Source organism: Manihot esculenta, chromosome 17 (assembly GCF_001659605.2).
Source record: "Manihot esculenta cultivar AM560-2 chromosome 17, M.esculenta_v8, whole genome shotgun sequence".
Classification (NCBI taxonomy): Eukaryota; Viridiplantae; Streptophyta; class Magnoliopsida; order Malpighiales; family Euphorbiaceae; genus Manihot; species Manihot esculenta.
This window is the reverse complement of record NC_035177.2, coordinates 32,059,769-32,119,740: the sequence shown is the minus strand read 5'-3', so window position 1 is coordinate 32,119,740 and position 59,972 is coordinate 32,059,769. Positions and strand designations below refer to the sequence as shown.

Here is a 59,972-nt window from a genome sequence, read left to right as displayed (position 1 = left end):
ATGAGCTAGATAACCCTGACAACCCCTCCTGAGCAGCCTACGAGCCTGTAGGGCTGATATCAAACCTCTAGGTGTACTCCCCCTGTCTCCTCTAAAGACAACCTCTGACCCATCCTGACATCTGAACTTAACTACCTTGTCTCGGCAATCCAAGGTAGCACCATGGGTAGATAGCCAATCCATCCCTAGAATGACGTCAAAATCTGTCAAGTCTAGAACCACTAGGTCGGCGGATAGGCATCTTCCCTCTATGAAAACTGGACTGTACTGGCAGACTGACTCTGCCACTGACGGGTCACATTTGGGTCCGCTAACCCATAGGGGACACTCTAACCCAGAGACCATCAGACCCAACCTCTCGACCGCTCTCGGAGAAACAAAAGAATGGGATGCACCCGGGTCCATTAAGGCATAAACATCTGAACAACCAATGATGATATTACCTGACACCACGGTGTTGGATGCGTTTGCCTCCTGCTGCGTCATTGTGAAAATCCGTGCTGGAGCTGACGGACCTTCCCCTCTGTAAACTGATGAAGAAGAGGCTGACCCTCTCCCTCGGCCTCTGCCACTAGCCTGTGTTGCGGCTGAAGCTGCTGGCTGTGCTACGCTACCCGAAGTTGTCTGCTGGGGCTGTGCCGTAGGAACTGCTCTCGGACATTCCCAAGACATATGTCCCTCTTGCCCACACCTGTAGCAGGCTGTCGTCCCAAACCGGCATACCCCCCTGTGTAGCTTACCACACCTTGCACACACTGCATTATCAGCACCAGAGCTTGAGCCACCTCCTAATCCCAGACCTGATTTGATCTTGCTCCAGAACTTATTCTTCTTTGGTTTCTTAGCGGTACTGCCCCACTTCTTACTAGCTGAACTCAAGGATGAAGGGTCTATCCTTCCCCCACCTGGGGTCTTAGAACCAGAAGGTTGTGCCACTGACTGCTTGACTTTTCCCTCTATTACGGCACTAGCCTCCATTCTCCTGGCCATGTCTATAATGGCATGGAAACTTTCTCTATCAGCTGACTGAATCAAAGAGGAATACCTGGAATTGAGCCTCATGATATACCTCCTCGACTTCTTCGGATCTGTGTCCAGATGTTGCCCAGCAAACGGCAACAACTCTAAGAATCTATCGGTGTACTCATCGACACCCATCTCATCTGTCTGCTTCAGCTGTTCAAACTCAATCACCTTCAGCTCCCTGGAACTGTCAGGGAAAGCCCATCCTGCGAACTCATTCGCAAACTCCTCCCATGACAGACTGTCCACCCTTGGTTTCACATAGTTCTTGAACCACTCTCGTGCCTTCTTGCATTTCAGAGTGAAACCAGCCATCTGAATGGCTCTACTGTCATCAGCCCCTATCTCATCTGTAATTGTTTTGACCTTCTCCAGGTACACAAACGGATCATCACCGGTATCAAACTGGGGAGCACCCAACTTCATATAGTCGGTCATCTTGGCCTTGCTCCCTCCAGATGAGGTAGGTTGAGGTCTTTGGGTTTCTGTAACTGCGGTTTCTGCTGGTGGTGGAGGTGCGGCATCCCCTGGGATAGGGTTTGCTGTGCCTGGATGGAAGGATGGAGGTGGGTACATAGGGTACTGTGGATACTGTGGGTAGAAAGGTGGGTATGGCATGTGAGAAGGGTAAGGATTAAAACTGGGGTAATCCGATGTACCTCCCATCGAATACCCGGGGTATGGTGAAAAAGGTGGGTACTGGGGTGGTGGAACAAACCCCGAGGCCTGAGTGCCTCCCTGAGACTCACCCATGCCCTCTTCTGGCATGCTCACACCAAGACTACCATCCCTCCTCTGGTCCACATCCATCTCTTCTCCCACATCCACTGACCTGCCTCCTTGAACCGTTCCTCTTACTGATCTGTTTCTACCCAGATCCAGAGATCTTCTAGGGTCTCCCACTGCTCTGTCCCTGTTGGACCTACTTGACATTGCCCTTGGCAATGCTGGAGGACGGGCGCTCGTGCCCTCCTCCTCCGGTGGTACTCGAGTCAATCTAGCTGATCGACGAGTTCCTCGCATTCTGTTTACTGAAAAACAGCACAGATAACAAAACATTAGCATCCAATGGTTCATGTGGAAACACATGAACCCACATCATATACATAGCATATCTCATGGCATATCATACTTTCATTCTAGACAGGACTCTACATCCTATCCTAGTGGACATGATTTCCTATTGTGCTTGACTTTCTATCACATCTATGAGCCCGACACTCTAGGTCCGACCATATGAACCTAGGGCTCTGATACCACTCTGTAACGACCCGAAAACCGGACCGCTACCGGCGCTAGGATTCAGGTCGGCTTAAGGCCGCCAGAACCCGTAGCAAGCCAAACATACATCCTGTGAACCTGTTTAATCCCATACATGGTCAACAACATACTCAAAAAAAAAAATAAACTTTTCTTTCATTCAAACATTTCTTTGCCAAGCCTAGCCTGTGCATGCACAAACATAACATAAACCCCTCATTGGAGTCCTCATCAAATACTCCAATGGGGTAACATAACATAGGCTTGGATTACATAGGCATCATAAAAACATTATATCTCATACAAGACCATGTGTACAGGGAATTCAACAGACTCTAGTCAAGCACATTATCAAACTTACATTACATTACATCTCATAATTTACATTACCAACAAACCATGTCCACAGCTAAGCTATTACATAAACTTCTCTTACTCTGCTGACTTCTCTATCTACTCTGCACCTGCAAGACTGGGGTTAGGGGAGAGGGGGTGAGCTATAAAGCCCAATGAGCAGAAACTAAAAACATTTGCTTTAATTCCTCCATTTTTAGGTATATTATTATTCATTTTATTATTATTATTATTATTATTATTTAACTTTTCTTTCTTTTCTTATTCATGCTTTCATGAAATGCAACACATCACAGCTAATCACATAAAGGATGGTATTGTCACCATTAGTCCTCAACATCTCCAAATGCCAGGGGCGTAGAATGGGCCTCACTGGTCTTTCTCTTACATATCATAACATTCCAAAATGCCAGGGGCGTAGAATGGGCCTCGCTGGTCTTTCTCTTACATAGTGCCAGGGGCGTAGAATGGGCCTCGCTGGTCTTCCATAACATATCATCATAACATAGCATCAGAGGACTATGGATCACCCAACAACCATCCACATCAACATCAATTTATGCAATGCAGCATATTCGTGAAGTCTAATGCAAACATCCTGAAATATTGCATGGCATAATGATGCATGGGAAATGCTTTATGATTCATTCATTTATTCATTTACTTTGCTTTAAAACTTAAGGGGTTGTTCCACTCACCTGGTGACTGAAGCTTTAACCACGAACTCTGAACGACTATCTCACAACCGGGGGTCTCGGTTCCTCGGGTCCGAACCTACACAGGTGGACTCAAATGAGGCACCAAACAACAAGAACATAACTCTAAACATACCCCCAAAAACCTCCTAAAAACACCTCAAAACACTCCTAGGAAGCATGCAAGAAAAGGCTGGACAGGGCACTTTCGGCGGCACCTTCGGCGGCCGGAAGTCCCTCCAGAGCCGAAAGTCAGGCAGGTTCGGCGGCACCTTCGGCGGCCGAAACTCCCAGACAGAGGCGAAACTCATGCATGTTCGGCGGCACCTTCGGCGGCCGAAAGTCTCGGACAGAGCCGAAACTCCAACTTTCGGGGGCAAGCTTCGGCAGCCTAAAGCTGCCTCTCAAGCCATGTTCGGCGGCCGAAACTCCCTTCGGCTGCCGAACCTGGTTTCTGCCAAAGGGCAGAAACTTGGCTCCCTTAAGCATTTTGCCTTCAAACTCCCCAATCATGCATAAACTTGTTCTAAAACATGCATAAACACCATACATCACACCTAGGGGTCTCAAACTATCAAATACCCCAACTACAACACTTCAACACACACAAGCAACATACATTGTTCATCAAAACATCAAAACCCATAAACTCATCAACAAGCCTAAACATGCATCTCTACCCATAAAACAACTTAAAACTTACTTAAAACATATAAGGAGCTTAAGATCGGCTCTTACCTCTTGAAGATCGAGAGGGAGACGACCTAAACTTGGAGATCCACGAAAATGAGTTCCTGAGTTCCCAAAGCCCCAAAACTTGGTTTAAATGCTCAAAACTTGCAATGTGAGTTTAAAACTCAAGGAAAATGGAAGAGATTTGGAAGAAAAACACAAGATTTGCGAAGGGAAGGTCGGAAGCTTGCTGTGGCCGAAAATGGGAGAAAGCTCGCCCATTTCGGCTAAGTGCCCCTTTTATAGGTGGCTGGCCAGGCCACGTTCGGGGGCCGAATGTGCCTCCGCATCCATGAAATGTTCGGCGGCCGAACTTGGCTTTCGGCGGCCGAACCTGGACTTCCCTAACTCATGCTTTCGGGGGCCTAACGTGCCTCCAAAACGCATGCATGTTCGGCGGCCGAACTTGACTTTCGGCGGCCGAACTTGGGTTTTCCTCCAAAGACTTCTCATGCAAAAACTCATTTAATTTTCATACTTAAAACCATGAAATGCTTTAAAACATTTTATGAAAACATGTTTCTACCCTACTAGAGGCTTCCGACATCCGAGATTCCACCAGACGGTAGGAATTCCGATACCAGAGTCTAGCCGGGTATTACAAAGGCAGTTTTAAAAACAGAGAAAGTTAGAAAGAAAAATACTCTGCTCTGCAGTGCGGGGAATGATTTCCCGAAGGTTTTGAAGATGAAGGGGATAAGGTGACTGAGCCTGTTTTGCTTGGTAATGACTTTGCTAGAACAGAATGACATTTCTCACTGCCACATTGATGTCTACCCTCGGAGTCAAGGTCATCCTCTGAAGGAAGTCTAAAGCCTCTTCCTTGTCCCACCATGGCTGAACCCCACCTTCCTAAGCTCCACATGTAGGTTCCAATCATTCTGGAGCTGCCCAAAACCCTTAGATACCCTATGACGCAAAGAAGAAGGTATTCAATTGAAAAGAGTTTGGCTTCTTCCCACTGAAGAACTAGAATTCTTTGTTACGCTGAGTACCCAGTCGGTATAGCAAGGAGAAGAGTGCAACGCTCAACTCAATGTTATTATTAGAACAAAGAAACCAGAAGGACTACTAGAATTCTCCAGTTATTCAAATGCAGTTGGGAGAGTGCAAGCTTGTAGAACTGAAGAACTTTAATGAAGAATGAATCCATAGAAAATCGAAGACCCACCTTCAGTTGCTCTTCATAAACCATGATTATGTCCTCCGCAGGGATTTGATTATCCACACGAAAGCGCGAGTTTGGAGCATGAACCCAAAAGATTCTCAAGAGATCTAATAGTGATTATATAGGCAATCCACATCGTTTTCTATTAACATGGATGAGATGTCATTCGCCAGAAGGCTGTTGTTGTCGTGAACCGCCCTCAGCAGAATGATAGGAGCAAGTACGTGGATGGGGCTGCCAAAATACGACCTGAAAGTGGAGCTTCCACCAGAAGAAGATAGTGAAGAAGAGATGTTCATCTTGAAAAATGTCGAAAAGAAATAGGAATTACCTTAAGAAGATGTAAGAGTAAGAGACTAGGTGGTCGAGTCTTTTTCAAAAATCAAAGAGCAGTTGAGAGAAAAAGTGATAATCAGAGGAGAAGAAGGGTTTTTATACTGCAATTTTGACGACAAGATTAAATGCAGCTCGAGAAGCAAGATAATCATCATTTGTGTCTAGAAACAGGTGAAGAGACGGGGGTATAGAGAGTCAATTCGGGCATGCCACATGTCCAAGATCGTGAAGGCAATCGTGAATATTCGAATTTGAAGAGTCGAAAACCAGTGGGGGACCTCTCATATGACATAATAATTGCCCAAATTAAGTCATGACCTATTATCATAGGACATGGCCACGTAGCAAGACCCTAATAAGTTATGACAGAAGTCTCAACTATAGGAAAGAGACCATGACGTCATGACACTTGGTGCTCAGAACGCTAAGCCTCTCCCTCTCCAGAGTAGGTCGAGCCTTTCATGGAATAAAGTTATTGTTAAATTATATAATCTAGTAGATCCCTATTATGCATATAATCGCGAGATCCCTTATCCATTAACTGATATCAGTCAGATTTTCTAGAGATTCACTAACTAACTCTATTTTCTTATAATATAAAAGCAAATATGCACAGAAGTTCAATATACGCATTCGTATATGCTCATTCTAAACTCAAGATATTTATTATACTCGCCCTTTCTAACAATTTACTGACTTGAGTAATAGAGTGGCTGCCAATAGGCGCTAACCACCTCACTCTTTTTCTTTTGCAGATTGACCTGTCGCAGTTTAGCTCATTTTCGCCCACATCAATATTATAAGTTATACTTTATTTTATTTAAATGTAATATATTATACTTATAAAAAAATAAATAGAGTTAAAATTTTATTAGTTTTAATTTTTTTTATTTTTAATCAATTTTATAAAAATCAATTTAAAAGGATAAAAAGTTTTTTTATTTTATTTTTAAAGAAATGTGTAATGTCACATCTCACATATTGAAATCATTAATTTTAATATTTCGGTTTTATAGGAGAAATGAACTTTTCGTAATTTTTTTATTTTCTCAAACAATTTTAATGCAAATCAATTTAAAAGAAAAAAAAGATTTTTTAATTTATCTTTAAAAAATATATTTGATGTTACATCACATATTAAAATTATTATTTTAATTTTTCAGTTTTATAATGTGAAAACTTTGTATTTTAATTGAATTATAATAAAATAAAAACTTAATTAAAAAAATTTAAGTGTAAAAAGATTAAGAATTTTAATTTTTTTTATAAAATTTACAAATAATTTAAATAATAAATATTTAAGATAAATTTATTAAATTTAATTTTTATTTTAATAGTATAAAAATAATTATATTCTAAAGAGTGCCTTTACACGTCTAATATAAAAATTATAGACTGTAAAAAATTCATTTAATAAAGAGATATAACTAAAAATTTATTAAGTTTCACTATTGATTATTTTTTAAATAATTAAGAATATTTTTGGCACTCATATTATTCGTTTTCCTTTTTCTTTTTTATATACTAATATTGTTAACACACCTTCTTATATTCGTTTAATCAATTTTAAATATAATATAAAATTATATTATAAAAATACCTTAATATTTATATTTTTATTATAAAAATCATAATATATATTTTATAATTTTAATTTTATAGCAAGATATTAAAATTATAATATTATAAGATTATATATAAAAAATTTAAATATATAATTAATTCAATTAATCTCTAATTTATTATTTGTATATATATAAATCAATTTAATAATAAAATTCATAAAAATATAAATTAAAATAAAATAAAAATAATCATATTTTCACCTCAATCTTATAAAAAATAATATACATCCTATGTAATATTTTCTTACTAATAATTCTTTTGTTTGGCATCTTCATTTTAAAACAATAAAATGAATTTAAATGAATTTTCACACATTCATGTAATATTTCAACTTTTTAAAATAAAAAATTTTTCAAATTAAAAAAATTAAATTCATTTATTCCAAATAAAAAAATTATGAAAATTCTTACGGTAGTTAATTTAACTACAAGAGAGAATGTATTATTATAATCAAACCCTATAGTTAGATTATAATCTTTGGCAACCAAGCATGTCTTAACTATGTCAACTTTCCCATGGATTTATATTTTACTTTATAGATCTATTTATATTCAATGACCTTTTCGCTCTTGAGTAAAGTGATAAGGATTTAAGTTGTAACAGCCCGGAAACCGGTACTCCTCTGTAACGGCCCGAACCATCACCGGCACTAGGATCCAGATCGGCTTAAGACCGCCGGGACACGTAGCAAGCCGACTATACTCTCTGTGTACCTGATAAATCTCATACATGATCAAACATAATCAACAATCCTGCAAATCTACCAGGCTTAACTATTGCTACTCAGATATACAAATCTGTAACAGCCCTCAGGGCCTATACCAGTGACTACTGACCGCTGTGGGTCAAGGGATTGAAACCCTTTCTTCCCTCACGGTTGGGTCAAGGGATTTGATACCCTTTCTTCCCTCTCAGATGGGTCAAGGGATTTTATACCCTTTCTTCCCTCTCGGTTATATTCTTTGGTCAAGGGATTTTATACCCTTTCTTCCCAAAACACAACCCACTGGCGTCTCATAAAAAATGCCATACATTAAGCCTGGTTCAACACATTTCTCATCAAGAAACGCAAAACAGGATCCATGCACAAAGGGATTAATCATACACCACACTAGGGCAAAGACACTAGGGTAAAGCACAACTCTATCCATTACATGACAGTACATATCTATACATTACATTACAAACTAATCCTTTAATTTACATCATGTCCACTACTACATCCATGCATAACTTTACTCTTTACTCTTGCTGACTTTGACTTCCCATAGCTCCCTCTGAACCTGCAAAACTGGGGTTAAGGGAATGGGATGAGCTACCACAGCCCAGTGAGTAGAAACAATAAAACAGTTCATTAATTACATATTTTCATGAAATGCGTCACTGCACAAACATTTCACATCTCGGATTAGACATGACCTCAAAACTCCCTCTGTCGGTGCCCGGCCCCTAAGGAGCATTCCAGGTCACTACATGTACTAGCGCTCGGCCCCTCCTTTAGAGTTCACACAGGTCTTATCTAGCCATAACAGATCCATGGGCTATTGAAGTCGCCTGGGTCCAATCCACATCAACAATAAATAATGCAATGCTGCATATTCGTGTCTACTAATGTAATCAACCTATTGCATACTCATAGTACTCATGATGCATGAAACATGCTTAAAAGCATTTAACTTTTCATATTAAAAGATTAGGTTTAGTTCCACTCACCTCTGGCAGACGCTGGACTGACTCTGCAACAGCTAACACTGATGGCCTCCTCGATCCCTCGGGTCCGATCCTACACAGGTGGACTCGAATGAGGTGTCAAACACACTCTATACAACTCATAAACAACTCTAAAATACTCCCCAAAAACCCCCTATAACATCCTAGAATAATCATAGGAATCATGCAAAGGTAGGCTGAACAGGGCACCTTCGGTGTAACGACCCGAAAATCGGACCGCTACCGGCACTAGGATCCAGATCGGCTTAAGGCCGCCGGGACCCGTAGCAAGCCTAACATGCAACCTGTAAACCTGTTTAATCACATACATGATCAACAACATACATAAAATTTTAAAACCTTTCTTTCATACATCCTATCATTCACCAAACTCAACCTGTGCATGCACTGAACATATACATAATCATAAACTCGACCCCTCTGTGGGATCTCAACAATGCCCCCAATGGGTGGCATAACAAGAGTTGAGCTGGCTAAACATGGACATCAATAACATTAAGATCATGTTTCAAAAGGGATTACATTAAACTATGGTCAATGTAACGACCCGAAAATCAGGCCGCCACCGGCGCTAGGATCCAGATCGGCTTAAGGCCGCCGGGACCCGTAGCAAGCCAAACATACATCCTGTGAACCTGTTTAATCCCATACATGGTCAACAACATACATAAAAATTAAAAAAAAAACTTTTCTTTCATTCATTCATTCAAACATTTCTTTGCCAAGCCTAGCCTGTGCATGCACAACATAACATAAACCTCTCATTGGAATCCTCATCAAATATTCCAATGGGGTAACATAACATAACATAGGCTTGGATTACATAATCATCATAAAAACATTATATCTCATACAAGACCATGTGTACTGGGAATACAACAGACTCTAGTCAAGCACATTATCAATCTTACATTACATTGCTACAAACCATGTCCACAGCTAAGCTATTACATAATCTTCTCTTACTCTGCTGACTTCTCTATCTACTCTGCACCTGCAAGACTGGGGTTAGGGGAGAGGGGGTGAGCTATACAGCCCAATGAGCGGAAACTAAAAATATTTGCTTTAATTCCACCCTTTTTAGGTATGTTATTATTCATTTTATTATTAAGATTCCTCCATTTTTAGGTATATTATTATTATTCTTATTATTAAGATTCCTCCATTTTTAGGTATATTATTATATAACTTTTTCTTATTCATGCTTTCATGGAATGCAACACATCACAGTTAATCACATAAAGGATGAATTTGTCACCAATAGCCCTCTACATTTCCATTAGTGCCAGAACGTAGAATGGGTCCTGGTCTTTCTCTTACATAGTGCCAGGGACGTAGAATGGGTCTTCCTGGACTTCCATACCGTATCATCATCGTATCATGACATAACATACGAGGGCTAATGGATCACTCAACATTCATCCACATCAACATCAATTTATGCAATGCAGCATATTCGTGAGATCTAATGCAAACATCCTGAAATATTGCATAGCATAATGATGCATGGGCAATGCTTTATGATTCATTCATTTATTCATTTATTCATTTACTTTAAAATTTAAGAAGTTGTTCCACTCACCTGGTGACTGAAGTTGTAACAACGAACTCGGAACGACTATCTCACAACCGGGGGTCTCGGTTCCTCGGGTCCGAACCTACACAGGTGGACGCAAATGAGGCACCAAACATACGAGAACATAACTCTAGACATACCCCCAAAAACCTCCTAAAACATCACCAAAACACTCCTAGGAATCATGCAAGAAAAGGCTGGACAGGGCACTTTCGGCGGCACCTTCGGCGGCCGAAAGTCCCTCCAGAGACGAAAGTCAGGCAGGTTCGGCGGCACCTTCGGCGGCCGAAACTCCCAGACAGAGACGAAACTCATGCATGTTCGGCGGCACCTTCGGCGGCCGAAAGTCTCGGACAGAGCCGAAACTCCAATTTTCGGGGGCAAGCTTCGGCAGCCTAAAGCTGCCTCTCAAGCTATGTTCGGCGGCCGAAAGTGCCTTCGGCTGCCGAACCTGGTTTCTGCCAAAGGGCAGAAACTTTGGCTCCCCTATGCACAAATGCCTCCCAACTCTCACATCATGCATATACTTCACCCAAATCATGCATACAAGTTCCTAGGGGCCTCAAAACATCAAATACCCCAACTACAACACTTCAAGCATACTCAAACATCATACATTGATCATAAATCACTTAAAACTTAACATTTGCTTAAAAACTCATACAACCCTATACATGTCATTCTACCCCATAAAATCACTTAAAACTTACTTAAAACACATGAAGAGCTTAAGATCGGCTCTTACCTCTTGAAGATCGAGGGTTGAGGAGATCTAAACTTGGAGATGGGAGAAGTTCCAACTTTTGGTCTCCAAGCTCCAAAACTTGTTCTAAGCTCAAAGATCTTCAAAACCAAAGTTATAAACTTGTAAAGATCATGGAAAAAGGAAGGAAAAACTCAAGATTGGGGAAGGATGGCGGAATGCTCACCTTGGCCGAAATGGGGAGAAAAAGCTCGCCCATTTTCGGCTAAGGGACCCTTTTATAGGTGGCTGGCCAGGCCATGTTCGGGGGCCGAATGTGCCTCCGCATCCATGCAAATGTTCGGCGGCCGAACTTGACTTTCGGCGGCCGAACCTGAACTTCCCTAACTCATGCTTTCGGGGGCCTAACGTGCCTCCAAAACGCATGCATGTTCGGCGGCCGAACTTGACTTTCGGCGGCCGAACCTGGGTTTTCCTCCAATGCTATTTTCATGCAAAAACTCATTTAGTTTCATACTTTAAAACCATTAAAAACATAAAAACATTTCATAAAACATGTCTTTACCCTTCTAGAAGTTCCCGACAACCGAAATTCCACCGGACGGTAGGAATTCCGATACCGGAGTCTAGCCGGGTATTACAGTCAAGCACACTTATAATCTCAATATCCTTACATTACATATCTATACATCATTATACAATCTGTCATGTCCACTATCTAACTATTACATACATAAGACTTCATTACTCTTCTTGACTTCTCTGTCTAACCCGTACCTGCAAACCTGGGGAATTTGGGAGAGGGGTGAGCTACTAGAGCCCAGTGAGCAGAATAGTAAAGCATTTAAAACATATGATAACATGAAATGCATCACATCACAACTAATCATATCAAGGATGAACTTGTCACCATTTAGCCCTCTACATAATCCAATCATGCCAGGGGCGTAGTGCAGGCCACACCTGGTCTTTCTCTTATACATAACATAACATAACATACATAATCCATGATGCCGGGGGCGTAGTGCAGGCCGCATCCGATCTTTCTCTTACATAGTGCCAGGGGCGTAGTGCAGGCCACATCTGGACTTCCATATCATATCATCATGTCATAACATGGGAGGGCTAATGGATCATTCAACATTCATCCACATCAACAACATTTTATGCAATGCAACATATTCGTGATTTCTAATGCAAGCAACCTAAGATATCACATGGCATCCGTGATGCATGAACATGCTCAAAACTGATTTATTTATTTAAAAGCATAAGAGTCATTCCACTCACCTTTGGCTAGCTCTGACACTGACAGAAACAGCTGACTCACTGCTGGGGTCCTCGGTTCCTCGGGTCCAAACCTACACAGGTGGACTCAAATGAGGGACCAACATACTAGAACATAACTCTAAAAACATCCCCCCAAAACCCCCTAAAACATCTCAAAACATCCATGCAAGAACATGTAAAGAAAGGCTGGACAGGGCACTTTCGGCGGCAGGTTCGGCGGCCGAAAGTCCCTCCAGAGCCGAAAGTCAAGCAGGTTCGGCGGCACCTTCGGCGGCCGAAACTCCCAGACAGAGGCGAAACTCATGCATGTTCGGCGGCACCTTCGGCGGCCGAAAGTGCCAGACAGAGACGAAAGTCTCTTTTCGGGGGCAACTTCGGCAGCCGAAAGGCCTGCCTTCCCAGCCATGTTCGGCGGCCGAAAGTTCCTTCGGCTGCCGAACCTGGTTTCTGGCAAAGGGCAGAAACTTGGCTCCCTTAAGCACATTTGCCTCCCAAAACTTCCAACATGCATAAAACTCAATCAAATCATGTAAATATACATACATTGGCTCCTAGGGGCTTCAAACTAACTTAAACCCCAACTACAACACGCAACAACAACACAAATCCAACATACATGCTCAAAACATAACATTAACTCAAAAACCTAACTATGAGCTAAACATGTATTCTACCCCATAGATCTTGCATAAAACTTTCTTTAAACATGAAATGAGCTTCAGATCGGCTCTTACCTCTTGAAGATCGAGAGAGAGAGACGTCCTAAACTCGGAGGTGGGAGATTTTGAGTTCTTGAACCTCAAAGCTCCAAAACTTGCTCAAATCTCTTCAAAACAACATAAACCTTGTTAACACATGAAGGATTGAAGGAAAATCATCAAAAACGAACCATGGAGGAGCAAGAACTCACCGTGGCCGAAAATGGGGAGAAAACTCGCCCGTTTCGGCCATGGAGCTCTTATATAGGGGGCTGGCCAGTTCACGTTCGGGGGCCGAACGTGTCCCCACATCTCATGCATGTTCGGCGGCCGAACATGAGGTTCGGCGGCCGAACCTGGTTTCTTTCAAACCAAACTTTCGGAGGCCAAAAGTGCTCCCAAAACCTATCCACGTTCGGCGGCCGAACATGACTTTCGGCGGCCGAACCTGGTAAAGGTTCCATGGTCTTTTTCATTAAAAACTCAAATTCATTCTTACTTAAAAATCATTAAAACATGAAAACATTTGTGAAAACATGATTCTACCCTACTAGAGGCTTCCGACATCCGAGATTCCACCGGACGGTAGGAATTCTGATACCGGAGTCTAGCCGGGTATTACATTCGGCGGCACTTTCGGCGGCCGAATGCTCCCTCCAGAGCCGAACCTCATGCATGTTCGGCGGCACCTTCGGCGGCCGAAAGTCTCCTCCAGAGACGAAAGTCCAAAAGTTTGGGGGCACCTTTAGGCAGTCGAAACCACCTCCACAAGGGGTTCGGCGGCCGAACATACCTTCGGCTGCCGAACCTGAGTTCATCCAGAACTCAGCTTCGAGCACAACCAAGCCTCCCAAACCTCCAAACTTCCAACACATGCATCCAACCTTTCCAACACATACATATACACAAAAGTACATGCACAAAGGGGTCCAAAACTAACTTATAACCCCAACAAACAATACATCTAAACACAAAAACATGCTTTGACCACAAATCAACCAAAAAACCATATTTAACCTAATCATGCATCTCTACCCATAAACCTCCATAAACTCACTTAAAAACACTATAAAACATAAGGATCGACACTTACCTCTTGAAGATCAAAGGCTAGTGTGACCCCAAACTTGAAGTTATGGAGATCCAAGCTCCACAAGGCTCAAAGCTTCCAAACCTTGCTCTTTTACTCCAAAGCTTCAAAACCCACAATAAAACTTATGAAAACCTTGAAAGATTTGAAGTAAAACCATGAAAACCATCCAAGGAGAATAAGAACTCACCTCTGGTAGTGAAAGGGAAGCAAACCTATCCATTTCACCGACTGAGGGTCCTTTATAGCTGGCTGACCGCCTCTCCTTCGGCAGCCAAACCTGCATGCAAAGCCATGCAACGTTCGGCAGCCGAACTTGGAGTTTCGGAAGCCAAACCTAAGGCACTTTCGGCGGCCGAACATTCCTTTCGGCGGCCGAACCTGGCCATTGCCTCCTTGGTCTTTTCCTTTCCAAACTCTAATCCTTTCTCATGGAAAACCATAAAAACACGTAAACATATTCTGAAAACCTTTCTCTTCCCCTTCCACGACCCTCCGACATCCTCGAATTCCAGATTTCAACGGAAATTTCGCCAGAAAGTCAGAATTCCGATGCCGGCGTCTAGCCGGGTATTACAATCTACCCCCCTTACAAAAATATTCATCCCCGAATGTTAAAACAACAAACATACAAGCAAGCAAGCGAAGCCTAAAACCGTCTCTCTAAAGAGAGACACAGGTACTGCTGGAGTAAACACTCCCGGGTCTTCTAGCCACATTTCCAAACTCCTTGTTCCTTAATCTCCTATTCTGTGTGTCCATGATCCACACTAGCTGCTCAACATAGGTGAGATCCCCTAAAATCTCCACCTCTGGGTCTTTAAAAACCTCACTTGGATCTGACATAATGTTCCTCACGCAATACCCCAACCTTCTCCTGAACTCCACAAGCTTCCGCTGCGCACTCTGATCCTTACTCTTCTCTCTTCATCTTAACTAAACTGGTTTCTGCTCTCACTCTAACCAAGTAACACCCAAATCTCAGATCTATCTTGGAAAACATCCAGCTCCTGCTAGCTGAGCTAATAGATCATCAATCCTATATGGGAATACCTATCATTGGTAGCAACCTTGTTCCACTGCTTACAGTCGCTACAAAGTCTCAAGGAGTCATCCTTCGTTTCCCACAACAACACTGGACCACTCCAGGGTGAGGTACTAAGTCGGATAAAACCCTTGTCTACCAACTCTAGCAACTACTTTGACGGCTTCTCCTACCTCCATCTGCAGATGCCATCCTGTCGGAAAGAATAGAAATGGTTCTGGGTCCAGACACCACTCCCATTCCAAACACTAGTTCCCTGACAGGTGGTAAACCTGACAGCTCGCCTAGGAAAACATCTAAGCACTTTCTCTACAACAAAAACGGAGGCTGGTTCCCTGACCTGACTACTACACTCTCCAACAAGAGGTAGAATCCCCTAACAACCTCTCCTGAGCAATCTATGACCCTGTAGGGCTGATCTCAAACCTCTAGGCATCCCTACTATGTCCCCTCTAGGGACTACCGCTGATCCATCCTAACCTCTGACCTCTCCTACCTTGTCTCTGCAGACTCAGGTAGTACCTCGAGTAGCTAGCCAATCCACCACTAGAATGACATCACACAGTCAAATCTAGAACCACTAGGTCAGCTGGAAGGCATCTACTCTCAACACACTCTGAACTGAACCAGCAGATTGACTCTGCCACAGATGGATCACACTCAAGTCAACTGACCCAAAGAGAACACTCTAAGCCTAGAAGTCACCAAACCCAACTGCACTATGGCTCTCAAAGCAACAAGGAAAGAGAAACACTAGGGTTCACAAAACACACACATCACAACAACCCAAAAGTGAGCATACCTGGCACCATTGGGTTTGATGTGTCTGCCTCCTGCTGAGCCTGGATGAAGATCCGACCTGGAGCTGACAGACCTTCTCCATGGGAACCTGCTCCTCTACTACTACTGGTCTGCAACAAAACTGGGGCTGCTGGGTGAGCTACTCTACCTACACCTGTCCGCTGGGACCGTGCCATCCTCGGTGCAATAGGACACTCACGTGCTATGTGCCCCTCCTGTCCGCACCTGAAACATGTTGTTGTCCCATAACGGCAGACTCCCTTGTGTGACCTCCCACACCTCATACATTCAGACACATCTGAACGAGAGCTCGAACCACCATCTAAACCCAAACTAACCTTCATCCTCTTCCAACACTTACTCTTCTTCCCCCTCAGGGTTCTGCCCCACTTCTTACTTCTTGTGGCGGTTGCACTCAGAGTGGGGAAATGATTCCCTCCTAAATCTGAGTTTCTGGAATCCTGAGTCTGAGCACCTTCTTGAAACTCTCCCATACTGTAATACCCGGCTAGAATCTGACATCGGAATTCCTGTCGTCCGGGGGAATCTAGGATGTCGGAATTATCTAGAAGGGTAAGATTTATGTTTTTTTTAAAGTAATGTAGTATGTTTTAGTGTTTTAAAGTTAAAAAGAATCGAGTTTTTGAGAGAAAAGAACCAAGGCAAAAAAGCCAGGTTCGGCAGCCGAAGGTGACATTCGGCCGCCGAACATGCATGGCTTTCGGTTTCACATGTGGCCGCCGAAGGTGGTCTGGCCAGCCACCTATAAAAGGCCCTCAGTCGGTTGAAAGGATAAGAATGAGTTTATCTTTTCACTTTCTGAGGTGAGACTCTGTCTGCCTTCAGTTTTCTTCATGTTTTCATCAAATCTTGCAAACGTTTGATTGATTTTTATGTTATTTTGAAGGTTTTGAACTATAAACTTAAGTTTTAAAGTTTGGAGAGTTTGAAGGAGAGTTGCTCCATATCTCCACGTTAGGATTGTTCATCTTCTTGCTTTCAAGAGGTAAGTGAAGATCCTGAAGTTTTTGTTATGATTTATGAATGTTATATGAGGTTTTGGGGGAGAGTTGCATGAATAGGGTAAAGAGTGAGTTTTTGATGTTTTTATGAGTTAAGCTTGTATATGTGTTGTGTGTATTGTGTTGTTGGGGTTTTCAGGTAGTTTTTGACCCCTTTGAGCATATACTTGGGTATATGCATGTTGAGGAATTGAGGAGTTTGAGTTTGGGAGAGTTTGGTGTATTTTGGCGTAAGGCAGAGCAAGGTTCTGCCTTGCTAATGAACCCAGCTTCGGCCGCCGAATGTGCTGAGGAGGTGGCTTCGGTTGCCTAAGCTTGCCCCCGAGCATTTGGACTTTCGGCTCTGGAGGGGAGTTTCGGCCGCCGAAGGTGCCGCCAAAGGTTAGAGACTTTCATCTCTGGAGTGCCTTTCAGTCCCCGAAACTTGCCCCCAAAAGGGTTCGGCTGCCGAAAATAGAGCTTCGGCCGTCGAAGGTGCTTGAGTTTCGGCTCTGGAGAGGAGTTTCGGCCGCCGAACCTGCCGCCGAAAGTGCCCTGTCCAGCCTTCCTTTGCATGCTTTGCATGATTGTTTTAGGAAGCTTAAGGGGATTCTTAGGGAGCTTTATAGAGTTGTCCTTGAGCTAGTTTGGTCCCTCATTTGAGTCCATCTGTGTAGGCACAGACCAGAGGAACCAAAGGGAGCAGCAGTGAGTACTGCTTCAGAGCCTGCAGAGTCAGTCCTGATAGCCAGAGGTGAGTGGAACTAAACTTAATTCTTTTAATTGAGAACTGAAATGCTTTTAGCATAATTCATGCATCATGAGTATGCAGTAGGTTGTTTGCATTACAATCCACGAATATGTTGCATTGCATAGGTGTTTGTTGATGTGGGTGAATGCTGAATGATCCAATAGTCTCTGAGAGAAGTCCAGGAGCCTTTGACTACACCCTGGCAGGTATAGAGAAGTCCAGGAGCCTTTGACTACGCCCTGGCAGGTATAGAAAAGTCCAGGAGCCTTTGACTACGCCCTGGCAATGGTAAGTACACAGGTGTTATATACACGTATACATATATAACAGGAAGACCAGGTGCTCGATTCTACGCCCTGGCACGGTAGAGCTACCGGGACTATATGGTGACAGGTTACCCTTGATGTGGATTGTCTGTGATATTGTAATACCCGGCTAGACTCCGGTATCGGAATCCCTACCGTCCGGTGGGACCTCGGATGTCGGAAACCTCTAGAAGGGTAAAACTATGATTTTATGAAATGTTTTCATGTATTTCATGTTTTTAAGTAAGAAATTAAATGAGTTTTTGCGTGAAAAATCTTTGGAGGAAAACCCAGGTTCGGCCGCCGAACTCCGAAGTTCGGCCGCCGAACCTTGCATGTATGCGGAGGCACTTTCGGCCCCCGAACGTGGCCTGGCCAGCCATCTATAAAAGGGGCACTTAGCCGAAATGGGAGAGTTTTCTCCCATTTTCAGCCACAGCAAGCTTCCGACCTCCCTCTCCCAAATCTTGTGTTTTTCCTTCAATCCCCACCATTTTCTTTGAGTTTTAAGGTTCCACAAAAGTTTTTGAGTGTTTTTAAGCAAGTTTGGAGCTTGGAAGTCTTGGAGCTAAATCCCTCCATTTTCCGAGCTAGGGTCGTTCTTCCTCTCGATCTTCAAGAGGTAAGCTTCGATCTATGCTTCTTTTATGTTTTATGAAAGTTTTATGCAAGTTGATGGGGTAGAATGCATGTTTAGGCTTGTTGTTAAGTTTATGGGTTTATGTTGTGATTTGAACAATGTATGTTGGAAATGTGTTGTTTGAAGTGTTGTAGTTGGGGTATATTATAGTTTGAGACCCCTAGGTGTGATGTATGATGTGTATGCATGTGTAGAAACAAGTTTATGCATGTTTTGAGGCGTTTTGGAGGCTGTGGACACAAGGGAGCCAAGTTTCTGCCCTTCGGCAGAAACTCAGGTTCGGCCGCCGAAGTGACTTTCGGCCGCCGAACCCCCTTGTGGAGGCAGTTTCGGCTGCCGAAACCTGCCCCCGAAACTCAAGTTTTGTCTCTGTCTGGGAGGTTCGGCCGCCGAAAGTGCCGCCGAACCTGCATGACTTTCGGCTGCAGAGGGACTTTCGGCTGCCGAACCTGCCGCCGAAAGTGCCCTGTTCAGCCATTTCTTGCATGTTTTCATGTGATGTTTTCAGGATGTTTTAGGGGGTTTTTGGGGAGTATTTTAGAGTCATATTCATGTATGTTTGGTCCCTCATTTGAGTCCACCTGTGTAGGTTCGGACCCGAGGAACCGAGACCCCCAGCAGTGAGCCAGCTGCTTCAGAGTCTCTTCAGAGCTAGCCAGAGGTGAGTGGAATAAACTTTAAGTTTTAAAGCAAATTAATGAAATGTTTTAGCATGATTCACGCAGCATGAATGCCATGAGATATACTAGGTTGTTTGCATTAGAATTCACGAATATGTTGCATTGCATACTTTGTTGTTGATGTGGATGAATGTTGAATGATCCATTAGCCCTTGTATGTCATGATAGCCTATGTGAGTCCAGGTGTGCCTGCTACGGCTCTACGCCCCTGGCACTATGACAGATTATGGAAGTCCGGGTGTGCCTGCTACGGCTCTACGCCCCCGGCATGTATAAGTAAGAAAGATAGGGGCTAAATGGTGACAAGTTCATCCTTGTTGTGAAATGTTTGTGTTATGGCGCATACATGAAAGCATGATTTAAATTGATGTTTTATTATTCTGCTCACTGGGCTCTAGTAGCTCACCCCACTCCCTTTATCCCCAGAGTTGCAGGTACAGGATAGATCAGGAAGTCGGTTAGAGTGAAGTTAAGTCATGTATGTTGTAATAGATAGTAGTGGACATGAACATGATGTAATGAGTATTTATGACCATGTAATGTAATGAATGATTTGATGATGTATTGAGGATTATAGTAGTGCTTGACCTAGAGGTGTGTGAATCCCCATTATGTACAGAGTGTTTAATGAGTAATGATGTTAATGACCATGATTATCCAAGCTGATATGTATGATGATGATACCCCATTGGAGTATTTGATGAGGACTCCAGTGTGGGGTTTATGTATGATTTTGTGCATGCACAGGTTTTGCTTGGATAAGAGAAAAGAAAAATTTTTACAGATCATGTATATGTTGTTATGTATGGGATTCCACAGGTTTACAGGAGGTATGTAGGCTTGCTACGGGTCCCGGCGGCCTTAAGCCGATCTGGATCCTAGCGCCGGTAACGGGTCGGATTTCCGGGTCGTTACAGATATGATGCATTCCATAGGAGCATGTTTTAATGACTTGTTTTACTGTTCTACTCACTGGGCTATAGAGCTCATCCCACTCCCTTAACCCCAGTCTTGCAGGTTCAGTGTACAGTGTACAGGGGAAGTCCAGCAGAGTACAGGAAGAGAGAAGAGTTGTGTAATAGAATATAGTGGACATGTAATATTTAAGAGATGTAACAGTTGTGTATAAAGTTAGAATTGTGCTTGACTTAGTGATGTTTGTGTTGTAAATCTTTTGTCTGCATGGTCTGTTTATATAACTGTTTTACAGAGTATGTGAAAAACCAGGCTTAACAGGTATGAATTAACCCAGCTAGAGCAAGCTCTAGTCAGGGGTGCAGAGTACAGAGATAGTGCATGCATAGGTTAAGTCTTGGTCCAGAGAAAAGTTTTTATTTTCACAGAAACTGTATGACCATGTATGAGATTTATAGGTACCCAGAGAGTATAGCAGGCTTGCTACGGGTTCTGGCGGCCTTAAGCCGACCTGAATCCTGTAACGACCCCAAAATGGACCGTCACCGGCGCTAGGATTCAGGTCGACTTAAGGCCGCCAGAACCCGTAGCAAGTGTAATACCCGGCTAGAAGTCGGCACCGGAATTCCTGTCGTCTAGTGGAATCCGGGGTGTTAGAATTCTATAGGAAGGTAGGCATTATGTTTTCTTTCATGTTCTATTTTGTTTTAAGGTTTTCAAAGGTTAAATGATATGTGGTTTGAAGAGCAAAGTCTATGGGGACTTTTGCCAAGTTCGGCCGCCGAAGGTAAGTTCGGCCGCCGAAAGTGCCCAATGTTCGGCTTCCGAAGGTCAGATTCGGCCCCCGAATGTTGCATGGTTTTGCATGCGATTCGGCTGCCAAAGCTGAGTTGGCCAGCCAGCTCTTGTGCCTTCCTTAGTCAGCATGTTGGACAGGTGTTAGTTCCACATCCTGTCCAGAAGTTTGGCTACGTCTCCCATATGTTACAGCTCCTGCAGCGTTGCTTTCTTTTGTTAGTTTTCAAAACAAAATGTTGAAGGTTTGAAGCAAAAAGCTTAGGTTTGAGAGTTTATGACTTTGGAGAGGAGTTGATCCATTTCTCTTTGTTCAGATCGTTCATCTTCTTGTTTACAGGAGGTAAGTGAAGATCTTGAACATATTGTTATGTTTGCTGAAGATTTTATGGGAGTTATGGAAGGAGATGCATGCTTAGGGTTCAAATGATGGTTGTGATAATTTATGTGTTATGTTTGCTTTATTGTTTGGGGTTAGTAGATAGTTTTGGACCCCTGTGAACATATACTTGAGTATATGTGTGTTGAATGGTTGATGTATACATGTTTGGAAGTGTTGAAGGGAAGGAGGAGCTTGTTTTGTCGTCGGGCTGAGTTCTGGAAGAACTCAGGTTCGGCAGTCGAAGGTTTATTCGGCCGCCGAACCTCTTGCATGATGGCTTGGCTGCCACAGCCTGATCCTGAGTGTTTTTGCATGTTCGGCTCTGTTTGGGGGTTTCGGCCGCCGAAGGTGCCGCAGAAGGTTTGAGACTTTCGTCTCTGGAGTGTGTTTTGGCCCCCGAAGCTTGCCCCCGAAAGGGTTCGGCCGCCGAAGATTGAGTTTCGGCCGCCGAAGGTGCTTGAGTTTCGTCTCTGGAGAGGACATTCGGCCGCCGAACCTGCCGCCGAAAGTGTCCTGTCCAGCTCTTCTTTTGTATGCTTTGCTTGAGTTTTAGAGTGAGTTTAAGGGGATTCCTGGGGAGTTTATAGGGTTATGCTTATGATAGTTTGGTCCCTCATATTGAGTCTTTATGTGCTTATACAGACCAGAGGAACCAGAGAGAGCAGCAGTGAGTACTGCTCCAGAGTGTACAGAACCTGCAGAGTCAGTCCAGAGCCAAAGGTGAGTGGAACTAAACTGATTCCTTGATTTAATTCAGACAATAACTGCTTTTAGCATATTTCATGCATCATATTTATGCCATAGGGTGATTGCATTAGAATGCATAAAGATGTTGCATTGCATAGCTTCATTGTTGGTGTGGGTAAATGCTGAATGATCCAGTAGTTCCAGACAGGAAGACCAGGACCCCATTCTACGGCCTGGCAGGTAAAGGAAGACCAGGACCCCATGCTACGGCCTGGCGGGTATAGGCACATGGTCTATACTGGCAAAGGGTAAGTACAGGTGTTATATACACACATATACATATATGGTACAGGAAGTCCAGGACCCCAGTCTACAGCCTAGCACGGTTTACTGGGACTATGTGGTGACAGGTTTACTCTTGATGTGGACTGTCTGTGTTATGATACATTCCATCAGATCATATTTTATTGAAATGTTTTCGTATTCTCCTCACTGGGCTATAGAGCTCATCCCACTCCCTTAACCCCAGTCTTGCAGGTTCAGTGTACAGTGTACAGGGGATGTTCAGAAGAGGTCAGAAAAAGAGAAGAGACTTGTAATAGCTTAGAGTGGACATGTATAGGAAGGTAGGCATTATGTTTTCTTTCATGTTCTATTTTGTTTTAAGGTTTTCAAAGGTTAAATGATATGTGGTTTGAAGAGCAAAGTCTATGGGGACTTTTGCCAAGTTCGGCCGCCAAAGGTAAGTTCGGCCGTCGAAAGTGCCCAATGTTCGGCTTCCGAAGGTCAGATTCGGCCCCCGAATGTTGCATGGTTTTGCATGCGATTCGGCTGCCGAAGCTGAGTTGGCCAGCCAGCTCTTGTGCCTTCCTTAGTCAGCATGTTGGACAGGTGTTAGTTCCACATCCTGTCCAGAAGTTTGGCTACGTCTCCCATATGTTACAGCTCCTGCAGCGTTGCTTTCTTTTGTTAGTTTTCAAAACAAAATGTTGAAGGTTTGAAGCAAAAAGCTTAGGTTTGAGAGTTTATGACTTTGGAGAGGAGTTGATCCATTTCTCTTTGTTCAGATCGTTCATCTTCTTGTTTACAGGAGGTAAGTGAAGATCTTGAACATATTGTTATGTTTGCTGAAGATTTTATGGGAGTTATGGAAGGAGATGCATGCTTAGGGTTCAAATGATGGTTGTGATAATTTATGTGTTATGTTTGCTTTATTGTTTGGGGTTAGTAGATAGTTTTGGACCCCTGTGAACATATACTTGAGTATATGTGTGTTGAATGGTTGATGTATACATGTTTGGAAGTGTTGAAGGGAAGGAGGAGCTTGTTTTGCCGTCGGGCTGAGTTCTGGAAGAACTCAGGTTCGGCAGCCGAAGGTTTATTCGGCCGCCGAACCTCTTGCATGGTGGCTTGGCTGCCACAGCCTGATCCTGAGTGTTTTTGCATGTTCGGCTCTGTTTGGGGGTATCGGCTGCCGAAGGTGCCGCCGAAGGTGCCGCCGAAGGTTTGAGACTTTCGTCTCTGGAGTGTGTTTTGGCCCCCGAAGCTTGCCCCCGAAAGGGTTCAGCCGCCGAAGATTGAGTTTCGGCCGCCGAAGGTGCTTGAGTTTCGTCTCTGGAGAGGACATTCGGCCGCCGAACCTGCCGCCGAAAGTGTCCTGTCCAGCTCTTCTTTTGTATGCTTTGCTTGAGTTTTAGAGTGAGTTTAAGGGGATTCCTGGGGAGTTTATAGGGTTATGCTTATGATAGTTTGGTCCCTCATATTGAGTCTTTATGTGCTTATACAGACCAGAGGAACCAGAGAGAGCAGCAGTGAGTACTGCTCCAGAGTGTACAGAACCTGCAGAGTCAGTCCAGAGCCAAAGGTGAGTGGAACTAAACTGATTCCTTGATTTAATTCAGACAATAACTGCTTTTAGCATATTTCATGCATCATATTTATGCCATAGGGTGATTGCATTAGAATGCATAAAGATGTTGCATTGCATAGCTTCATTGTTGGTGTGGGTAAATGCTGAATGATCCAGTAGTTCCAGACAGGAAGACCAGGACCCCATTCTACGGCCTGGCAGGTAAAGGAAGACCAGGACCCCATGCTACGGCCTGGTGGGTATAGGCACATGGTCTATAATGGCAAAGGGTAAGTACAGGTGTTATATACACACATATACATATATGGTACAGGAAGTCCAGGACCCCAGTCTACGGCCTGGCACGGTTTACTGGGACTATGTGGTGACAGGTTTACTCTTGATGTGGACTGTCTGTGTTATGATGCATTCCATCAGATCATATTTTATTGAAATGTTTTCGTATTCTCCTCACTGGGCTATAGAGCTCATCCCACTCCCTTAACCCCAGTCTTGCAGGTTCAGTGTACAGTGTACAGGGGATGTTCAGAAGAGGTCAGAAAAAGAGAAGAGACTTGTAATAGCTTAGAGTGGACATGTAATATTAAAGAGATATGCTGGTTGTATATTCCGTTAGATATGTGCTTGACTTAGTGGTTTGTGTTGTAAATCTTCTGTTGTGTACATGATCTGTATATGTGTTTACAAAGTATGTGAAAAACCAGGCTTACCAGGTATGAGACAACCCATCTAGAGCAAGCTCTAGTCAGGGGTACAGAGTACTGGGTACTGAGATAGTGCATGCACAGGATAAGCCCTGGTACAGAGAAAAGAATTGTTATTTTCACAGTTTATGTTGGATCATGTATGAGATTTACAGGTACACAGAGGGTATAGCAGGCTTGCTACGGGTTCTGGCGGCCTTAAGCCGACCTGAATCCTAGCGCCGGTGACGGTCCATTTTGGGGTCGTTACAGCAAGCCTGCTATACTCTCTGGGTACCTGTAAATCTCATACATGGTCATACAGTTTCTGTGAAAATAAAAACTTTTCTCTGGACCAAGACTTAACCTGTACATGCACTATCTCTGTACTCTGTACCCCTGACTAGAGCTTGCTCTAGCTAGGTTAATTCATACTTGTTAAGCCTGGTTTCTCACATACTCTGTAAAACAGTCATATAAATAGACCATGCAGACAAAATATTTACAACACAAACATCACTAAGTCAAGCACAATTCTAACTTTATACACAACTGTTACATCTCTTTAATATTACATGTCCACTATATTCTATTACACAACTCTTCTCTCTTCCTATACTCTGTTGGACTTCCCCTGTACACTGTACTCTGCTGGACTTCCCCTGTACACTGTACACTGAACCTGCAAGACTGGGGTTAAGGGAGTGGGATGAGCTCTATAGCCCAGTGAGTAGAACAGTAAAACAAGTCATTAAAACATGCTCCTATGGAATGCATCATATCACAGACAATCCACATCAAGGGTAACCTGTCACCACATAGTCCCGGTAGCTCTACCGTGCCAGGGCGTAGAATCGAGCACCTGGTCTTCCTGTTATATATGTATACGTGTATATAACACCTGTGTACTTACCATTGCCAGGGCGTAGTCAAAGGCTCCTGGACTTTTCTATACCTACCAGGGCGTAGTCAAAGGCTCCTGGACTTCTCTATACCTGCCAGGGCATAGTCAAAGGCTCCTGGACTTCTCTCAGAGACTATTGGATCATTCAGCATTCATCCACATCAACAAACACCTATGCAATGCAACATATTCGTGGATTCTAATGCAAACAACCTACTGCATACTCATGATGCATGAATTATGCTAAAAGCATTTCAGTTCTCAATTAAAAGAATTAAGTTTAGTTCCACTCACCTCTGGCTATCAGGACTGACTCTGCAAGCTTTGTAAACTCTGGAGCACTACTCACTGCTGCTCTCTCTGGTCTGTGCCTACACAGATGGATTCAAATGAGGGACCAAACTAGCTCAAGAACAACTCTATAAATGCAAAGGAAGGCTGGATAGGACACTTTCGGCCGCAGGTTCGGCGGCCAAAAGTCCTCTCCAAAGCCGAAACTCAAGCACCTTCGGCGGCCAAAGCTCTATTTTCGGCAGCCGAACCCTTTCGGGGGCAAGTTTCGGGGACTGAAAGGCACTCCAGAGACGAAAGTCTCTAACCTTCGGTGGCACCTTCGGCGGCCGAAACTCCCCTCCAGAGCCGAAAGTCCAAAGGCTCGGGGGCAAGCTTAGGCAACCGAAGCCACCTCCTCAGCACATTCGGCGGCCGAAGCTGGGTTCATCAGCAAGGCAGAACCTTGCTCTGCCTTACGCCAAAATACACCAAACTCTCCCAAACTCAAACTCCTCAATTCCTCAACATGCATATACCCAAGTATATGCTCAAAGGGGTCAAAAACTACCTGAAAACCCCAACAACACAATACACACAACACATATACAAGCTTAACTCACAAAAACATCAAAAACTCACTCTTTACCCTATTCATGCAACTCTCCCCCAAAACCTCATATAACCTTCATAAATCATAACAAAAACTTTAGGATCTTCACTTACCTCTTGAAAGCAAGAAGATGAACGATCCTAACGTGGAGATATGGAGCAACTCTCCTTCAAACTCTCCAAACTTCAAAACTTAAGTTTATAGTTCAAAACCTTCAAAATAACATAAAAATCAATCAAACCTTTGCAAGATTTGATGAAAACATGAAGAAAACTGAAGGCAGACAGAGTCTCACCTCAGAAAGTGAAAAGATAAACTCATTCTTATCCTTTCAACCAACTGAGGGCCTTTTATAGGTGGCTGGCCAGACCACCTTCGGCGGCCACACGTGAAACCGAAAACCATGCATGTTCGGCGGCCGAATGTCACCTTCGGCGGCCGAACCTGGCTTTTCTGCCTTGGTTCTTTTCTCTCAAAAACACGATTCTTTTTAACTTTAAAACACTAAAACATACTACATTACTTTAGAAAAAAACATAAATCTTACCCTTCTAGATAATTCCGACATCCTGGATTCCCCCGGACGACAGGAATTCCGATGTCAGATTCTAGCCGGGTATTACATTCTCCCCCCCTTAAGAACATTCGTCCTCGAATGTTCCTAAAACAAACAAGTAAACACATAAAAGGAGGAAAACTAACCTCAAAACAGATATGGATACTGCTGGAGCATAGACTCCCGCATCTCCCAGGTGCACTCTTCTAGATTATGGTGGTTCCACGGAACTTTCACCATCAGAATTTCCTTGTTCCTTAGCTGTCTGATCTGTGTGTCCAGAATCCGCACTGGTTGCTCTATATAGGTGAGATCTCCAAGAATCTCCACATCAGGCTCATTAAGAACCTGACTCGGATCTGACACAAATTTTCGTAGCATAGAAACATGAAATACCGGGTGAATTCTCTCCATAGAAGTAGGTAAATCCAGCTTATACGACACATTTCCGATCCGCTGCAAAATCTCAAAGGATCCAATGTACCGTGGAGCTAATTTACCCTTCTTCACGCATGATTACATCTTGACCTTTAACTCTCCTTTGCACATCTACTCCTACTTCTCTCCTTAGATCCATTCCTTCTCTGCTTTCATCAAAAGACCTTCTAGGGTCCCTTGATGTTTCCCATCCACCAATTCCACCTGACTGCGTTCTTGGAAAAGAAGGGGGAAAGGTATCCATACCTTCCCTCTCAGATGGATCTCCAGTCGATTCCACAGATCGACGAGCACCTTGCATCTCCACTCTTCTCTGAAGAACAACACACAAGCAGGCAAGCATTAGCAATCATACGGTTCAGGTAAAAACACATGAACCTACAATATACATGCATACATAGCATAACAGTAATACACATGTATAAAATCATGGCATTTCACATCATTATGCAAGACAGGACTCTACATCCTATCCTAGTGGACATGATTTTACCTATTGTGTTTGCCCTCCTATAAAAGTAAAAACCTCTTTCCGATGTGGAATATCTCTATTCCTTGAGCATCTTTGCTCAACGCATCGTACTTATGAGGACCAAAGCTCTAATACCAATCTGTAACAGCCCGAAAACCGGTACCCCTCTGTAACGGCCCGAACTATCACCGGCACTAGGATCCAGATCGGCTTAAGGCCGCCGGGACCCGTAGCAAGCCGACTATACTCTCTGTGTACCTGATAAATCCCATACATGATCAAACATAATCAACAATCCTGCAAATCTACCAGGCTTAACTACTGCTACTCAGATATATAAATCTGTAACAGCCCTCAGGGCCTATACCAGTGACTACTGACCGCTGTGGGTCAAGGGATTGAAACCCTTTCTTCCCTCACGGTTGGGTCAAGGGATTTGATACCCTTTCTTTCCTCTGAGATGGGTCAAGGGATTTTATACCCTTTCTTCCCTCTCGGTTATGTTCTTGGGTCAAGGGATTTTATACCCTTTCTTCCCAAAACACAACCCACTGGCGTCTCATCAAAAATGCCATACATTAAGCCTGGTTCAACACATTTCTCATCAAGAAACGCAAAACAGGATCCATGCATAAAGGGATTAATCATACACCACACTAGGGCAAAGACACTAGGGTAAAGCACAACTCTATCCATTACATGACAGTACATATCTATACATTACATTACAAACTAATCCTTTAATTTACATCATGTCCACTACTCTATTACATACATACATCCATGCATAACTTTACTCTTTACTCTTGCTGACTTTGACTTCCCATAGCTCCCTCTGAACCTGCAAAACTGGGGTTAAGGGAATGGGATGAGCTACCACAGCCCAGTGAGTAGAAACAATAAAACAGTTCATTAATTACATGTTTTCATGAAATGCGTCACTGCACAAACATTTCACATCTCGGATTAGACATGACCTCAAAACTCCCTCTGTCGGTGCCCGGCCCCTAAGGAGCATCCCAAGTCACTACATGTACTAGCGCCCAGCCCCTCCTTTGGAGCTCACACAGGTCTTATCTAGCCATAACAGATCCATGGGCTATTGAAGTCGCCTGGGTCCAATCCACATCAACAATAAATAATGCAATGCAGCATATTCGTGTCTACTAATGCAATCAACCTATTGCATACTCATAGTACTCATGATGCATGAAACATGCTTAAAAGCATTTAACTTTTCATATTAAAAGATTAGGTTTAGTTCCACTCACCTCTGGCAGACGCTGGACTGACTCTGCAACAGCTAACACTGATGGCCTCCTCGATCCCTCGGGTCCGATCCTACACAGGTGGACTCGAATGAGGTGCCAAACACACTCTATACAACTCATAAAAAATTCTAAAATACTCCCCAAAAACCCCCCTATAACATCCTAGAACAATCATAGGAATCATGCAAAGGTAGGTTGAACAGGGCACCTTGGGCGGCACTTTCGGCGGACGAATGCTCTCTCCAGAGCCGAACCTCATGCATGTTCGGCGGCCGAAAGTCTCCTCCAGAGACGAAAGTCCAAAAGTTCGGGGGCACCTTTAGGCAGCCGAAACCACCTCCACAAGGGGTTCGGCGGCCGAACATACCTTCGGCTGCCGAATCTGAGTTCATCCAGAACTCAGCTTCGAGCACAACCAAGCCTCCCAAACCTCCAAACTTCCAACACATGCATCCAACCTTTCCAACACATACATATACACAAAAGTACATGCACAAAGGGGTCCAAAACTAACTTATAACCCCAACAAACAATACATCTAAACACAAAAACATGCTTTGACCACAAATCAACCAAAAAACCATATTTAACCTAATCATGCATCTCTACCCATAAACCTCCATAAACTCACTTAAAAACACTATAAAACATAAGGATCAACACTTACCTCTTGAAGATCAAAGGCTGGTGTGACCCCAAACTTGAAGTTATGGAGATCCAAGCTCCACAAGGCTCAAAGCTTCCAAACCTTGCTCTTTTACTCCAAAGCTTCAAAACCCACAATAAAACTTATGAAAACCTTGAAAGATTTGAAGTAAAACCATGAAAACCATCCAAGGAGAACAAGAAATCACCTCTGGTAGTGAAAGGGAAGCAAACCTATCCATTTCACCGACTGAGGGTCCTTTATAGCTGGCTGACCGCCTCTCCTTCGGCGGCCAAACCTGCATGCAAAACCATGCAACGTTCGGCAGCCGAACTTGGAGTTTCGGAAGCCAAACCTAAGGCACTTTCGGTGGCCGAACATTCCTTTCGGCAGCCGAACCTGGCCATTGCCTCCTTGGTCTTTTTCTTTCCAAACTCTAATCCTTTCTCATGGAAAACCATAAAAACACGTAAACATATTCTGAAAACCTTTCTCTTCCCCTTCCACGACCCTCCGACATCCTCGAATTCCAGATTTCAACGGAAATTTCACCGGAAAGTCAGAATTCCGATGCCGGCGATTACATAAGTATTGTTGGATTCTAGGGCTTGTAGCTCTTGTTGCATAGCCTTAACTCAGTTAGTATTGATCGAGGCCTACGCATAAGTGGATGATTCTAAGATGGTGGAAACAGTATTGAGAAAAAACTGGTGAGCAGGGGGTGAAAGCGAAATGAAAAGCAGCCTATGGCTGAGAGACTTTAGAACAAATAAAATCTCGTAGCCAAGAAGGCTTGTGAGGGATTCTGGTGGACCTTTTTAAAGCTATCGACGAGATAGAAGAAGGAGGCTGGGATGGTGCAGGAGCAATGGAAGACCCTGCAGGGGAGTGAGAATTGGGCAAGGAATGTCCCTTTAAATCAGGAACACAAAGGGGAATCACAGGATTAATGTCATAATCATGAGAAAGCTGCTAAAGGTGGACATGTTCATGAAAGATAACATCTCTACTTATCAGAATAGTTCTAGTGTCCAGATTATATAGTTTATAGGCCTTATAATTCCTTGCATAGCTAAAGAGAATGGTTTAGTAGATCTAGCAACAAATTTGTCTTTGTGTGGGCCCACTCTAGTGGCAAAGCAGAGAACTAAATTTTCTTACATGATCATAGGCAGGAGAACTCCCATGTAGCCTTTCATAGGGGCTCACCTAGTCAAAATGGGCTATAGGCATTCTGTTTATAAGGTAAGTGACAGTTAAAATACATTTAGATTAAAATTTTTTGGGCAAGTTGGCTTGAAACCTCAAAGTTCTAGCTGTGTCAAGAAAGTGTCTATGTTTTCTCTCTACTAGTATATAAGGGAAGACCTTTGATGGAGGATACCTCTACTGTTAAGTACTATACATTCAATACTGAGAAACTCACACTCATTGTCGATTCTAACAGTTTTGACATTCATGCCAAACTAGGTATTTACATAGTAAAAAAGGTGGATAGATAATTGATACTTTGTTTTTTAAAGTGCATCATAAAGATTCAAGTAGTTTTAGTGTAAGCATCAATAATGGTGATAAAATATCTAGCTCCAGTTAAGGACACTTCCTTATGAAACTCTTAAATGTCAACATGTATTAAATCAAAAGGTCTCATGGCAATGTTATGACTAGCAGTAAAAGGTAATCTAACTTGTTTAGCTAAGGGATATATTTGACATTTGAAGCATCATCACCGGTGCATGTGACTCCATGTAAATGCTTCAGTTTACTAAGAGAGATACGACCTAATCTATCATATCAGTCCATAATGTCCAAAGCATGTTCAGATTTATTGGCAAAAAGGCTTTTTTTATTGATAATTGATCTAGAATGTATGGTATTTACACAGAATTTCAACGATGGAATAGTATGAAATCAACTCAAGTAAAATCTTACGAATCTCAGTAGTAGAAAAACTCAGTTGGTTCAATTTATATAGACCAACATCTTTTTTCCCCATAGCTATCACTCTTTCAGTTAGAGAGTCTTAGATAATACAAGAACCAGTATGAAATAATAAGGACAATTAGGCATTATGAATGAGTTTACTTACAGATAGAAAGTTATAGTGGAAATTTAGAATATATAGAACATTTTCTAGAAAAATGAGATTAGACAGGAATATAGAACCAAAGTGTGTAACCTTAGCAATATTGCCATCAGGCAAGTAAACAAAGATAGGTCTCTACAAAGCATTAAGAAAAGCAAAAAGAGACTTGTATAGGCAAATGTGATCAATTGCCCCACTGTCTATGATCCAAGGATCAACATTAGATATATTAACATGAAAAGCTTTAGGTACATGAAGATTACCACTAAAATCAGTTTGTTCCAGATCAGTGGCATATCCTGAATAGGCCGTTGATGGCCTTATAGTGATTCTTAGGGTTGTCTTTCCCCTCATTAACTTTGATACCTCTTGATGCAGGGAGCTTAAGGTGGCATTCAACTCCTCAAGTTTAGAATTAGTGTTAGGAAAATTAAGTGGATCATCTTCCTCACAGATTGATCCATCAACAGTCGTAGACTCGTAGCTAGCTAGCTTGTGTGTAGTGCTTCTAGTCTGCTTAGCAAGCTGTCTTCCTATCTTATTTTTTATTTTGAGCCACTCAGAATAACTATTTAGTTTGAAACAGTTATTTTTAACGTGACTATCCATGTTGCAATAATTGCAATAGCCCCGCCCTTGGCTGGGTCTTTTTTTTATTATTATTATTTCTCTTTCTACATCTGACTCTAACTCCTATTGAAAAGAGCGAAAGAATAAAAATACTCACTTTTGTTACTAAGCACTTTCTTTTGAGATTCATATTTATGAACCATCGAGTACGCCTTGTTTATTAATTGAAGGCAGAGGATATAAGACCAGAATTTAGCCCCTCACAGAGTCAAAGTTATCATTCAAGCCCATCAGAAATTGTATGAGCTTATCTCAGTTTTTAATTTCATCAAGTCTTAACTGCTCCACATGAGTAAAGTTGTAGGACTTCCATCGAGCCTAAAAGGTGGTAGGACTTCCATCGAGCCTAACTCATTTGAAAATCTATTCAACCCAGTGAAATAGACAGAAACATGAGCACTCTTTTGAGAAATCAAGAAAATTTTCCTATGCAACTCATAGATCAAGGGTTTGTTGCTTTCACCAAACCTCTCTAAGATCTCATGCCACAGATCTTTTGAAGAGGTTGTGTAAATGAAGCCATTTACTAGATTTTTGGATATCGAGTTTAATATCCAAAATGTAATTATATAGTCACATCTTTTCCATTGTTAATAGTGATCCAAGTCCTTATCAGGCACTATAACAGTGCATTCGGCAAATTCTAACTTTAGCTTGGTTCCGAAAGCTATTCTTATAGCATGACTCTAAGATTGGAAGTTACTATTTCCAATTAAAGGTACAGAAATAAGAATTATACTTGGATGATCGAAGGACTGTAAATTAAAAGAATCTCCACTCAGCAAATTCATCGCTTGAATCTTTACTGCTCGATTTTCATCCGTGACCATCTGATCTTTATCAGTATTGGATGGATCTACCATTACCTTTAACGATAAGAGAAGATAGAAGGTGGAGAGGGAGATTTCCGCACTTAAACCCTAAATCCGCTTTGATATCATGTTAAAACCAAGAAAGAAGAAGACAACTTTATTAAAATAAAAAAATGACCGATACAAAACGTCTGTACAAGAAGCATGTCCCAGTACACGAGGAAAAACCGTGACCTAATAAGATAAATAGCATAAAAGTCCACGTAGTTTAAGGCTTGCTAAAATAACATATTACAAGCTCTCAAACTTAACAGAAAAGAAGAAAAAAATATTAACCAAAACGACAACGTATCGTGCCAATTGAAGATCAGCACCAATCTAATACATATTTTCTCCATACTAATTAACAAATAAGTAAAACTTTACCCTCTTTTAACATTTACCTTCTACTTAAAAGTTAAACATTAACATTGGAAATTAGGTTAATAAAAGCTTAACAAATCTTTTTTTATGTTATTTATTTATATCTTTAAATTTTTAAATAATATATTGTTTTAGGCTAAATTTTACATATTTATTACTTTTTTTTCCTCAATTTGTCCATATATTTTTATAAATAAAAAATAAAAAATAATAATTAATTTCTAATTTTTAAGTCTTGTACGAAAGGCAGTATTAAGAAATTAAGCGTTGAAGTCCTATGATTGGTGGAAGGTCAAGCAAAACTGCATTAAGCACATCAATTGGGAAATTAGTTTTGCAGTTGGTTTTCTACTAAAGCTTGCAAGATGGGATTTCAAAACAAGTTAGCAAGTAATAAGCCACCATGTAGAAAATTTAGTCTAGGTCTTCAAGTTGAGGCTTGTTCCTTTCCTCTTTATTCTGTGTATTTTATGTTTTGTAAAAATTTGTTTTGGGTTCATGGAATTAATTCACAAGGGTCACATCAAATTAACTTTCATTCAAAATTAATATCCAAAACTTATATATATAAAATTCGTTATTATAAATTTATGAATTTTGTGTATAAATAGATTTTACAATAAATTCCCATTATTGCTAAAAATTAGTTACTATGAAGACCTTATTTGATTCAAATCATTTATTTTAATAAAAATTTAATTCAATTTAATATTTTTTATATTTTTTTATGCAGAATGAAAGAATTTATTTTTTAACTTATAAATTTTTATTTTTAAAATGAATAAAAATATAATTAATTTTATAAAAATTTATTTAAATTTTTTCAATATATCAAAGGTTATGGTTCACAAAGAACCGAAAGTCTCTATAGAAAGAAAAAAAAATAATTTGCAACTCTTCTAAATTGATGGGTTTTAAATAGAAGTTTTAAAAAATTTAAAAGTTCTTATTTTACAAAATTATATATATCCCGATAAAAACGTTTTTTTTTTTAAAAAAAAATCCACTAGTTTAAAATATTTTCTCCCAAAAACGATGGCTGATTAAATGTTAGCAAGTAAAAATAAACTCGTTATCCTCATAACAAGCCAAAATGATCTATATCCAAGTGTGGCAATATGCCAACCTACAGTCACTTTCTTTAGAGTTTGTTGCATCCTTGGGCAGCCTTAAATATTGAACTCTCTGCCCATTTTAATTAAAAAAATTTAAAAAAAAATCATTTATATATTAATATAGTATAAAAAATGATAATAATTTAATTATATACTAATTAAATTCATTCTAATAGGATTCATCGGATCGAGCATCTTAGAATTTTTAATTCTTTGCCATATCCCTACAGCAGCAGCCCTAAATCTTTTTTTTTTTTTTTTTTTTACCAGAAGCAGCCCTAAAATTGGAGGGTAGCCATTTGGAGAGGACGAAATCAAATTGAAGAATTCGAAATAGATTTGCATAGTACAATTACGCGTCAACAAAATTTAGCAAAGGATGAGCCGTAGCACAGAATATATTGTCTTTATTGAATTTGAACAAACAAGATTAAAGATAACCATTTTAATATGCAGAAATATCAGCAAGATGTTTATAAAATAAGTTAATAATAACGAATTTTTTAGCTAATTGACTAAATAAAAAATAAAATATTTTTAAATACAAGTTTTTATTTTATTTTATTTGAAAGAATGAAAGTTAAGAGAGAATTGGAAATAGATTGAATGAATCAATATTAAAATTACGTGTCAACAAAATGCAGCGATGGATAAGCAGTACCACACAAAAGCGACCAATCATATTGTCTTTGTTGAAATTGAACAAACAAAAAGGATAACCTTTTTTTTTTTTTTATGAGTATAATATATGGAAACGTGTTTACTTGTTAATTATACTCGTCGTTTTGCAGATAATTGCAATCATCCACAATGACTTTCCTTTATTTATCCCATATTAGTAATTATTAAGATGAAATTCATTTAAATTTCACCATAATAATAATTAATTATAATAAAATCCTTATCTATGCTTATCGGTTGTTTTTTAAATTTTGCTTTCATATTTAATTGGTTCAAACAAGATTTAGATGCTAAATTATTTAGCTACAAATAATTATTAAATATTTATAATAATTTGAGTTTAAAACGTTTAAATTTTAAATAAATTATTTAAGTATAATTTTTATTAATTTTGAAAATTAAAATTAAAAATAAATAATTTAATTATTAAATATGCTGTTTACATTTTTATATTTTAATTTTTAAAAATTAACTAAAATTACATCTGAATGTCTTCTTCAACCATTTAACCTTTATTTATTTATTTATTTATTAATTTTTGGAATAAAGGAAAAAAAAGTCTGAAAAAAGGGTTGGCCAGCTTAATGTAACGTCAACTTCAATTAATACAATATTAGGCTAGATATTAGGCACGTGCATGTAATTCATGCAAATTAGATAATTGACAATCAGATTAAGATTACAAATTTGAAATAGCTTCCTTGTTTGAACCTTGAATATTTAATTTTATGTCACCTTATAACTCTGCTTCTATAAATAGCCAAGCATTCTATGCAAGATTTCTCATCCCTTACAAACAAAACACATCTAATACAAAATCTAATCTTCCAAGCAAACATAATGAAACCTGCCAATTTCCTTTTAGCTCTTGCTTTCTTGGCTTTGGCTACCTCATTTGCCATTGCCTATGACCCTAGCCCTCTCCAGGATTTCTGTGTGGCAACTGATGACGCCAGCTCTCGTGGTATGCAAATTTAGTTTTTTTTTTTCAAGTTTATTTTCATTTCTTCAGCTTTTCATTGATGGTAATAAATGAAACTGTCTTTCTTTCATGTAGTATTGGTGAATGGAAAATTCTGCAAGGATCCAGACCATGTCACAGCAGATGATTTCTTTTATTCTGGGCTTAACGTCGCTAGAGAAACCTCAAAACAACTTGGAGCACGTACCAATCTTTTAACTGTGGATTCAATACCTGGCCTCAACACCAATGGCTTATCTATTGTTCGTATTGACTTTGAAGCAAACGGCGGACTGAACCCACCCCACCATCACCCTCGAGCTTCAGAGATCTTAACTGTTTTGGAAGGAACCTTGTATGCTGGTTTTATAACATCAAATCCTGATCATCGTGTTTTTTCCAAAGTTCTAAAGGCAGGAGATGTTTTTGTGTTCCCATTAGGGCTGATTCACTTTCAGTTGAATATTGGAAAGGAACCAGCGGTTGCACTAGCTGCATTGAACAGTCAAAATCCAGGAGTTGTAACAGCTGCAAATACTGTTTTTGGAGCTAGTCCATCCATTAATCCTGATGTTCTAACAAGGGCATTTCATCTTGACAAGGATCTTGTCACCAAACTTCAGAAACAAGAGTGGGTGAATCCATCAGATCTCAACAGCTATTCTTGAATATACTGAAGCAAACTAAGGTCACCACATTAGGTCATTTGGCCATTAATTGTAATATATGAATAAGGAAATATTTCCATATTGTTTGTGTTTATCTTCCAATGTATTGATGCATAATAATAAGGTAATAAGATCAATGAGTTTTCAATGTCCATGTATATTGTAGCGTATTCTACTTAATTCTTATAATATAGAAAAATTCGTTAGTCACTCGATATTAAAAAATATATTAAAATGTCTTTGATATTTTAAAAATTCTATTAGTTAGTTCTTCCGTTAGTTTTAATTGTTAAATATTATAAAAAAGTCTAAAATGACCTTGATATGAGAAACTAATTAGTAAATTTTTAAAAAATTGATAAATTTTTTAAAATAATAGGAACTAAATATTAAAATATTTAATAGATTAATAAATAAAATTAACTAATATACTTTTTAAAATATTAAATATATTTTAATGTATCTTTTAAAATTGAAAAACTAATTAGTAAGTTTGAGATTATGAAATAATTTTTTTTTGATTTTTATTTATTTATCTTAATAATAAAATACATATAATATAGTAAAATTATCTATTATCTATTTTTTTAATTAAAAAAATTATATTTATATGATATATTATTTTTATTATCGAGTTTTAGTTAGATAAAACTTTATCAAATTGTACTATTTAATATTTATTTATTATCAATTAGCTAACATCTAGGAATGTTTGTAAGTCGAATTTTATGAGTGTTGGATCCAATGTTAATAGTATATAATTGAATTTAAGACCACTGCAAATTTTTTAAATAATATGCATAGTGGTTTTGAATTCAAAGTTCAAATTTTATATATTAATTATTTCGCTATCCCAACTTATTTACATAAATAAATAATTTTATATATATATATATAAATATTTTATTTAATTGTTAAAAATTAAAATATAAATTAATTTTTAAATAATATTTTACACAGATTATTAAATTAAGAAATATTTAAAAAATAAATATTTATAGTAATTCACATTTATATTTGGAATAATAAAATTAAACTTTTTTAATTTGATACAATTATAATCAAGAAAATTAAATTGAATTTGAAAAAAATAATAAATTATAATATAGTCTTTAATTAAATTTAATTCTATTTAATTCAATTTCTAAATTTGTAAGAATTTAGAAATTGAATTAAAAATATCTTCAATCCAAAATTTTTATATTATTAATAAAACATATAATTTTTTAACTTAAATTTTATATTAAAATTAAATATATTTTATATTTATTATATGTAATATTAAATATAATATATTGAATAAATATTTATTACAAATAATTTCAATTATATAAAATATCACATATAAATAATATATATATATATATATATATATATATATATATATATATATATATTAAAGTATTTCAATAAATATTCATAGTCAATATTACGAATTATGTATATATTTTTATATTTAAAAAACTTTACTTTCAATTAATAATGAAAATATTCAATAATTTTTATATTTTTCATATTTTAAGCTTTTATTATTATTTACTATATTATATAAAAATAAAAATATAAAATGAATAATAAGATTAATAAAAAAATGACATTATTATAATAAAGATATGTATTTAAAAAATAATTTATATAAATTCAAATTTAATCAGTTGATTATAATTCTAACCCAAAAGATTTAATTATATTATTTAAAATATTAAATATAAATATAAATTATAATAAATATATTTTTAAAAATAAGAGTTGAAGGTGAAAAGAACTTGACATCTCTTAAATACATTAAATTTATGAATGTAAATTATAATAAATATTTAATTTTTTATAGATATTAAATTAAAAGAATTCGAGTATAAATAAAAACAACTTGGATTTATCTAATTAATTGATGCATGAAAAAGGTAATAAGAAAAACAAGTTGATAGATTTAAAAAAAAAAAAAGTCAACGAGTATTTTAAACCTCTTCCTCCCCTATAACACATAGGCATATTTGGTACACTCACGGTTGTAATAGCAATTAATTAATTATCAGTTTTTAGAAATTAATTATTTATATAATAATTTAAAATATAATATTCAATAAAAAATAATTATTAAATATAAAATAATAAAAAAATGCGAGCAAAAAGTAATATTTTATATATTAAAAACTAAACTTGTGAATTTATAAAAAAGAATTAGTACATAAGAAAGAATAGGTATAAGATTTTATTTATTTTATGAAAAATATTTTATTTTTTAGCTTTCGACATATTTTTAAAAAATGAATAAATTTTTTAAATTAAAATTAAGTAATAGAATAAGTTATCTTTAAAAAAAACTTTTTTTATAAAGGTGCAATTATTATAAGATCAGTGATGGAGAAATTCCAATTTTGGAAGATACTTGAATTGATTAAATAATTAACTAATTCCTTCACCGGCTGTTTCAAAATCACCATCGTATGTATCCAGTGCAGGTAATATCAATAGCAGACTTAACAGGTAATATTATTATATAACTTAGGTTTTGAAATTTAAAAAATGAAAGATACTGAGAATAACGCCTCGCCCACTTCCATAGAAAAATGTAATCAAAATAATTGAGTTAGAGGCTGCAAACCACCAATGAATATTACTCACAATTTTCTAGTCATCAATGTGGCGTATACATAAGAGTAATCAACAGTGCTAATTAGTAGGGTTTTTTTATTTTTTATTTTTCTCTAGAAAAGTCTATAAACTTTTATTAAAAAAAAGGGTCTATAGACAGCCATGCAGTCCGTGTAAGATTATAAATTCCTGTCTTAACTAGCTTTAGTTAAGCACTAAACACAGAATCCAAGTAAAACCACGATGAAAGTTTCTAATTTCCTCGTAGCTCTCGCTGTCTTGGCCTTGGCTTCCTCCTTTGCCACTGCCTATGACCCCAGCCCTCTCCAAGACTTCTGTGTAGCAACCAATGCCACTAAATCTGCTGGTATGTTCTTTCTTTCTCTTTTGAAGTTATCAATAATATTCTCTAACTGAAAACTACATTTTCCTTGATGCAGTGTTTGTGAATGGAAAGTTCTGCAAGGATCCAGCTCGTGTTACAGTGGATGATTTCTTCTTTTCTGGACTTAATGTAGTCGGAGACACCTCAAATCAACTTGGAGTGCATGTCAATATCGTATCTGCCGATGTGATCCCAGGACTTAACACTAATGGGATTACATTAGTTCGTATTGATTATGCAGCAAATGGTGGCCTAAACCCACCACACTATCACCCTCGAGCTGCAGAGATCCTCACAGTCTTGGAAGGAACAGTTTATGCAGGTTTTGTCACTTCGAATCCTGGTCATCGTCTTTTCGCCAAAGTTTTAAAGCCAGGAGATGTGTTTGTGTTTCCATTTGGGCTGATTCACTTCCAGTTGAATATTGGAAAAACCCCAGCAGTTGCTCTGGCGGCATTAAGTAGCCAAAACCCAGGAGTCAATACAATAGCAAATGCAGTTTTTGGATCTGAACCACCCATTAATCCTGATGTTCTAACCAAGGCGTTTCATCTGGACAAAGATCTAGTGAGCAAGCTTCAAAAAGAACATTGGGTGGATCCATCAGAGGGATAGCTACAATTAGCTGATGTGTGTTTGTGTTAATATCCTCATTCTACCATCTTATTTTATAGAATGGTGACAAAATAAAGAGGATTTGTTTCTGCCGCTAGCTAGCGATGTTGATTCATCACTTATATATTCTTCTCAAAGTTGCACCACTTCAAACCTGTTTCTGTCTCTGCTTATCCGCCTCATGGCATGTTGGTTTTTCTCATTTAATAAGATAAATGTCTTTATTTTATGGAAGAGATAAATATCTTTATTTTATCGAAGAGATTCAAAATAAGAACATATATAAATTTAATTTTGTACGATCAATCACACTCCAATTTAATTATATAAACTTAATATTGTGATTTTTTTCTTATCAACTAATTATAATCTTTTATTAAATTAATTTTAAAATCGAGTTGAAATTGGCATTAATTAATTACTTGCATTACTCTCATTAGAACTGTAGCACTCATAGCAACAATCTAATTAAAATATATTATTAAACATAAATTAATCCATTAATTAAAATATAAAGCATGCAAAGTCTAATTTTGACCATATATGTGCATCCTTGAAGATGCCCTCATCGTTTTGGATCTGACTTTTCATCCATTCACAAGGGCTATTGAAGCCTGCAACTCTACTCTTATTTATGATTATATCTGTATGGTTGAGTGAGGAATGTGAATTGCAAATGGAATCCATGTCCCTTTACTCTCACATGCAGCCTATTACTCATCATGGAGTGATAAAAACCAGTTACAATTCTAGTTAATGTGGAGGCTGCAGAGAGAAAGAGAAATGAGGGGAAAAAAATGAAAATTTAATAAAATAAAATGAGAAAAAAAAATAAATTAAGAATATCGAAAGGATAAAGAAATAAAAGAACAAAATATATAAAAATAATGACGGAAGAAAAGAAATTAAAAGAAAATTTTATATAAACAATTTATCTACATATTTGAAATCTGTTTCTAAACAATAAATCTTCAAAATTATGAACAGATCCCAAAACTATCAACAAATTTAAACAAATTTTCAAATTTGTTTGTAAATCATTGATAATTAGTGGTGCATTTGTTTAATTTTTAATTTTTTATAACTTTTTCCATTGTTAATATTTTATTTTTATTATTACTATTTAATAGAAACGTTTTTAAAATAAAAAATAAATAAAACTGAAAATTATAAATATTGATTTTTTTATTACAAATTCTACAAAATTATTATTTTTCTTTACAACTTTATCGTATTATCATCCCAACTAATTTTTTTTTATTTTTTAAATCATATTTATTTTATCAACCACTTTTTTATAATTAAATAAGTAAATTTTATCATTTTTTATTTTTTCATTTAGTTTGAAAAAATAAGGAAAACAAAAATCCTACTTTTAAAATAAGAAAAGGAAATTTTATCTTATTTTATAAGATAATTTATCAGAATTAATCAAATTTCAGTTGTTAATTACGGATAAACGTATTTTAGTTTAATGAAAAATAATAGAAAATTAAATAGTTAATAGTTTGAAAAGATTTTAATTTAATAAAATAATAAATAGTTAATAATTTAAAAGGATTGATATTAATTAAAAAAAAAGACTGATATTAACTAAGCCTTCCTTTATTTATGAAAAACAATTTATATTTATTTTTCATAAAAAATATTATCCGCATAAAATATTTTTTAATAAAATAAATTATTTTTTATTATTTAATTTTAATTTAAAAAATAAATTTATTAATAAATTTATATATAAAAGTTTAATAAAAATCATAAAATAACTTCTCTTTTTAAAAAAGAAAACAAATTTTTTTAAAAAATAATTTATTTTTTTATTAAAAAATATTTTTATTAACTAATTTTTTAAATAATTTTATATAAAATAAACAGACACTAATACTAGTATGAATTTATAATATTTTAAGAAAAAAAAAACCTGTTAGTTTATCAAATCTAACTTTATCTAATGTTAATCAAATAATGCCAATCGCTTGCTAGCTATTAATATTAAAAAAAAAAAACCTAAATTGCTTACTAATAATAAGTGTGATAATTTTAACAACAGTAAATATTTATAATTTAATAAAAATTAATATTTACGTTAAATAAATTTTAATTAATATTTAAATATACAGAATATTTGTGCATCATTTAAAATATTTATATTTAAATAATAAAAATAAATTACAATTATCAATTAAAACATGTTTTACTTGAAAAAAAATTTGATTAGAGATATTAAGTTAAAATTGAGTTATACTGATATAGATAATACCTTAATAATAAATTATATTTACTTAGTTTATTTAATATAATATATAAAATAAATAAATATATATATTAATTTTTTATTGTATTAAGTAATAATATTAATTTTAACTAATTTAAATTAAAATTAATTGATTAATTATACTTAAAATAAAATTATAATTGATAAAAATTAAAAAGTTTAAAATTTTTTTATTATAAAACTTTGATCTACGTGAGCACAACTCATCAATAATTTCTCATTTCAATTTTAACAGTGAATTAAAATTAATACTAAAATTTAAATTAAGCTAAAATTAAAATTGATAAAAATACTAAAATTTTAAAATTTTTAAATATTTAAAAAAAATTTTATAAAGGGATCTATTGATAGTGAATCCGTCCAGATAAGTATTTTCACAAATTGGAAGCCCCAAATCGCCGATGGAATGGAAGAAGTCCCATGAATTGGGCCATGCTTATTGATCAGGCTGGTTTCCGAAGAAGCACCCAATAGCCCAAAAGCAAAATGAATGAGAATAGAGGAAACGGAAGGGAGAACAGAGAACCCTACTCGAAGCAGCAAGCCGTTGGTCTCTTATTTCCTCCTCCTTAGGGCCTCCTCATTGCCAATTACAAGTAAGTGTTTTTGTTTTTCGTTATTCTTTTTAATTCTCTAAATTATGGGACTTGCACCTCGATTATGGGTTGGTTAATTAGTGTAATCTTCAATTTCTTGGACACAATTTTTCATGATTTTTTTTTCTAAATTTCGAAGTTGTTTTGTTTCAATGGATAGTGGGTGTGGTTTATTTTTGTTCTATTGAGCTTCTTCTGCATTTTGACTACTGTCTATGCTCTACCAGCTACGTCTGGGATGTGGCTGCTGGTCCTTGGGTTTTAGCTTTTTGTTTTCTTATTTTGTTAGTAGTGTTTCTGCTTATAATCTTATGTATATTGTAAGTTGTAGTAGTATCATAATAGCTCACATGGAGATTGGCCCTTAACATAATATAATGGAGAATGTGAATTCATGTAGATGATATGCATTGGGATTCTGACTGATTTGAGTTGAGTTATCCATTGTTGAAAGATGAAACCTATGAATGTTGCTTTTAAATTCAACATCATGGATTATTTCATGGATCAATGATAACCTAAAACCAATGCCAAGGGCATGGAGAATTCAAATCAAGAGTTGTCTTGTTGATTGGGTTGGAGATATGGGTAGCAAGTCAGCTTACACCATGGCCTGTTACATATTGGATTGCATAAGCCATCCATGTGTTTTATGTGATTGTTTTAGATTGCTTCTTTGAGGAATTCTCTTTGCTGTAATGGGAATTAAGGACTCATACAATTACCCTTCGTCGCCTTTACTACTGAAGTGGTGCAAAAGGGATGGTTTGAACACAAGCACTGGTAAGAGAAGAGGCAATATGCTACCAATTAAGATATACCTTGGTCACTGTTTAATGTTGCTGTAAATTCAATCCTTTGTGGGGGGTAAAGTTGTAAAGTTAACTTTCACGTTTTACTTTTACCAACTAATTGATGTAGACTTATGTTGGATGCTATTCAAATATGAAAACAAGCTTAAGTTTTTTTAGACTTATGTTGGATGCTATTCGAATATGAAAATAAGCTTAAGTTTTGTCATGGGCTTGCTCATTGATGTAGACTTATGTTGGATGCTATTCAAATATGAAAACAAGCTTAAGTTTTTTTAGACTTGTGTTGGATGCTATTCGAATATGAAAATAAGCTTAAGTTTTGTCATGAGCTTGCTCTCGGATCTTCTATTAGCACATGAAAGAGAAAATAGTACTTGTGAAAGACCTGCTAATATTTATCAGACAAAAGCATCAGATGGTTGTGATAGGGTTCTCTATTACTAGTTAGTTTGCTTATCCTCATTTACATTCCATTCATGACAGAGTTTGCTTCTACTGGCCCCTACATCAACAGACCCTTATTTAAAGATGTTGCTTATTGATCCATCCAAGAAGTTATCATTTACCCAGTACATAAGAGATGGAGATTTGGTTATCGTCTATGAGAAGCATGATTCAATGAAGGCTATTAAAGCATGTGAGACTTCAGTGCTCCAGAACCGTTTTGGTGTATTTAAACATTCAGACTGGATTGGAAAGCCTTTTGGGTCCAAAGTGTTTAGCAACAAGGGTGGATTTGTCTACTTATTAGCTCCAACACCTGAACTATGGACTATGGTTTTAAGCCACAGGACTCAGATTCTTTATATTGCTGATATTTCCTTTGTGATTACATACTTAGAGATAGTTCCTGGTTGTTTGGTACTTGAGTCTGGTACTGGTAGTGGATCTTTAACAACCTCGCTTGCAAGGGCTGTGGCTCCTACAGGACATGTTTATACATTTGATTTCCATGAACAAAGGGCTGCTTCAGCAAGGTATGTAGTGGGGTTTCCCGTTATATGGTGCCTCCTGATTTAATATTTGTGATTTTAGTATTTATTAGTATGAATTTTTCAATTGTTAAAATGAGTTGAATATTTCATAAGAATTAATGAAAACACTAAATTCTGTTCAAATAGGACCCAAAAATAATGATATTGGATTTGTTATCCATAATCGAAAAAGTGATCTCGCCTACTCGTAGTATAAAAGACCAGTTAATATATTTAATTAATATACTCAGAAGAACATGTTCTAATTAGGAAATGGAACAAAGGCCAAACTAGGAGGGAAAGAAACACGATATTTATTTAGATAGTTGCCTTGCAATTAGATTAGTTACTTTAGTTGAAGCTAAGCTTCAGAACTAATCAAGTGTTTCTTCTTCTTTTTGTCCTTTTTATTTTTTGGGGCTGGGTAATGGTTCTTGAGGAAGAAGGTTCTACTTCTGTTCGCACCAGGATCAATAAATAATAAAGATGTTTGAATCACCCTTTTTTTCTTTTTTAATTTTTAAATAGGGAAGATTTTGAGAAGACAGGAGTAAGCAGCTTAGTCACAGTTGGAGTTAGAGACATTCAGGGTGAGGGGTTTCCAGATGAATACTCTGGGTTGGCTGATTCTGTATTTCTGGATCTACCTCAACCATGGCTGGCCATTCCTTCTGCTGGGAAAATGTTGAAACAAGATGGGATTTTGTGCTCTTTCTCACCATGCATTGAGCAAGTACAACGCTCTTGCGAAACTCTCAGATCAAATTTTACGGGTAAGTTGTAGTACTTGATGCTTGCCCCTTCTAAATTCTCTCTCTCTCTCTCTAATATGCATTCTGTAACTTGCTATGGATGCTGATATATGTTATCATGTGGTGCCACATAGACATAAGGACATTCGAGGTTCTCCTTCGGATGTACGAAGTTCGTGAAGGCAAAATGGATTGTGGGCAGGGCGATGAAGGTGTTTCTCTCGGATCTCCTCCTTACAAGCGAAGGCAGTGTTCGAATGAAAGCCGTAAAGTGCATGAAAATACTAGTTCTCCTGTAGTCATGGCTAGGCCTTGTGGTGAATCTAGAGGGCACACTGGCTATTTGACATTTGCAAGACTCAAATGTCATTGATGAAGAGATGAAATCACTCTCCCATCCACTTTTTTAAAGTTTCTGTGCTCATACTTGGTTGTCTTACCTGCATTGTGAATTCTTTGTAATCAGCTTCAAGCTTGGAAAGTTTGAAAGAAAATTTTGGCCTGTGGTATTTGTTCTTCCATTTTACATTTCCTCATACAACAGCAGCAACAAGAAGAAAGGGATATTAACTTGTTGGTTAAGATTTGTTTGCTAAGGAAAATATTTTTTACATTTTTTAACTCAAAATAATTGATTAATAAAAAATATTTTTCTAGTTAAAAAGGAAAAAATTAAGTCATTTTTTAGATTTTAAAGTCTTTATTTACACGGTTATATATAAATATATTAATATTTTATTTTAAATAATTTATTTTTCATTTGTAAATTATATGCAATTTTGTTTAAAAATTTATACTTAGATTAAAATTTAAATTTTATTTATTTATTTTATATTCATTTGAGTTTATAATTGATTTAAAATTTTATAATTTGATTTTATTATAGTATTATATATATTTTCATTTTTCATTTTATACATATTATTTTGATATAAAAAATTCTATTTTACTTTATTTTAAATGTATATACATATTACTTAGTGGTTTTTTTTATATAATATAATATGGTCAATAAAATTTATACTAATGTCAATCTATGTAAATATAACTAAAATGAATTAAAAATTAAATTTTTACATTAAAAAACGTTTATAAAATTAAATTTCGAGATTCTACTCCCATTTCCAAAAAAAAATAAAGAATGAAAAAAAGTCAAGAAACGTGTTTTCTCGGCCTTTAGTATCAAAGCACCGTTTTGCAATCTCTTTACTCTTTACACGCTTTGTTTTTTATTTCTTCAACACAGTTAACCTTTAGACTAATTGCTAATCACTGCATCAAAAATTTAACTCAGAAAAATTGGAAATTGATGTGCAGTCTCAATTCAGTACAAGTACCAGAAAAATCAGTTGCATTAATTCATCAATTTCTAGTCATTATACACTTGACCAAGTCCAGAATGCGACAGTAATCAAAGAAAAGAGAGGATTCTTTACCCTCCAGCCCATCACGGTGGTGTCTGTTGCTACCCGCAAGATTATTGCAAGGACTCCCACCAACAACAAGATCAAATCCGCCAAACGAGCTCATCAATTGCTCTAATCGATCAGCATTCAGTTGTTGCACATCCTCGATGTCAATCAAGTTCCCTGTCTGATTGGTTTGCTCCCACCAGCACCTCACAATATTTCTGTTTACTTCTGAAATCTCAACAGAAACAACGTTCTTCAATCGAATGCCAAGCCGATGAAGACCAACTTCGGCACCACCAATCCCAGAAAAAAGAGAGAGGAGATTGATACCTCCAGGGAACAACTCTTTCAAAACTGACAGATGGTATGCAACAGTATCAACCTATGCATATGCAGCAAAGAATTCAGAATAATTCAGAAACAAACATGATATAATTTTGTGAGATATGCTATGGGGGTCGGGGGGCATCAGCAAAATATGGCGTAAAAATATTACAAAGCAAATTAGTAAGAAAGAAACAACTCATGCAAAATTGAGCAATATGCAGACAAGATTTGACAGAGATTTTTAAAATACACAATAATCCCACCTGGAATGAGTTACCAAGTGATTTATATCTATCAGTCCTACTTATTCCACCTCCCCTCGTATGGTTTCTCGGGAAACCCAAAAGCATTTCTACTTCATCTGGTTCGAGCGGAGCAACTTTATTCCGGCCAACCCATACCAAATTCCATTTACGACATTGATCAAGAACAAACTTCTGTACTGATAAAGGCGGCTCTCCATCATAGTCCTCCACAGCTTTGCGGATCCTATCTGTCAATTTTGCACTCCCAATGCAAGTCTGCAAGCAATTTAGTTTTGTCCTCGTGTCCCATGAAGGCCACCATTTCTTTGTCAAAGGCAGTGCTTCATGTATGCTGTGTGGAGGAAGAGGAACGAGGGGAAATCTGTTTTGGATAGGAAGATTGTGAACATAGCCCCTTTTTCTTGCAGAAGCACAGAAATATTTTGAATCAACAAATTCCGGTTCCACATCATATAAGAACCGTGAAATAGTGGTCCAAACCCCTTTCGGAGCAAGTGCTACATTTTCATAGTAAAAATAGGGAGGTCCAATAGCAGCTTCTGGCAGTGTTCTATGAGTTACAATAGCAGGATCAGTAGGGACCCCAAACCCAATCATTGGATTTGGGAGACGAATCATCTCATCATCTCCTGGAAGCATCTTCTTCTCCAATCTCATGCGCTGTTTCTTCTTCCATATATCATATTCATAATAACTCCTCTTCTTATGTTTAGGATAATCTTCATCAAAATGCTTGAGCTTTGGCTGTTAATTTGGTGCAGACAACAAACAGAATCAATCGAATACAATTGTGACTTGTAAGAAGCACTCAAGTGTTGCATCAAATATTCACAATTTCACATTTCCAGTAAGAGGAAGGAATTACCTTCTCTTCTGGCAAGGACGCATCAGCTGCCTTTGCCATTTGAGCAGCACAGATGAAATCTGTTAGCTCTGCTATTGTGGCATCTGGTCCTGCAACATTTGAACTGTATATGTTTAGAGGGGGAGGAGCCAGGAAAATAAAAAATAAAAAAGAAACAACTCTATCTACCGCAACAAACATGAAACTCATATCTCATGAAGTCTGCAATTCATTTGATCACTTGGTAATATGAAGAGACAGAAGAGTTTGCACAACACGACAGCAGATACCAAAATAGTCAGAATCAAATATCAGTCTGTTTTCAAGCAAAGATCTTAACAACCATCCTTGGAGATTGATGTTTAGGACAAAACGAAAACAGTTCATCGCAAAATACAGCACGAGCACTCCAATCCTTTCCTTTCTATCAAAGGGGAAAAAGTTAAATATGGATATTTGGTTCATTAGTGCAGTAATTAAAACAGCAAGCACTTGAACATCTGTTCCTTAACTTTAACCTGCAAACGCGCTAGCTCAGCTCCAAGCAACTTTAGTTTGAATTGGGTAAAAGGTATTAACCAAAGGAACATTAAGCATAATGATGTAGCACTCAAAAAAAGAAAAACACACAATCAGATTACACATATAATCCCAGAAATTGAGAAGTATCTGAAATTCTGAATTCCAAGTAGTAAACTTCTTAACAGGACATAATAGCTTAATTGAAAGATTCAGAAACTCAACCAAAATTATGTATTGTTGCATAAGAAGATCTCTACAAATGGCAGAAATGAAAAACATTAATAGACCCAGAACCTATTATAGATCAAATGTTTACATCATATTTTATATAAAAAAAATACCATCTGAAACACGTTAAGCCATCCGAGTAAACATATGTCAAAGCCCAATATTCGGCAGCCACTAAGTAGTTATACAACTCCGCTACTTTATGGTAACTACTATAGTATCATGCACAATCAAACCATACATCAACCACAGGTGGATACAGAAAACTTTTTTCTGGGGAAACATATAAAAAAAATACAGATATCAAAAATAAAGTTTCCAACTTGATTTTCAAGTATCAGGAGCTCAATACCTAAAAGATTAGTAGGATACAATTGAGACAATTTAACCAACCCTTTGATGTGAAAAGAAGAGGATGAAGTAGCCAGATTCAAACAAGTGACATGAATAAGCAACTCAGTTTTAACTTCTATCAAAAAGAAGACTCAATAATTAAATTTATGAAGCATCAATATACATACATATAAAACTTCTTAACAGAAGTAGTAGTCATTTGACTACTCATTTTTGAAGGTACACGTACATCCACCAACAACATCAACCACATTGAGGAGATAAGTCTACTAGGAGATGATATAATCATAAATTTGTTATTTTAAGGCTTTAAGCCAAACAAATTTTTTAAAAAAGAAAAATTGAATCAACCTATATTAATTCATTGACATCTCATCACTCCCCCTCTCCATGCTGAAACCCTTTACCCCCTTCCATGAGACCCCACTCCATCATAAGAATCTAATAAACAAAGGAGTTTACAAGCTAAGAAATTACTTATAACATGTTACATACAGAAACTATTGCAAATCTACCACTAAATATAGTACATACCACATCTCTCCATTGCTATTGATGCCTCATCTACTGTGTAACCCATCCTTGCTAAGAACAGCAAAGTATTCCCTTCATCAGGCTCAGATTTTGCAATTTCCTGGCAAACAGATCAATTATAACACTAAAATTTGGATGCACTTCCTAGAATAAAGTGCATTTCTTTATAGACCTCCAAAGAAATTTGCAAGTATAATATCAGCTATCCTTTATGCGCAAGAACATCTATTGCAGAAAATTTGAAGCTTTTAGTCATCTAAGCAAGTAGGAACAAACGTGATTACAATATTCAGGAGTTCTAACTTCAACCAAGCTAGACAAGGATATATTGAGCATAGTTTTAAATAAAGATAGTTATTTATAGGTTTTTTTTATCCTCCCGTTACCATTGCATCCGTTATTTAAAGGGCAAGAAAAATTTATTCCTATAACTGCCATTACGGCTATTATATAACGGTACATTATTTACCAATAAGTAATGGTAACAGTCCATTACCTATTATTTTTAAAAGTCATATGGGGCAACAACTCAAATTTTTTTTCTTAGATTGGGAAGTTTTATACTGTTGTATCTCACTTTTCTCAAATTTCTATCAAAAGTTAACTATTTTCTGCAAATGTCTCCCGTCTTTTCTTTTAAACTTGATCATCCATCATCTTTCTAATTCTATACATTTATACATTATAAAATTAAGTTATTTGCCTTTGTTTTATTTATTTGTTAAAAATAATGTTGCATGTCAAGTCCTTTTTGTCAAATTTGTAGTATGAAGAATTATTTTTTATTATCCATGTTATCTATATTGTTATTTTAGCTATAAATTAATTATTGTTAAAGATTTCTAATAATGATGGATTGAATGTCTTTATTTTATGTATTAATGCTTATTATTTGATTGGGCATCTTAGTTATAGTTATAACTTGAAATATCTTTTAATTTCATGAGTAAAAAATTTGCATAGTGATAGGCCGTAACCTTTACCATTACATTACAGCCGTTACGGGCCTACTTCCACTACCTGTGACCGTGACCGCAACTACAATTTAAATCCATGATATCAAGTTTAGTCTAGTGATTATGTCTGCATGTCCATATGGCAACCATCTAACTACTATAACCAAAAAGATTTGCTACCTCACTTCCAGAGCTATCTATGTCTGAAAAATCATCCAGAAAGCTCCCATCATAATCTGAAGACCAGTGATCAGAGTCAACAGGCTGCTGTTCTTCAGGAGATTTTTCAATTGCCTGAAAAGAGACGCACAAAGAGAGAGAAGAGGATAAACAGCAAGGCTAAGACTGATATTGCCAAGGATATAAGGTAGGAGAGAGGCAGCAAATGACTCAAAGCACGACTTACAAATGCATAAATGGATTAGTTGCTGAACAAGAACAATGGTGTCTCTAAAGTCAAAGACCATTTGGAATTGTAAACATCATGCAATTGGTCTTGACCACAGAGCTCATTGATTAGCACCCAACAATAAGGCAATGGTGAAATGAGAAATGGCCCAATTTCATAAGGTAATTATATTAAATGGCATTGTTGATACATCCATTATATTCAACGATGACAGCACCAAATGTCTATTAGATTCCTTTTTTTTCTTTGAAAAAAAAATTCTTCTCCAACAATCTTTCCTATTAGAGGGAGAAAAAATATATACAAACAGGAGATAAGCTGAAAAAAAGAATAAACAAGTAAAATCAGGTCTTTTTATTTTTCCATTTTGGTCAATGTCTGAACTATACAACGGAGAGAAAAAAATGTTCACTCGATCCTAATAGTGTAAGCACCATATCAGCCAGATTTCTTCAGACAACACCATGTGACTGTCTAACCCATCCAAGTGCCTCCATTGTTTTTCAACACCATAAGCATTGCAGTAGAAATGTATTGACTGATGTTTGACATTAAAAAAAATCACAAGAGTGCTAGTTTTATCATTTGACCAAGAATTCAAAGTTAGTGACAAAGCTTCACAAAAACAACCTTATAAGCAGTTGTAAATGCAGGTCTTTTTTTTGTCGGAGATAAATGCAGGTTTGAGGAGATCAAAAATGCAATTTTTAAAATATTCTGAAGGAACCCAAGTATTTGGTAAAAGAAATCCTGCATCTACCTTAATTCTTATGAATCCTGCTTGATTACATTTAAGAAGTAGCTAATCGAATGTTGACATCACTTCTCCAATATTTACGTTTGACATCAACATAGTTAATAAAATGTCTTTTTCCAAAATATAGTCATATCAAAGTTAGGAATGAACTACCGAAGCCATCATTTTCCTTTTGCTTAACATATCAAGAGAAACCTACATATCAAGATGGCAGTGGAGTGCATAAAGTAACTAACAAAGATAAAGCAAAGTATAAAGGTAGACCATCTCACCGAGTATGTGAGGAGAGTTTCCAAAATTCTATCTGTATTTCCCTCTCCTAAACATTCCAAAGGAGATAGTTACGTATTAAACATTCTATGTGAGAAATGCCTGGAAGAAAACTAATCCAATGTTTGGGTTGCGAGAACATAAATGAGGAAGGAAAATATAGAGGAAAATAAGCTTATTCTCCACAGTTTTATGTTTTGTTAGGAGGAAAAGAAAATTGGAAAAAGAACTGGGAGGAAATTAACTTTTTATTCCACTCCAAATTGGGTGAAAATAGGAGGAAAAAATTTTAAGTTACAAATATACCCCTATACTTTTTAGGTGTTTTTGAAAATTTAGCCATAAAAAAATTTATAATTTTATCGTTTATAAACAACTTCCAATATTTTCCTCCCTTTTATCCGAACACAATAATAAAAATGTATTTCCCTCCTAATCATTATCTTCTTTTATTTTCCTCTCATTATTTTCCTTCTCACTGTCCAAACATGACGTAAGAATCTTTACCGTTTTCCTGAATTGCTTTGGAAACCAATTCTGCATCAAATCCCATCGCAATAAAATGATCAATCACCTTGGAGCCAGAAGAGCTTGCAGATGATCTTGCCTTGAGACAGAAAATAGAATCAAGTGTCAGTAAGCGACAAATTTCATCTTTTGATCTCATAAATAATAACTCAACTATAAGCATATTTTGAGAATCCAAGAATCAAACTCACCGAGCATTTAAGAAGAGTTTCAAGTATCAAATCGGTATTGTCCTCTCCTGAATAATTAACTCAGCACAGATGCGTTACAAATAAAGCATTCAACATGTGTCTTGCATGCATGTGTTTACTGTAGATAATTCAAATCAGCACAAGAAAGGATCTTTACCATTTTCTTGAATTGCTTCAGCAACCATTTTTTCAGGAAACCCCATCCCTACAAAATGATCTATCAACTTGGAACCAGAAGAGCCTACTGATGAGCTTGCCTTGAGTGAAAAGAAAGGATAGCAAACCTTAGTTAATAATGAATATCTATGTTTTTAATAACATATTGGAAAAAATTGAATATGAAACAAAGTACAAGAAATTCCATAAGATATTGTTGCATGAGCAAAACATTAATCAGAAGAAAGTAATAGAGTGTACACATGGGGAATAAATAACTAAGAAATACAAACACCCACAGCAAAATATATTTAAAAGGTAATTGAGATGAATTCATGCAAAATTCATCCATTAAAGACACTCATTAATGCAATAACGACAACAACGAAAAACCGCCTTAATAACAAAATGTAACATTTTTCATCCTACACAATCTTTTAGACCTTCACCTAAAAAGTAGGAACGGTGTTCCCAAATGGGAAATTAAATAATCATTACCTCTGCTGAGCTTGCTGTCGCTTCTGCAGGAAGTGTGAGAGTCGACGAAGAAGACAGTCCATGATTGTCAATTTCTCGCTCATCTTCACTGTCCCAGTCAAAATTGTCATCATCCGCACAAACAGAATCTCCACCCTGCACAATTTTTACATAAACAGACAAACAAAAATGCAATATCAAAATAGGTTCAGTTACATCCAAAATAAATTAGTGTGCAAACAGATAAAATTATTCAGGAGTGTGAAAATTAAAAAAAGAAAAGAGAAGAAGAATAGGATGATTAAAATTTACAATGGTGGAAAAAAATAGAATTAAATAAAAAATAAAAAGAGGATAACAGGAAAAAGTACCATCTCCTTCCAAGCTACAGCTTCCAAGATTTCAAGCTGTTTGAGAAACAAATGAGGGATGACAGTGAGAAAGAAATGCAGCCAATTATTACAAAGACAATTATTAAAGCAAGCAAACTACCAGTGTGCACATAAAATGGTGACCCATGGTTTTTACAGACTGATTGCGGATAATAGATTCAAAAACCACAAATAATGGCTCTCACTAAAAATCCACACATTTAGAACTAAAAAAAATAAAGCCAGAATTTCAGAATAAAAAGTTATACTTGATTTCCATATTATACAAATCCTGAAGAAGCTAATACCAAGTATAGAACCAAAAAATTCTTAGATTAAGAACCTTGATATGATAAAGGCTCAAAACCAATCAATACCAATGCTATTAGGTCCTTTAAAATCCAAATCAAGTATATGGTGGATCACTAAAGCAAGCTAAAGTAAAGAAATGAAAAGTAAGGTATCAGAAACAAAAAAACCTTCACAAACTATTTGATGGGTTAAAAAGGTGAGATTTTTGGAGGTTTTAGAATCTCTAAAATCCTTAGCTTGCTTAAAAAAAGTTCCTCCAAACAGTTGCATTACCATAAAAATTCTATCATTACCACCAAAAACTTCCTCCCAAACATAGCTTAAAAATATATGTACATATCTGCAAAACTCATTGAATAACAATACACTATATGCCAAATGTGAAAAAATTAAATTGTTATTCACTTTACAGAAAAAGCCAAGCAAAATACTTACTGCCCCATGAAAACAGCGCAAGAATTTTCGGTCATTCAACCACCCATTAGAACAGGACAAGAAATTTAAAAATGCACTTCTACTACTTTCCTATGGGCGTTGCTTTCCTAAGAACTAAGAAGCAACAGGAACCCACAAAAAAAACATGGAATATGTAAATTAAACGCAGAAAAATTATGACGACCAAATTAGACCTAGTAAGCCAAATAGACAAAAAGATAAATATAAAAAAAAAGGAAATGAAATATACCCGATAAAAAAAGTGCAATATAACACAAATTAGCAAAGAAGAGATTGATAAAAGCAGAAAGAAATTGACCTCTTCAAGTAGTTTCTGACCCTGAAATTGCCTTAAAACACACACATAATGCACCTCCTCCCTGCAAAATAAGAATTTCTGGGAGGCCCAAAAGATTAGAGACACCTACCAAAAAAAAATTAAAAAGAGAACAAAACAGAGGTCAGAATGAACAGAGAGAGGAGAAGAAACGAGCTTACATGCAGGAAGGAAGGCAGAAAAAACTCAGAAAAAGAGGGAGATAGAGAAAAACCAGTAGGTGAGAGTGAGAGAAGTTGTGAAAGGGAGGAGAGAATCTCTTTTGGAGTGAGGGAGAAAGATGAGATGAGCACAGATCTTAGTGCCAGAATCAAATAGGCGAGAGGCCTGAGACTAGGAGACGGTTAAAGAAGGAACTAATTTAATTATGAAAAATACTTACCTAAACAGCTGCATATGCACACACCCAATTCAGATCCGCTTTATATCTTACATGATATAAATATATGAAATTTTATATAATTTTAATTTAAAAAATATAATTTTAATTTAAAAAAAATTTAAAAAATATAATTATTTTATAAATTTATAATATAAAATAATTTTAATTTACGTTACACGTCTAAGTGGGTCCAGTTTATATAAGCATCGAAGACACAAAGCCAAAACTGAAACTTTTGAATTACGCTCGCTGCAGCGCGTAACTCCAAATGGTTTCTTTCTTTTTGTTTTTTTTTTTTCTTTTAATTCAATTTTACTATAGCCGCGCTAAGCTAACTTTCAAAATATATACATTTTATAAACTAAATATATGAAAAAAGAAAAGATAAGTAGCTTCACTATTTTCTTACCTTAACCTCCATTTCTTTAAAAAAATTAATTTATATTTAAAAAATATTTTTTATAAAATAATTGATTTTTTTATTATTAATTATAATTTTAAAAAATTATTAATAAATTAATAAATAAAAATATTAATAAAATCTAAAATTATAAAAATTAATTTAAAAAAATAATAAGTTATTTTTTAAATAATTTTTTTATTACAAATATTTTTTAACAACTAAATTTTCTTAATATCTTAAAAATCAAGATATATAAAAAATATTTTTTATGAAATAAATGAAAACTTATTCTGAAATTAATTTGTAAATTATTTTCCACTTCAATGCAAAATCTTTTATTATTTTATTTAGTTTAGAAGAATTCCTGCTACAGAATTTATAGAGAGCTCAAGATATGAGCATAAGCAATTGCAATAGCTACTCCTAGAAGCTTTGCTCCTTTTTAGAAAATTTTGAAAAATTGAACTTATAATTTGATGAAGTCAAGATATAAAAATTAAATTATTAATTTTTAAAAATAGAAAAATATATTATGAAAAAAATATATATATTAATTTTATTATATCTGAAAATTGTAAAAATAATTTACTCATTTAAGAATTTTAAGTGAGGGAGTGGTCTAGAAAGAGAGTAGGATTGTTTTCATACTCGTGAGAGTATGATTGAGTCTTTTCTTTCTCTCTCTTTCTCATCTTTCAATACATTGATATCATAACCTACAAGAAAAAGTAAATACATTGGATTTTGAGCTTTTTTGTCAATTTATTTGATTCGATTAAATTATTATAAAAAATAAAGACATTGAATTCTAAATTTCTTTATTAAAATTTGATTTTATTTAATTCGATTATATTAATTTTAAAAATTTTATTATTCAGCGTGTGATTTAAGTATATTAAAATAATATTACTTTTATTGTATATTAAAAAAATAAATATTTTTAATTTTTTTAAAAAATAATAATTAAATTGATATAATTTAATATTTTTAAAAATTTAATATTTTTTAAAAATTTAAAATTTTTTAATTGAATTACTTCTAACTAACTAAAATTTAAATTTAATAACTATAAAATTAAATATTTATATTGAAATTATATATAAATTTAAATAAAATATTTAATTTAACTGTTATATAAATTTAAACTTATATTAGGTATATTCATTTTGAATTGAATGTATTTAATATAAATTTAACTTTATATAAAAATAAATTTAATAATGATTTTATTAAATGTTTATATTAAAATTGATATATAATTATTTAATTATTATTACTTTTATTTTCACATATGATAAAATTTAAATAGCCATGCATTTTAAAATCTTGATAAATTCTAGAAGAAATTTATGCATTATTTACATAAAATTGAATTAATATTAATAAACACTTTAAATTACTCTATATAATTATATTTTAATTTATAATTTTAATATTAAAATAATTTATATTACTATTTTCTATAACATATTACATCATGGAGTTTGAATTTAATTTTTGTTTTAAACTATTTAAATGTTTATAAATAATATTTATTTTATTGAATAAATAAAATAGGTAGATTTTATTATAAAAATTAATGGAAATATTCTAGGTATATTCCCTATCTATAAAATAAAAATATATTTTATAATAATAAAATATCTGAACTAAATCTGATGGTTCTAAATCCAATACTAGAAAAAACGTAGAATATGTGTGTGAGTTTAGTATAATGATGCACTTTCTCTTCTTTTATTCTTTTTTCATTTTGTCTCTTAGTGATATATAACAGCTTTTTATTTCAGTATTACATATCATTATCACGCAGAGTCATATGGATATACGATCACTTTTCATTATTACGGATGTGAAAGGATGTCAGGTGAACTGAATATTTTTCTGTTGAGTTCGATTCCTATTTTATTCTATTTGTTCGAGCGTGATCTGAACTGTGTCATACGATAAACTTGTATATTAGATTTAGTTGGTGTTACGATTTATTTTTTTTATATAAACTCGATTGCGATCCGAATATCAGAAATCCAGCAGTTATATAAAAAATAATATAAAAAATTAAAACATTTAATTTCTATAGTAAATGTTTAGGTGGCTTGTCTACCATAGAGATTCTCTTAGTAAAGACACAATTTTTTTCCTTAAGAGGTAAAGAGATATAATATGGATAAAAATTAGTCTGCTCAAACTCAAATTTATATTATTAAAAATTGAATCCGTCTCAAATCCCATTAATTTTAATATAAACTATTTCGATTCATTTAATTTTAATTATTATTTTTTAATAAAATTTGAAGCAGTTTAATATTATATATATTTTAATTAGTAATTTATATAAAAAAATTTATTAATAATTTTTATTTAAAAATTTAATTATTTCTTAAAAATTTTAATTTTAAATGAAAATATAAAGAAATATAAATATTATTCTAAGATATATTTCTATATCAAATTAATTATTTATATAAATAAATTAAAACAATAGAAATTTTATATATAAAATCTGAATCCGACCTTAATAGAGGTATTAATTATTAAATTGAAATTTATTTCAAATCCAATTATAACTATTCAAACCTAATTATAATTATTTAAATTCATTTTATTAGGATTTAGTCGAATCGAATATCCATAAATACATGAACAAGAACACGAACAAATCAACTGTCATCCCTACTCTTTCTTCTTTCTTCTTTATTCCTCTTCTGTAGGTAGAGTATGTGAAATCGATCAATTCAATTCTAAATTAAACTAAAAATAGAAACATGTCAATCAAGTTAAATTGAATTTAAAAAAGAATCGAATCGAATCGGTTTCATTAATAACCTTTATTTTATATAATTTCAAAAACTAAAAATTTATTCTACATTATATCATTTGTTTTTTTTTTTCAAACACACCCTCAAAAAAAAAAATTCCTCTTTTCCATTGTTTACCGTATATCATTCTTTCCATCTCTAAACATCCAAACTTGTTTACATCATCTAATATGCAATAAAAATAAAAAATAAAAATAGCACCTAAATAAGTTTTCTTTTGTCTATTTTTATTTCTCTAACTTTTATTCGATAATCAAATAAATCCTTTAAATTTTTAAACTTCTAATATTTTTAA

The 59,972-nt window shown here is 36.3% G+C and overlaps 3 protein-coding genes and 1 pseudogene across 6 annotated transcripts; 3 read left to right on the top strand and 1 right to left on the bottom strand.

The window, feature by feature from the left end:
* The first annotated feature begins 36,549 nt into the window (after window positions 1–36,549).
* LOC110604803 (germin-like protein subfamily 1 member 11) lies at window positions 36,550–37,541 on the top strand. The gene is made up of 2 exons (XM_021743111.2): window positions 36,550–36,718; window positions 36,812–37,541. Exons 1-2 carry the CDS (start codon window positions 36,595–36,597, stop codon window positions 37,381–37,383), a joined length of 696 nt encoding a protein of 231 aa, XP_021598803.1. The 5' UTR covers window positions 36,550–36,594; the 3' UTR covers window positions 37,384–37,541.
* A 2,629-nt stretch (window positions 37,542–40,170) lies between these two features.
* On the top strand, window positions 40,171–41,205 carry LOC110605059 (annotated as a pseudogene).
* A 2,426-nt stretch (window positions 41,206–43,631) lies between these two features.
* Window positions 43,632–46,899, top strand: LOC110604510 (tRNA (adenine(58)-N(1))-methyltransferase catalytic subunit TRMT61A). 3 transcript variants are annotated; one of them, XM_021742701.2, is made up of 4 exons: window positions 43,632–43,849; window positions 45,148–45,641; window positions 46,167–46,411; window positions 46,525–46,899. In XM_021742701.2, exons 2-4 carry the CDS (start codon window positions 45,193–45,195, stop codon window positions 46,761–46,763), a joined length of 933 nt encoding a protein of 310 aa, XP_021598393.1. In that variant the 5' UTR covers window positions 43,632–43,849; window positions 45,148–45,192; the 3' UTR covers window positions 46,764–46,899. The 3 variants fall into 3 exon arrangements, with proteins under 3 accessions (XP_021598393.1, XP_021598394.1, XP_043808181.1); XM_021742702.2 differs by lacking the exon at window positions 43,632–43,849 and adding an exon at window positions 43,859–44,632; XM_043952246.1 differs by lacking the exon at window positions 43,632–43,849 and having other exon boundaries at window positions 44,639–45,641.
* Window positions 46,900–47,724: 825 nt separating this feature from the next.
* LOC110605238 (DNA (cytosine-5)-methyltransferase DRM2) lies at window positions 47,725–56,472 on the bottom strand. Of its 2 annotated transcripts, XM_021743656.2 has the most exons (13): window positions 56,238–56,472; window positions 56,059–56,136; window positions 54,993–55,028; window positions 54,643–54,777; window positions 54,146–54,245; window positions 53,989–54,035; window positions 53,777–53,876; window positions 53,272–53,318; window positions 52,014–52,127; window positions 50,878–50,977; window positions 49,261–49,349; window positions 48,393–49,139; window positions 47,725–48,184 (listed from the first exon to the last, which is right to left on the bottom strand). In XM_021743656.2, exons 3-13 carry the CDS (start codon window positions 54,993–54,995, stop codon window positions 47,753–47,755), a joined length of 1,914 nt encoding a protein of 637 aa, XP_021599348.1. In that variant the 5' UTR covers window positions 54,996–55,028; window positions 56,059–56,136; window positions 56,238–56,472; the 3' UTR covers window positions 47,725–47,752. The 2 variants fall into 2 exon arrangements, with proteins under 2 accessions (XP_021599348.1, XP_043808512.1); XM_043952577.1 differs by lacking the exon at window positions 56,238–56,472 and having other exon boundaries at window positions 56,059–56,154.
* Between the last annotated feature and the right edge of the window lie 3,500 nt (window positions 56,473–59,972).

Excerpts from the sequence above, each read along its gene's own strand:
- LOC110604803 (XM_021743111.2), top strand. The coding sequence starts at position 36,595 with ATGAAACCTGCCAATTTCCTTTTAGCTCTTGCTTTCTTGGCTTTGGCT. Across the intron at positions 36,719-36,811 it reads TGATGACGCCAGCTCTCGTG|TATTGGTGAATGGAAAATTC; the intron begins GTATGCAAATTT and ends TCTTTCATGTAG.
- LOC110604510 (XM_021742701.2), top strand. The coding sequence starts at position 45,193 with ATGTTGCTTATTGATCCATCCAAGAAGTTATCATTTACCCAGTACATA. Across the intron at positions 45,642-46,166 it reads CAAAGGGCTGCTTCAGCAAG|GGAAGATTTTGAGAAGACAG; the intron begins GTATGTAGTGGG and ends ATTTTTAAATAG. Across the intron at positions 46,412-46,524 it reads TCTCAGATCAAATTTTACGG|ACATAAGGACATTCGAGGTT; the intron begins GTAAGTTGTAGT and ends GGTGCCACATAG.
- LOC110605238 (XM_021743656.2), bottom strand. Across the intron at positions 52,128-53,271 it reads AAACTCTCCTCACATACTCG|GCAATTGAAAAATCTCCTGA; the intron begins GTGAGATGGTCT and ends GTCTCTTTTCAG. Across the intron at positions 49,350-50,877 it reads AATAGCAATGGAGAGATGTG|GACCAGATGCCACAATAGCA; the intron begins GTATGTACTATA and ends CAAATGTTGCAG.